The sequence below is a fragment of the Nomascus leucogenys genome, chromosome 21 (genome assembly GCF_006542625.1).
Source record: "Nomascus leucogenys isolate Asia chromosome 21, Asia_NLE_v1, whole genome shotgun sequence".
In the NCBI taxonomy this organism is placed as follows: Eukaryota; Metazoa; Chordata; class Mammalia; order Primates; family Hylobatidae; genus Nomascus; species Nomascus leucogenys.
In genome coordinates, this window is record NC_044401.1 from 33,099,638 (window position 1) to 33,171,726 (window position 72,089).

The 72,089-nt window shown below is 36.9% G+C and overlaps 1 protein-coding gene across 1 annotated transcript; it reads right to left on the reverse strand.

Moving 5' to 3' along the window:
* Positions 1–16,048: 16,048 nt before the first annotated feature.
* Positions 16,049–28,237, reverse strand: LOC115832160. Its single transcript, XM_030802026.1, has 4 exons — positions 28,229–28,237; positions 25,177–25,356; positions 16,464–16,497; positions 16,049–16,186 (listed from the first exon to the last, which is right to left on the reverse strand). Exons 2-4 carry the CDS (start codon positions 25,321–25,323, stop codon positions 16,128–16,130), a joined length of 240 nt encoding a protein of 79 aa, XP_030657886.1. The 5' UTR covers positions 25,324–25,356; positions 28,229–28,237; the 3' UTR covers positions 16,049–16,127.
* Positions 28,238–72,089: the final 43,852 nt, after the last annotated feature.

The window sequence follows — 72,089 nt, forward strand, 5'->3', positions numbered from 1 at the left end:
ATTTTTACAATGTTTTGCCATGAATTCATCATTCCTCTACTATTTTTACCTAGTATTTTGTAAATTGACTCCTTTTCATTAAAGTACTTTTATTTTAAAATAAAATTTTAATTACCGCAAATAAAAAGATATTCAAACAGAAACAATAAAAAGCTTCATTTTATTAGATACATTTGCCTTCTAGAGCCCTTATCTGAGGCTTGTATTTTTGTTGTTAAAAAGTTAGTAGCTAATGTTAGAAAATGTGTAAGACATAATAACCACAAACTGATAATTTCCTTCTGAGTTTAAAAGAAATATTGAAAGGAAGAAATTTCCAGTGATTGGATTTAATGCTAATTAATGTTTTAACACGGTATTGCCAAACATTCTCTTCTTTACTACCAGAAATGATATTAGTGCTATTGGAAAAGGTTGTTGGCAAGAGTTGGAGAACATTAAGTGCTAAAAGTTCTGTAACAGAAATGCTCTGTTGGGGTTGTGGTGAAGTTGCTAAGATGCCATGTGTCAAAGGCAGCAGTACGAGAGAGGGACTGACTGAATTTTATGTCTGACTTTCCATTTAAGTTTGGATTTAAGGTATGATATTAGCCCCATTTTTCTCCACCAAAACTCAGTGAAGCTGTCCATACACACAAAGTTCATGTATGCAAGTACATAGGTAATTTACTTAGGTATGCAAATCAGGACTGAGTACCATATCTGGACTGATACGGTATGGAAAAAGAATCGCACATTCATCCATGTGAGCCAACACATAAAGTGAACAGATTTGAAAGAAGGAATTTCTCTGAAACGATGAAAATGAGAGGCTATGTTAACTATGAATTTATAAAGTATAGGAAAAACATTAGACTTTCCATAAATAGTGGCATAGATATTTCAGAAAACATTGTCTAGATCTTGATGAGCAGGATTGATTTAGTTTGCACTTGGATTACATATGCTAGAGTCAATTTTTAAAATGTTTTTCCTTCCTTCATATTTATTTTTTAACGTTTAAATTTTCCTGAACCTCTCAGTTAGTGTGTATGTATTCAATTCAGGTTTATTGGCTTGAAAAAATTATATTTATCCCCAAGTCTTGGAGAGGAAATCCAAGAATGAAAGTTTGATATTACTTTAAACAAATAAATAAACCCTGTAAGCATATTAAATTCTAGGAAATTTAATGTATGATTGTCAAATATTTAGTTTTTTAATGAAAATTTTTCCATACCTTGTTTTATAGATTTTTCAAACTTTTTAGGTGTTAAAAACAATATACCATTCTTTTATATTTTAGAAATATTAGTGAATTATGAACACATATATAATTAAACAATTGCTATAAAATCTCCACTCTGGGGGAAATAGATTTAGACAAATTTTTAATTGTGTTCTAAGCTTACTTAGCTTAATGTGTTTGCATATATTTTAGAATACCTTCAAACTGTATTGAGTTTAAATATCAATTTATCCCATACACTATATCTAGCCTTTGCGTTTTGTTAGCTTATCTTCTGTTTTGTTAATTATTTATGCAAAGACCATCTAAACGTGCTTGGATCTAAATCTTTCTCCCAGTTGATGTGACTTGGCAGTATTTAAAACTTGAAAGCAAACAAAAGTTGTTTATTTGGAAAATAAACAAGGTTTTGGAAATTTTTTGAAAGGTTCATTATTTTACAAAATTGCAGGACTCCTATTTTCCTTGATTAGTAACTGAAATTTTTGGCATTCTCTGCTGTAAACGTTTTGGGCAAAAATACTGTATTTTAACTTATCATATTTAACTCAGCTGAATTTTTAGTATCTGGAGCTCCAGAATATTGCACTTTTATGTGTGTTTGTGTGTTTGACCACAAATATATACATCACTAAATAAATATTTTACGCAGTTTTTGTTGAAACCATGTAAGTTCAGCGGAAAGAAAAAAAAAAGGGTAGAATTTTTGCTCAGCCCCTAGAAACCAGTTTTACATATTCGGGGAAAAAGATGATTCACTGTATATATTTCTACTCCATCATATTGACACACTTAGAGCCTGGTTGCTTTTTCACATTCCACAGCATCCTTATACACCAAAAAGCAGAACATCTAAATAATCTACCCTCATTTTTTTAGGGAAAAAAGTGAAGGGATCATTATGTTTCATTTTAAAATCTTCAACTTTCCATTTTCTGCCTTGTTCCAGAGCAAGCACTTTATAAATAATTAAAAGCAAGGACTTTGAATCTGCCAGATAAAGGATCAAATCTGGGTTCTGTCCTTTATTGAGTAACCTTGGAAAATAAAAACAATGTTTCTGAACTTCATTTTTATTAACTGTAAAATCACAATTATAAAAACAGTATCATAAAATTATTATTAATATTTAATAAATTCATATACATCACTTGGCACACGGTCAGCACTCAACAAATGATAACTCATTATTATTATTTATGACATCCCATGTGATTTATTTTTTAAAAAATTTCTTGTCCCTCTCTCTGAAAGTTACAACCATTTTATGAATCTTTCATCACCATGGAAAACTATGTTCTTTTGCTTTACTGAAGTTTCCAAGTCCATTAGCCAAATGGTTTAATTGCTTTTCTTTACAATTTAAACTTATATTGAATATCACTTTTGGAGCTAACAGCAAAGAGATGGAATGGATACGTTTAAGGGAAGAAACAAAATTTTTCCTCTACCTATCTTTGGTTCAATGGCTGGGCCTTGCACATTTGATTGATAGGTTGAGGGAGCAGCAATATGGCTATGTGCACAGCACTTGCCTCCTCCAGAAGGAAGACGAAAAGCATTGCCTGACTGGATAATCATACCTTAAATGTAGTCTCTAAAAGAGAACTCCAGAATTCAGCAAAGGAGTGATGAAGAACCTCTCAGGGATGGAAATAAAGAGAAGCAAAGCAGCCAACCCATTTGGAACCAGCATGGAACTAGGAAAAACTCCCTGGTGTAAGGACAAAAATAAGCAAAAGATCCCCAGTTGTCAACATTGCCACTGCTGACTCTTGCAATCCTAGCCACAGGAGAGCTTCTTGTCCTTTGCGAGCCCTGAGACTAACATTGGGAATTGCCTGGAATCCACTCAAAAGCGTTGTTTCAGAGAGGCAGTTCATACTGGGTTCCACTCCCCACCACCCCAAAATCCAAGCAGTTGTAGCATGGTGCCAATTTGAAAGCCCTGACCCCAGCAGATTACATCCTGCCCTGGCTCAGAGAAGCCTCGGCATCTCCACATCTCTGGAGCTTCACTGACATTTCCTCACATCCACGCAAAGGGCTGATCTATCATAATGCTGATTGGATCCAGTGATTTGACCCATTGACCAGATCCCTAGCACTGTAGCCCATGCAGTGAGGAACAGGTGGCACACCACACCAAAGAGGCCGCCCTAGGACAAAGGGAGCTGGAGAACATGCTACTCAGAGCCTGAGAACTGCCTTCCGTGGGCCGTTGCCAGTGATAGCAGCCATCCCCCAGCAGCAGGGCCATCTACCTGCATGTAACTTCAGGGGGTCTGGATGCTGGTCCATCTGGACATCTTCCTGCAGCCTAGGACTGACCCAACCAGCCTGCCACCACTGCCACTGTCATCAAGGGGGCTGGCTATAGGACTGTTCTCCCCAGCACCACTGCTGCCCACCACCAGTGTTGTGCTGTGCCCATGTGCATGGCCTGGGGACCTGAGGATAGGGTGGCCCTGCCCACTGCCATCAGCACATCTACTTGCACCATCTGGGGGCCTGGGGAATGACCCACCATACCTGCCCCACAGGCACCCATGCTTATTGGTTGGGGGTCTAAGGAGAGGTCTGCCCCACCTGCCACTATTCCCAGGCAATAATGCACTGTCTGGGGGTCTGGGGGTTGACCCATCCTACCAGATTCAGCCTGTACCCATGCACATGACCAGAGTAACTGAGGACAGGCTCAATTTTACCTAGTGCAACCCCTGCCAGTGACTGTGTGTGTTGTCCAGGAGCCTGGGGATCAAACTACCCTATATCACTGCCTCTAGTGCTGTGTGTACCATTGTAGGAATCTGAAGACAGGTCTTCCCTACTGGTCACTGCTGGCACCCACAGGTGCCCTCTGAGTGAGAATGGGCCTATCCAGATTGCTTCTGTCACCTTCACTGGCATCCATGTGAAGGTGTCATCTGGAAGCCTGGGAATTGGTTTTGCTTAGCTTGCCACTGCCACTACTGTGCATGCATATGCCACTTAAGGGACCAAGGGTTGGCCTGCAAACCTTAACTCCCTTTGCCCATGCAACACATGCCATCCAGTGACCTGAGAACCCATCTGACCACTTATCCCACCACTGCCACTGCCAACACTTAAGCAAGTGACCTGGGGGACCCAAAGATCAGTCTGCCCAAACCACCATCACTGGTGCTTATGTATGCAGCACAAGAGCCCAAGGACCAGCGAGAGAGGCCTTCCACCTCCACCACAGATGCCCAAGGACCAGCCTACTTAGTGTACCCATCCCCAGCAAATCTTCACCAGAGCCTTCTAATAACTGCAGCCTAAGCCACTGAAGAGCTCACAAACACACTGACACTGATTACAGGCAAAAAAATCACAAGGAGACTACGCTACTATGTCCACCCAGAATCAAAGAGCAAATGCAAAGGAAATCTATGAAACAGTTGTAAAAGAATTCAAAACAATGCTATTAAAGATAGTGAGTGAGGAAGTCACTTCCAAGATGGCCAAATATGAACAGCTCCAGTTTTCAGCTCCCAGTGAGATCGACACAGAAGATGGGTGATTTCTGCATTTCCAGCTGAGGTACCTGGTTCATCTCACTGGGACTGGTTGGACAGTGGGTGCAACCCATGGAGGGTGAGCTGAAGCAGGGTGGGGCATTGCCTCACCCAGGAAGCACAAAGGGTCAGGAGATTTCCCTTTCCTAGCCAAGGGAAGCTGTGACTGACTGTATCTGGAGAAACAGTTCACGCCTGACCAAATACTGTGCTATTCCCACAGTCTTAGCAACCAGCAGACCAGGAGATACCCTCCCGTGCCTGGCTTAATGGGTCCCATGCCCATGGAGCCTTGCTCACTGCTAGTGCAGCAGTCTGAGATCCACCTGCCATGCTGCAGCTGGATGGAGGAAGGGGCATCTGCCATTGCTGAGGCTTGAGTAACTCACAGTGTAAACAAAAAAGCCTGGAAGCATGAACTGGGCAGAGCCAACTGCAGCTCAGCAAGGCCTACTGTCTCTATAGATTCCACCTCTGGGGGCAGGGCATAGTAAAACAAAAGGCAGCCAACAACTTCTGTAGACTTAAATGTCCCTGTCTGACAGCTCTGAAGAGAGCAGTGGTTCTCTCAGCACTGCATTTGAGCTCCGAGAATGGACGGACTGCCTCCTCAAGTAGGTCCATGACCCCCATATAGATTGACTGGGAAACACCTCCCAGTAAGGGCCGACAGACACCTCAAACAGGCAGATGCCCCTCTGGGACGAAGCTTACAGAGGAAGGATCAGGCAGCAATATTTACTGGTCTGCAGCCTCTGCTGGTGATACCCAGGCAAACAGGGTCTGGCATATACCTCCAGCAAACTCCAATAAACCTGCAGCTGAGGGGTCTGACTGTTAGAAAGAAAACTAACAGAAAGGAATAGCATCAATATCAACAAAATGGACATCTACACCAAAACCCCATCTGTAGGTCACCAACATCAAAGACCAAAGGTAGACAAAACCACAAAGATGGTGAGAAACCAGAGAAGAAAAGCTGAAAATTCCAAAAAACAGAGCACCTCTTCTCCTCCAAAGGATTGCAGCTCCTGGTCAGCAAGGGAACAAGACTGGATGGAGAATGAGTTTGACAAGTTGACAGAAGTAGGCTTCAGAAGGTCGGTAATAACAACCTTCTCTGAGCTAAAGGAGCACATTCAAACCCATGGCAAGGAAGCCAAAAACCTTGGAAAAAAGGCTAGAAGAACGGCTAAATAGAATAAACAGTGTAGAAAAGACCTTAAATGACCTCATGGCATGAGAACTTCTTGATGCATGCACAAGCTTCAATAGCCAATTTGATCAAGTAGAAGAAAGGATAACAGTGATTGAAAATCAAATTATTGAAATAAAATGAGAAGACAAGATTAGAGAAAAAAGAGTGAAAAGAAACAAACAAAACCTCCAAGAAATATGGGACTATGTGAAAAGACCAAATATTTGTTTGATTGGTATACCAGAAAGTGACGGGGAGAATGGAACCAAGTTAGAAAACACTCTTCGGGATACTATCCAGGAGAACTCCCCTAACCTAGCAAAGCAGGCCAACATTCAAATTCAGGAAATACAGTGAACACCACAAAGGTACTCTTGAAGAAGGGCAACCCCAAGATACATAATTGTCAGATTCACCAAGGTGGAAATGAAGGAAAAAATGTTAAGGGCAGCCAGAGAGAAAGGTTGGGTTACCCACAAAGGGAAGCCCATCAGACTAACAGCAGAAACCCTACAAGCCAGAAGAGAGTGGGGGCCAATATTCAACACTCTTAAAGAAGAGAATTTTCAACCCAGAATCTCATATCCAGACAAACTAAGCTTCATAAGTGAAGGAGAAATAAAATCCTTTATAGACAAGCAAATGCCGAGAAATTTTGTCACCACCAGGCCTGCCTTACAAGAGCTCCTGATGGAAGCACTAAACATGGAAAGGAACAACCGGTACCAGCCACCGCAAAAAAAAAAATGCCAAATTGTAAAGAGCATCAACACTGTGAAGAAACTGCATCAATTAATAGGCAAAATAACTGGCTAACATCATAATGAGGATCAAATTCAAACATAACAATGTTAACCTTAATGTAAATGGGCTAAATGCCCCAATTAAAAGACACAGACTGGCAAATTGGATAAAGAGTCAAGACCCATCAATGTGCTATAGTCAGGAGACGCATTTCATGGGCAAAGACGCATATAAGCTCAAAATAAAGAGATGGAGAAAGATCTACCAAGCAAATGGAAAGCAAAAACAACAACAACAACAACAACAACAAAAAACAGCTCAGGGGCTGCAATCCTAGTCTCTGATAAAACAGACTTTAAACCAACAAAGATCAAAAGAGACACAGAAGGCTGCTCTTATGTATCACATAAGATTATAATACATAATGTACACATATGCATTATGTATCACATAATGATAAAAGGATCATTTCAACAAGAAGAGCTAACTATCCTAAATATATTTACACCCAATACAGGAGCACCCAGATTCATAAAGCAAGTCCTTAGAGACCTGCAAAGAGATTTAGACTCCAATAGAAAAATGGGAGACTTTAACACCCCATGGTCAATATTAGACAGATCAACAAGAGAGAAGGTTAACAATGATATCCGGGACTTGAACTCAGCTTCTGGACCAAGAGGACCTAATAGACATCTACAGAACTCTACACCCCAAATCAACACAATATACATTCTTCTCAGCACCACATCACACTTATTCTAAAATTGACCACATAATTGTTTGTAAAACACTCCTCAGCAAATGTAAAAGAATAGACATCACAGCAAATTGTCTCTCAGACCACAGTGCAATCAAATTAGAACTCAGGAATAATAAACTCACTCAAAACCACACAACTATATGGAAACTGAACAACTTGCTCCTGAATGACTACTGGGTACATAACAAAATGAAAGCAGAAATAAAGATGTTCTTTGAAACCAATGAGAACAAAGACAAAAGGTACCAAAATCTCTGGGACACACTTAAAGCAGTGTTGTCGAGGGAAATTTATAGCACTAAATACCCACAAGAGAAAGCAGGAAAGATCTAAAATTGACAACCTAACATCACAATAAAAGAACTAGAGAAGGAAGAGCAAACAAATTCAAAAGCTAGCAGAAGGCAAGAAATAACTAAGATCAGAGCAGAACTGAAGGATATAGAGAAAAAAACCCTTCAAAAAATCAATGAATCCAGGAACTGGTTTTTTGAAAAGATCAACAAAATAGAGTGCTAGCAAGACTAATAAAGAAGACAAGAGAGAAGAATCAAATAGACACAATAAAAAATTATAAAGGGATATCACCACTGATCCCACAGAAATATAAACTCCCATGAGATTATACTATAAACACTTCTATGCAAATAAACTAGAATATCTGGAAGAAATGGCTAAATCTCTGGACACATACACCTACCAAGGCTAAACCAGGAAGTTGGATCTCCGAATAGACCAATAAGAGGCTCTGAAATTGAGGCCATAATTAATAGCCTACCAATAAAAAAGTCCAGGACCAGACAGATTCACAGCTGAATTCTACCAGAGCTACAAAGAGGAGCTGGTACCATTCCTTCTGAAATGATTTCAATGAACAGAAACAGAGGGAATCCTCCCTAACTCATGTTAGGAGGCCAACATTATCCTGATACCAAAGCCTGGCACAGACACAACAAAAAAAGAGAATTTGAGGCCAATATCTGTGATTAACATTGATGTGAAAATCCTCAATAAAATACTGGCAAACCGAATCCAGCAGCACATGGAAAAGCTTATCCACCACGATCAAGTCGACTTCAACCTGGGGATGCAAGGATGGTTCAACATACACAAATCAATAAATGTAATCCATCACATAAACAGACCCAATGACAAAAACCACATGATAATCTCAATAGATGCAGAAAGGCCTTCAATAAAGTTCAACACCCTTTCATACTAAAAACTCTCAATAAACTAGGTATTGATGGAATGTATCTCAAAATAATAAGAGCTATTTATGACAAATCCACAGCCAATATCATACTGAATGGGCAAAAACTGGAAGCATTCCCTTTGAAAACTGGCACAAGACAAGGATGCCCTCTCTCACCACTCCTATTCAACGTAGTATTGGAACTTCTGGCTAGGGCAATCAGACAAGAGACAGAAATAAAGTATATTCAATTAGGAAAAGAGGAAGTCAAAATGTCTCTGTTGGCAGATGACATGATTATATATTTAGAAAACCCTAACGTTTCAGCCCAAAATCTCCTTAAGCTGATAAGCAACTTCAGCATTCTGAGGATTCTCAGGATACAAATTCTCAGGATACAAAATCAATGTTCAAAAATTCTCAGGATGTAAAATCAATGTTCAAAAATCAGAAGCATTCCTATACACCAATAACAGACAAACAAAGAGCAAAATCATGAGGGAACTCCCATTCACAATTACTACAAAGAGAATAAAATACCCAGGAATCCAACTTACAAGGGATGTGAAGGACCTCTTAAAGGAGAACTACAAACTACTGCTCAACAAAATAAAAGAGGACACAAACAAATTGAAGAAAATTTCATGCTTATGGATAGGAAGAATCAATATCATGAAAATGGCCATACTGCCCAAAGTAATTTATAGATTCAATGCTAACCCCATCAAGCTACCAATGACTTTCTTCACGGAATTGGAAAAAAACACGTTAAAGTTCATATGGAACCAAAAAAGAGCCCACATTGCCAAGACAATCCTAAGCCAAAAGAACAAAGCTGGAAGCATCACACTACCTGACTTCAAACTATACTACAAGCCTACAGTAACCAAAACAGCATGGTACTGGTACCAAAACAGATATATAGAACAGTGGAACAGAACAGAGGCCTCAGAATTAACACCACACATCTACAACCATCTGATCTTTGGCAAATCTGACAAAAACAAGAAATGGGGAAAGGATTCCATATTTAATAAATGGTCCTGGGAGAACTGGCTAACTATATGTAGAAAGGTGACACTGGATCCCTTCCTTACACTGTATACAAAAATTAAGTCAAGATGGATTAAAGACAAATGTTAGACCTAAAACCATAAAAACCCTAGAAGAAAACCTAGGCAATACCTTTCAGGACATAGTCATAGGCAAAGACTTCATGACTAAAACACCAAACACAATGGCAGCAAAAGCCAAAATAGACAAATGGGATCTAATTAAACTAAAGAGCTTCTGCACAGCAAAATAAACTATCATCAGAGTGAACAGGCAACCTACAGAATGGGAGAAAATTTTTGCAATCTACCCGTCTGACAAATGGCTAATACCCAGAATCTACAAGGAACTCAAACAAATTTACAAAAAACAAACAAACAAACAAACAAAAATTCCATCAAAAAGTGGCAAAGGATATAAACAGACACTTCTCAAAAGAAGACATTTATGCAGACAACAGACATATGCAAAAATGTTCATCATTACTGGTCATCAGAGAAATGCAAATCAAAACCACAGTGAGATACCGTCTCATGCCAGTTAGAATGGCGATCATTAAAAAGTCAGGAAACAACAGATGTTGGAGACGATGTGGAGAAATAGGAGCGGTTTTACACTGTTGATGTGAGTGTAAATTATTTCAACCATTGTGGAAGACAGTGCAGTGGTTCCTCAGGATCTAGAACTAGAAATACCATTTGACCCACCATTCCCATTACTGTGCATATACCCAAAGGATTATAAATCATTCTACAATAAAGACACATGCACACATAAGCTTATTGCAGCACTATTCACAATAGCAAAGACTTGGAACCAACCCAAATATCCATCAATGATAGACTGGATTAAGAAAATGTGGTACACATACACCATGGAATACTATGCAGCCATAAAAAAGGATGAGTTCATGTCCTTTGCAGGGACATGGATGAAGCTGGAAACTATCATTCTAAACAAACTATCACAAGGACAGAAAACCAAACCTCATATGTTCTCACTCATAAGTGGGTGTTGAACAATGAGAACACATGGACACAGGGCAGGGAACATCACACACCAGGGCCAGTCAGGGGTGGAGGCCTGGGGGAAGGATAGCATTAGGAGAAATACCTAGTGTAAATGACGAGTTGATGGGTGCAGCAAACCAACATGGCACATGTATACCTATGTAACAAACATCCACATTGTGCACATGTACCCTAGAACTTAAAGTATAATAAAAAATAAAAAAAATAAAAAAAAGACAGTGGGATATAAGAAAAAACAAATACATAATACAAAGAAGTCAGGGAAACACTTGATTATCTGAATAAGTAATTCAAGAAAGAGATAGATGTGATAAAATAATAACCACACAAAAATCCTGGAACTGAAGAATTCAATGAATGAAACAAAAATATAATCCAGAGCTTCAACAATGAACTAGATCAAGCAGGAGAAAGAACTTCTGAGTTTGAAATAACTCAGCAGAAAAACAAAGAAACAAACAAAAGCATTCAGGAAAGAAATAATAAAGAAAGCCTATGTGACTTGTGAGACACCATAAAATGACCAAATATTTGAATTTAGGGAATTACAGAAGAAGAAGAGATTGGCAAAAGCATAGCAAACCTATTTTATAAAATAATAGCTGAAAATTTCCCAAATCTTTTGAGATTATAGACATCCAGCTATAGAATTAAAAACAGCAAATTGTTAAGTCATGTATAAGAAAATCTCTATTAAAGTACCAACAGATTTATCAGCAGAAAACTTACAGTGCAGGAGATAATGGAATGCTATATTTCAAAGTGCTGAAAGAAAAAAAAAATGTCAATCAAGAATACCATACCCAGAAAAGCTGTCCTTCAAAAATAAAGGAGAAATAAAATCTTTACCAGACAATAATAAAAAAGAGGGAATTCATCACCACTAAAACAGCCATGCAAGAAATTCATAAGGAATCCCTACATCTGGAAGCCAAACCACAAATCTACCATCATTAAAAAATGAGAAAATATAAAACTCATTGGTAGAGCAGACACACAAATGAGAAAGAGAAGGTTGTCAAAAGTTACCACTACAGAAAACCACCAAACTGCAATTATTTTCACAGAATTAGAAAAAAAATCCTGCAAAACATATGATACCATAAAATACCCTTACTAGCCAAAGTAATTCTGCTGAAAATGAACAACGTTGGAGGCATAACACTATGTAACTTCAAAACATATTACAAAGCCATGGTAACCAAAATAGTATACTGCTGGCCAAAGGAAAAAAAAAAAAAAAACAGATACATAGACCAATGGATTAGAAAGAGCACCCAGAAATAAATCCACACATTTACAGACAATGCATTATCAACAAAGGAGCCAAGAATATACATTGGGAAAAGGACTGTGTCTTCAATAAGTGGTACAGGGAAAATTGGATATCCATATGCAGAAGAATAAAACAAGTCCCTTGTAGGGAGACCCCCTGAAACCTTTGCTGTGGAATGAAACATGAAATGCTCCTGATTATTGTAAATACAAAATTTTATGCAGGATTGTGTAAAGACAATGCCAGGTTGGACTGCCAGAATGAGCCAACAGCGTATGATGTGCTTTCTCCTGAAGAGAGCCTATGAATGAACATGCAGTCAGGAAGGGTTTCAAATGACCAAGATTCCTATCCCAGAAAAGCAGATGTTCATAGCTCTGGGAATGGAATGTGACTCTTGTGGAGAGCCTATAAATGGATGCATGAGGGGTGCCCGTTCATATGGATAAGATAGGGCTATAAACACCCTCATCTTGCCACAGCTCTTCTAGGCCTCTTTAGGGTTAAGGCATACTCCCTTCTGAGAATTTCTGGTCTAACCAGTTGTCTAGCTTCATGTCCTGTTTCTACGGATTGTTTGTAACCAGTTTTTGCTGCACTGTTACTGCTGATTAATATCTTGCTAATCATAGGTTATGGAAAGACTGTGTTTCTGTTTTAAGGCTCTGTTAGAAATTACTGATACACATGCTATATTGTAAATTCTTATCTCTGTATACTGTACTTCTGCATACAGATGTTATGTTAAAGAATTACTTCATCCCCATGTGACCATCTCACCTCATAAACAAATGACCCTAAATCTCTCACTAACTTACCCCCGCCCTCATGAAACTTAATAGTAAATGCTGGCATATCCAGTGCATAGGCGGCATTGTGGGACCAGAAGGCGGTGACACCCCTGGACCCAGCTTTCACTATCTTGTGTGTGTCTTTTATTTCTCGACCTGCTGATCCACCTGGGAACAAAGAAAGAGCCCCGTTACACTGTGGGCTGCTGGCCAGATCCCACAATAGTCCCTTATCTCTCACTATATGCAAAAATCAACTCAAAATATCAGACCCCAAACCATGAAACCACTGGAAGAAAACTGTGGAAAAACACTTCAGAACATTGATCTGGGTGAAGATGTTTTTTAGTAAGATCTCAAAAAAAAAAATAAACGAATTAAAAAGGTCCTTCATATCAAAAGTAACAGTCAGAAGAGGAAAGAGACAACTTGTTGAATGGGAGGAAGTATTTGCAAGCTATCCATTCAATAAGGGACGAATATTCAAAATACATAAAGAATAGAGACAACTGAATAGAAAAAAAATTCCAAAAATTGGACAAAGCCCATGTGAATACACATTTTTCAGAAGATGTACAAATGGCCAAAAGATATATTAAAAAATGCTCATTATCACTGACCATCATGGAAACGCAAATCAAAACCATAATGAGATATCATCTCTCTCCAGTTAAAATGACTATTACCAAAAAGACAGACAATAACAGATGTTGCCAAGAATATCAAATAAAGGGAACTCATACATTGTTGGTGAGAATGAGAATTAGTATGGCCATTATGAAGAAAAGTTTGGAGGTTTCTCAAAAAACTAAAAGTAAACAATTATATCATCCAGCAGTCTCAGTACTGGGTATTTCTCCAAAGGAACAGAATTAGTAAATCAAAAGGTTACCTGTACCTCCATATTTATTGCAGCATTATTCACAAAAGCCAAGGTATAGAATCAACTTATGTCCATTACCAGTTAAATGGATAAAGAAAATGTGGCATATGTACACAATTACATACTATTCAGCCATTAAAAAGAATAAAATCCAATCATTTGCCACAATACGAATGGAACTGGAAGTCATATTATTAAGTGAGTTAACCCAGGTACAGAAAGACAAATATCATATATTCTCACTCGTGTATGTAGGAGCTAAATATTTGATCCCATGGAGGTGGAGTAGAAGAGCTTCCAGTGGCTGAGTAGGGCCAGGGAGAATGAAGAGTGGGTACATAATGTGCACAAACATACAACCAGATAGACGGAATATGTTCTAGTGTTCAAAAGTACAGTACCGTGACTATAGTTAACAACAATTTATTGTATACTTCAATATATCTAGAAGAGAAAATTTGAGTTGTTCTCAACCCAAATATATGGTAAGTGCTTGAGGTGATGGATATCCTACATACCCTAGTTTGCTCATTACACATTGTATGCATGTATCAAAATGTCATTGTATCCCATAAATATGTGCAATCATGTATCAATTAAAAATTTTTTAAATTAGATTGGCCAAAAAGATAATAACAGGAGAAAAACAGACAAAAGTTTATTAACACATACATTGTGCATATACATAAGGACATTCAGTGATGAGTAACTCCATGGCATAGTTAGAACTTGAGCTTATATAGCATCTTAGCAAAGAACAATAATTTGTACAAAAGTGACAAGAAAAAGAAGACAACTTGGAGCTTCTAGGCGTTGCAAATTGTGAGAAGGTAAATATTTTGGGGAGCCAATGTTAGACAAGGGCTGGTTAGTAAGGTTTTTTATATAGATTCTTCTATATATTCCTCTGTATGCCATCTTTTGGCTGATAAGCATCTGGAGTTGCCTCTAGCAATTAACTTCGTCTGTCCTGGTAGAGAGTGATGAGAAGATACCTTTACAAATTTATGTATTGCTTTTGGCACAAAGGGGAAGGCAGAGAAGTTTTTTCTGTGTCAGTTTCCTCTTAATTGCCTGTAGCTCAAAACAAATCTTATGCCAAAGTAGTATATTTTTGGATGCCATATTCTGTTACATTTTACGCACGAATAAACACAAAATTTGTGTTTATTTTCAAATATATATTCTAGGCTAGCTACAGTGCATAGTACAGTGCTTTGTAGGTACTAAATGTGCAATAAAGAGGTATTGAGTAAATGAATGCATATTTTATTTTATTATTTCTTTATTTAACCTCTACTTCTGCCCCATCTGTAGAAAGAGAATGTTCCTTTATTTGACTTGAAATAATAAAATTTGGGTTAGCAAGCATTGAGACCTGTGCATTTTCAACACATCTATACTGGGTCAATCAATATTGTAAAAAGAAGAGCCCGAATTTGAAAGCTCAGTCATATCATCTGTGAGTGGGTTTGAACTCTTAACTGTTTTCAGCTTCAGTGAAATTGTGATGTTATGGTTATATTTGTCTGACGAGATTAGTGTGAAGATTAAATGAGATAATGTAGTTAAGCAGCCCTTGCTAAATGATAAACATGTACTAACTTTTACTGCTATTGAAAAAGTAATAAGAGGAGATAAAACTTTCAAATCAAGTACTCATAATAGCACGAAGATTATTCAAAATGGAGGAGAATGAAAAGTTCAGGAAGAATCTATAATGTCTAAAAATGAAGGTTACTTTAACATGTTATGACAATTTTATAAAGGGAATGTAATTGAGGCATTACAAAGAATGAGGCAGATATTTTCATACCAATATAGAAGTATTCTGAAGGCAAATTAAGTGAAAAAAATGAAACAGAATTGTATGTGTGATATATGATCTTTTTTGAGATGAATCTATGTCTGTTTGTAAATATATGTTTACTTGTATATGCATGTTTTGAAGAATATGTAAGCAATTGATTATATATATATAAAATATATTTTATTCTGGGCAAAAACATGGTTGGTTAGAAGAGGAGGAAGGAATAAGAATTTCTTTTACTGTATATTTTGAACGTGTACACTGTTGTCTAGTTGTTAGCTACACATAATGCTGAATAACAAACCACTCCTAAATTTAATGGCTTAAATCAATGATCATTTATTCTATTTCAGGTACCTCTGGTTTGGCTGCAGTTCAATTGATCTAAGCTGGGCAGAGTTAGGCTTGAGTCCAAGATTCAGGTTGGGCTTAAGTATATTCCCAGTGTTTTTTATTTTTCGTAGACAGCCAGGCTAGCCAGCACATTATCTGCCTATGGTGACGCCAGAAACATGAATCAATACCTCATCATGCCGGTATGCTTCAGGTGTTTGCTTGTGTCACACCAGTAAATATTTATTTGGTTAAAGCAAGTGACATGGCAAAGCCTAAAATTTCAGAGATTTAATCTACTCACCATAACATAAAATAAAGCTACATGGCCAAAATCAGCACCTGTTGGGAGGAGAAATGTAGTCCTACACTCAATCATGTGGAGGAGGAAATGATTAGTATCCTAAGCAATCATCTACCATATTTATGACTGCATTACCTATTCAAAATATATGTAAAGGAGAATTCACGAGAAAACAAAAACAAAAGGAGTGGAAAAGTGTGCATCTATAGGTTAAGCACAGGAAAGATAATACACCTAATGGCAGCAGTATCAGAATAAAGATTCATTATGTAGTTTTTCCAGAGATGAGAAAAGCATATTATTTAACAAACTCACCATATATGGACATTATCCAAGTATCGAGGATAATCTAAAGAGAAAGTTAAAAAAGAAGGGATGTTAACTTTGAAGATCCACTGTTTTCTTCCTCTGAGCTTACAGAGAAAATTAACTCTCACTAATACACAGCTACAGAACGATTTTTGTCCTTATTTCTTTAGCATATCATTTATTATGTAAACCATTTTCAGCCTGTTTTTTGTAGGGAGTTCATTTATTTATTTCACTTTTCTATAGTTGGGCATTGTTCTAATGTCCAAATTTGCATTTATTTATTCCTGTTCTGTTTGCAATTAAAAACAAAGTAAGAACAATAGAGACCTCTGCAGTTTTCAGACAATTTTGTGTTATTTTTCTTCCACAGTGTTTTTATTAGTCTTTATTAAAGATTAGAAAAATGATGGATTCATTTCAAAGGTACCTTGATTTCCAGTATTTTAAGGTTTATATATTAGAATTAAAATATCAGTCAATTGCATCAATGCCATTATAGTATTTACCATCAGTCTGGGAAATTTGTTTTTCCTGAAGGGAGTTTGAACAAATTTTCTCCTGAAACCATGTTATGCTGAAGGAGCTCTGTCCTCCGTAGCAACTCTATCAGAGGGGACAGAAAATTACTTTGTTTAAGATCCAGAACAGGACACATGAGGTTAATCTTTGCTCAACTTTGACCAAGTCACTTCGGTTATCTTTACTGCAGCCTTGTCTGCTAAATGAAGATAAGAAACTTTGTTTCTTCCTTAATTTTATATAAAATTATTTTTTTAATGTGGTACCTCCAGAAGGGAGTCCATATGGTAACCACTTTACCACAGTAGATGACCCAGATTTAGTGTTAAATAGATAAGTAGAAGAGAAAAGGTACACCATGCTACCCATGGTGCAGCACAAATTTGTTGGCAGAATCTGGTGGCCATATGGACTTCTGTAAAGCTGTCAAAAGTGTAAGTAGAAGATAAGAAAGAGCCGCTATGCCCATGACATAGGCACAAAGCATTCAAAACCTGTTTGGCCACATACACAGAAAGGACTAAAGAATAAATAGACTACCTTTTGGAGTTTGAATACACTAGATCCAATTAAAAAATATACCAGATTCAGTACACTAGATCCAATCTGTAGTCCCTCAATATATCTGCCTATTCCCATATCAGCCAACAAGAAGAAAATAGTCACCTGCAATGGAAATTTACAGGAGGGATGTATCAAATACAAATTTTATCAGAGAGAGTTCAGAGGCAAGGAAGATTTTATTCAAGACTATTGCAACAGAGGGGAGAGATTGAGCTCAACTCTGCAGAAACAAAAGACAGGAGGGTTTTAAGCAATAGGTGATCTGTAGAAAAATACTGGAAAATTTTAATGGGAGGTTGATCAATGTGTTTAGGCTGTGTTTGCTAATTATACTTTATGGAAGTTAGGTTCCTACCCTCCTACTGAGACTAGAAGATGGGTATTATCTTTCTTGATCATTGCATTTCAAAGGAATGGCTTGAAGAAAGTCCTTCAGAAAGACATTCCTGCGTTGTAAAATTGTCAAGAGTCTGGGAGAAGATTGACATCTCAAAGAAGCAGAGGTAAAATTAATAATTACAAGTTTTGTGAAATAGATTCTCTAAAAAAGCAGATCAGGGACCTATAATCAGGAACAAAAAAAAAACCTCTACAAAGTTCAGACAAGCTAAAGAGAATATTAAGGCTGATTTGGTAAGATGATAGGGTTAGTTTGATTAATAAAATAGGATGGAAGAAATCAAAGAAGACTGAGGGTAAAGAACGGAATCAACTCATTTGATTATTTATTAATTTTATTTTTTATTATACTGTAAGTTCTAGGGTACATGTGCACAATGTGCAGGTTTGATACATAGGAATATATGTGCCATGTTGGTTTGCTGCACCCATCAACTTATCATTTACATTAGGGATTTCTCCTAATGCTATCCCTCCCCCAGGTCCCCATCCCCCGACAGGGCCTGGTGTGTGATGTTCCCCGCCCTGCGTCCAAGTGATCTCATTGTTCAATTCCCACCTATAAGTGAGAATGTGCGGTGTTTGATTTTCTGTCCTTGTGATAGTTTACTGAAAATGATGGTTTCCAGCTTCATCCATGTCCCTGCATAGGACATGAACTCATCCTTTTTTATGGCTGCATAGTATTCCATGGTGTATATGTGCCACATTTTCTTAATCCAGTCTATAATTGATGGACATTTGGGTTGGTTCCAAGTCTTTGCTATTGTGAATAGTGCTACAATAAACATACACGTGCATGTGTCTTTCTAGTAGCATCATTTATAATCCTTGGGGTACACCCAGTAACAGGATTACTCAGTCAAATGGTAATTCTAGTTCTAGATCCTTGAGGAATTGCCACACTGTCTTCCACAATGGTTGAAGTAATTTACACTCCCATTGACAGTGTAAAAGCATTCCTATTTCTTCACATTCTCTCCAGCATCTTTTGTTTCCTGACTTTTTAATGATTGTCATTCTAACTGGCATGAGATGGTATCTCATTGTGGATTTGATTTGCATTTCTCTGATGACCAGTGGTGATGAGCATTTTTTCATGTGTCTGTTGGCTTCATAGATGTCTTCTTTTGAGAAGTGTCTGTTCATAACATTTGCCCACTATTTGATGGGGTTGTTTGTTTTTTTCTTGTAAAAATTTCTTTTTATTTTACTTTATTATTATTATTATTATTATTATACTTTAAGTTTTAGGGTACATGTGCACAATATGCAGGTTTGTTACATATGTATCCATGTGCCATGTTGGGGTGCTGCACCCATTAACTCGTCATTTAGCATTAGGTATATCTCCTAATGCTGTCCCTCCCCCCTCCCCCCACCCCACAACAGTCCCCGGAGTGTGATGTTCCCCTTCCTGTGTCCATGTGTTCTCATTGTTCAATTCCCACCTATGAGTGTGAACATGCGGTGTTTGGTTTTTTGTCCTTGCGATAGTTTACTGAGAATGATGGTTTCCAGTTTCATCCATGTCCCTACAAAGGACATGAACTCATCATTTTTTATGGCTGCATCGTATTCCATGGTGTATATGTGCCACATTTTCTTAATCCAGTCTATCATTGTTGGACATTTGGGTTGGTTCCAAGTCTTTGCTATTGTGAATAGTGCCGCAATAAACATACGTGTGCATGTGTCTTTATAGCAGCATGATTTATAATCCTTTGGGTATATGCCCAGTAATGGGATGGCTGGGTCAAATGGTATTTCTAGTTCTAGATCCCTGAGGAATCGCCACACTGACTTCCACAATGGTTGAACTAGTTGACAGTCCCACCAACAGTGTAAAAGTGTTCCTATTTCTCCACATCCTCTCCAGCACCTGTTGGTACCTGACTTTTGAATGATTGCCATTCTAACTGGTGTGAGATGGTATCTCATTGTGGTTTTGATTTGCATTTCTCTGATGGCCAGTGATGGTGAGCATTTTTGCATGTGTTTTTTGGCTGCATAAATGTCTTCTTTTGAGAAGTGTCTGTTCACGTCCTTCGCCCACTTTTTGATGGGGTTGTTTGTTTTTTTCTTGTAAATTTGTTTGAGTTCATTGCAGATTCTGGATATTAGCCCTTTGTCAGATGAGTGGATTGCAAAAATTTTCTCCCATTTTTTAAGTTGCCTGTTCACTCTGATGGTAGTTTCTTTTGCTGTGCAGAAGCTCTTTAGTTTAATTAGATCCCATTTGTCAATTTTGGCTTTTGTTGCCATTGCTTTTGGTGTTTTAGACATGAAGTCCTTGCCCATGCCTATGTCCTGAATGGGATTGCCTAGGTTTTCTTCTAGGGTTTTTATGGTTTTAGGTCTAACATTTAAGTCTTGATTCCATCTTGACTTAATTTTTTATAAGGTGTAAGGAAGGGATCCATTTTCAGCTTTCTACATATAGCTAGCCAGTTTTCCCAGCACCACTTATTAAATAAGGAATCCTTTCCCCATTTCTTGTTTTTGTCAGGTTTGTCAAAGATCAGATGGTTGTAGATGTGTGGTGTTATTTCTGAGGCCTCTGTTCTGTTCTATTGTTCTATATATCTATTTTGGTACCAGTACCATACTGTTTTGTTTACCATAGCATTTTAATGTAGTTTGAAGTCAGGTAGCATGATGCCTCCAACTTTGTTCTTTTTGCTTAGGATTGTCTTGGCAATGCAGGCTCCTTTTTGGTTCCATATGAACTTTAAAGTAGTTTTTTCCAATTATGCAAAGAAAGTCATTGGTGGCTTGATCAGGATGGCATTGGATATATAAATTACTTTGGGCAGTACAGCCATTTTCATGATGTTGATTCTTCCTACCCATGAGCATAGAATATTCTTCCATTTGTTTGTGTCCTCTTTTATTTCATAGAGCAGTGGTTTGTATTTCCCCTTGAAGAATTCCTTCACATCCCTTGTAAGTTGGATTCCTAGGTATTTTATTCTCTTTGTAACTATTGTGAATGGGAGTTCACTCATGATTTTGCTCTTTGTTTGTCTGTTATTGGTGTATAGGAATGCTTGTGATTTTTTGCACTTGATTTTGTATCCCGAGACTTTGCTGAAGTTTCTTATCAGCTTAAGGAGATTTTGAGCTGAGATGATGGGGTTTTCTAAAGATACAATCATGTCATCTGCAAACAGGGACAATTTGACTTCTTGTTTTCCTAATTGAATACCCTTTGTTTCTTTCTCTTGCCTGATTGCCCTGGCTAGAACTTCCAACACTATGTTGAATAGGAGTGGTGAGAGAGGGCATCCTTGTCTTGTGCCGATTTTCAAAGGGAATGCTTCCAGTTTTTGCCCATTCAGTATGATATTGGCTGTGGGTTTGTCATAAATAGCTCTTCTTATTTTGAGATACATTCTATCAATACTTAATTTTTTGAGAGTTTTTAGCATAAAGCGCTGTTGAATTTTGTCGAAGGCCTTTTCTGCATCTATTGAGATTATCATGTGGTTTTTGTCACTGGGTCTGTTTATGTGATGGATTACGTTTATTGATTTGCCTATGTTGAACCAGCCTTGCATCCAAGGGATGAAGGTGACTTGATCATAGTGGATAAGCTTTTTGATAGACTGCTGGATTCAATTTGCCAGTATTTTATTAAGGATTTTTGCACTGATGTTCATCAGGGATATTGGTCTAAAATTCTCTTTTTTGTTGTGTCTCTGCCAGGCTTTGGTATCAGGATGATGTTGGCCTCATAACATGAGTTAGGAGCGGTCCCTCTTTTTCCTTTAATTGGAATAGTTTCGGAAGGCATGGTACCAGCTCCTCTTTACACCTCTGGTAGAATTTGGCTGTTAATCGGTCTGTTCCTAGACTTTTTTTGGTTGTTAGGCTATTAATTATTGCCTCTATTTCAGAGCCTGTTATTGGTCTATTCAGAGACTCAACTTCTTCCTGGTTTAGTCTTGGGAGGGTGTATGTGTCCAGGAATTTATCCATTTCTTCTAGATTCTCTAGTTTATTTGCATGGAAGTATTTATACTATTCTCTCATGGTAGCTTGTATTTCTGTGGGATTGGTGGTGATATCCTCTTTATCATTTTTTATTGTGTCTATTTGGTTCTTCTCTCTTTTCTTCTTTATTTGTCTTGCTAGCACTCTATCTATTTTGTTGATCTTTTCAAAAAACCGGCTCCTGGTTTCATTGATTTTTTGAAGGATTTTTATGTCTCTGTCTCTCTTAGTTCTGCTCTGATCTTAGTTATTTCCTGCCTTCTGCTAGCATTTGAATGTGTTTGCTCTTGCTTCTCTAGTTCTTTCAATTGTGATGTTACGGTGTCGATTTTAGATCTTTCCTGCTTTCTCTTGTGGGCATTTAGTGCTGTAAATTTCCCTTGACACTCTGCTTTAAATGTTTCCCAGAGATTTTGGTACATTGTGTCTTTGTTCTCATTGGTTTTAAAGAACATCTTTATTTCTGCCTTCATTTCATTATTTACTTAGTATTCTTTTAGGAGCAACTTGTTCAGTTTCCATGTAGTTGCATGGTTTTGAGACAGTTTATTAATCCTGAGTTCTAATTTGATTTCACTGTGGTCTGAGAGACAGTTTGTTGTGATTTCTGTTCTTTTACATTTGCTGAGGAGTGCTTTATTTCCAATTGTGTGGTCAATTTTAGAGTAAGTGTGATGTGGTGCTGAGAAGAATGAATATTTTGTTGATTTGGGGTGTAGAGTTCGGTAGATGTCTATTAGGTCTGCTTGTTGCAGAGCTGAGTTCAGGTCCTGGATATCCTTGTTAACCTTCTGTCTTATTTATCTGTCTAATATGGACAGTGGGGTGTTAAAGTCTCCCGTTATTATTGCGTGGGTGTCTAAGTCGCTTTGTAGGTCTCTAAGGACTTGCTTTATGAATCTGGGTGCTCCTGTATTGGGTTCATATATATTTCGGATAGTTAGCTCTTCTTGTTGAATTGATCCCTTTACCATTATGTAATGGCCTTCTTTGTCTCTTATGATCTTTGTTGGTCTAAAGTCTGTTTTATCAGAGACTAGGACTGCAACCTCTGCTTTTTTTGCTTTCCATTTGCTTGGTAAATCTTCCTCCATCTCTTTATTTTGAGCCTATGTGCATCTTTGCACTTGAGATTGTTCTCCTGAATATAGCACACTGATGGGTCTTGACTCCTAATCCAATTTCCCAGTCTGTGTCTTTTAGTTGGGGCATTTAGCCCATGTACATTTAAGGTTAATAATATTATGTGGGAATTTTATCCTATCATTATGATGTTCGCTGGTTATTTTGCCTGTTAATTGATGCAGTTTCTTCCTAGCATTGATGGTCTTTACAATTTGGCATGTTTTTGCAGTGGCTGGTACTGGTTGTTTTTTTCCATGTTTAGTGCTTCCTTCCAGAGCCCTTTTCAGGCAGGCCTGGTGGTGACAGAATCTCTCAGTATTTGCTTGCCTGTAAAGGATTGTATTTCTCCTTCACTTATGAAGCTTAGTCTGGCTGGATATGAAATTCTGGGTTGAAAATTCTTTTCTTTTAGGATGTTGAATATTGGCCCCATTTCTCTTCTGGCTTGTAGGGTTTCTCCTGATAGAGCCCCTGTTAGTCTGATGGGCTTCCCTTTGTGGGTGACTCGACCTTTCTCTCTGGCTGCTCTTCACACTTTTTCCTTCATTTCCACCTTGGTGAATCTGACAATCATGTGTCTTGGCATTGATCTTCTCGAGGAGTATCTTTGTGGTGTTCTCTGTATTTCCTGAATTTGAATGTTGGCCTACCTAGCTAGGTTGGGGAATTTCTTCTGGACAATATCCTGCAGAGTGTTTTCCAACTTGGTTCCATTCTCCCCATTGTTTTCAGGTACACCACTCAAACGTAGATTTGGTCTTTTCCCATAGTCACATATTTCTTGGAGGCTTTGTTTCTTTCCACTTTCTTTCTCTAGCCTTGTTTTGTCACTGTATTTCATAAATTTGATCTTCAATCACTGATATTCTTTCTTCTACTTGATCGAATCTACTACTGAAGCCTGTGCATGTGTCACGAAGTTCTAGTGCCATGGTTTTCAGCTCCATCAGATCATTTAAGGTCTTCTCTACACTGTTTATTCTAGTTAGCCATTCATCTCATCTTTTTTCAAGGTTTTTAGCTTCCTTGCAATGGGTTCAAACATCCTCCTTTGGCTCAGAGAAGTTCGTTATTGCTGACCTTCTGAAGCCTACTTCTGTCAACTCTTCAAAGTCATTCTCTGTCCAGCTTTGTTCCGTTGCTGGTGAGGAGCTGCAATCCTTTAGAGGAGAAGAAGTGCTCTGATTTTTAGAATTTTCAGCTTTTCTGTTCTGGTTTCTCCCCATCTTTGTGGTTTTTATCTACCTTTGGTCTTTGATGTTGATGACCTAAAGAAGGTGTTTTGTTGTAGATGTCCTTTTTGTTGATGTTGATGCTATTTCTTTCTGTTTGTTAGTTTTCCTTCTAACAGTCAGGTCCCTCAGCTGCAGGTCTGTTGGAGTTTACTGGAGTTCCACTCCAGACGCTGTTTGCCAGGGTATCACTAGTGGAGGCTTCCCAACAGCAAATATTGCAGAACAGCAAATATTGCTGCCTGATCCTTCCTCTGGAAGCTTTGTCCCAGAGGGGCAGCTGCCTATATGAGGTGTCTGTCAGCTCCTACTGGCAGGTGTCTCCCAGTTTGGCTACACGGGGGTCAGGGACCCACTTGAGGCAGCAGTCTGTCTGTCCTCAGAGCTCAAACGCCCTGCTGGGAGAATGACTACTCTCTTCGGAGCTGTCAGACAGGGATGTTTAAGTCTGCAGAAGTTGCATGCTTTTTTGTTCTGCTATGCCCTGCCCGCAGAGGTGGAGTGTAGAGCAGTTGGCCTTGTTGAACTGCGGTGGGCTCTGCCCAGTTCGACCTTCAAGCTGCTTTGTTTACCTACTCAAGCCTCAGCAATGGCATATGCCCCTCCCCCTGCCAGGCTGCCGCCTCACAGATTTATCTCAGACTGCTGTACTAGCAGTGAGCAAGACTCCATGAGTGTGGAGCTCACTGAGCCAGGCACTGGAGAGAATCACCTTGTATGTCGGTTGCTAAGACTTTGGGAAAAACGCCATATTTGGGCAAGAGTGCCCTGTTTTTCCAGGTAGTCTGTCACGGCTTCCCTTTGCTAGGAAAGGGAAATTCCCTGTCCCCTTCCCCTTGTGCTTTCCAGGTGAGATGATGCCCTGCCCTGCTTCGGCTCACTCTCTGTGGGCTGCACCCACTGTCCAACCAGTCCCAGTGAGATGAACCAAGTACCTCAGTTGGAAATGCAGAAATCACCTTTCTTCTGCATTGATCATGCTGGGAGCTGTAGACCAGAGCTGTTCCTGTTTGGCCATCTTGAAACATCCAGCAAAACTCATTTGGTTTTTGAAATTCATTCTGTGAAATAAAATTACACAAAGCTTAATTTGTTATATGCATGTGTCATGCATTATAAAATACAATTTGTTAAAGGAGAAGTGGTTCTTGTCTTTTGGGACTTTACTTAATAAAAAATGTGATACATGTACACACACACACACACACACACACCCCATACACCCTTATAACTTTAAAACCAGGTAAAACTGAATAAGAATTCTCCCACAAAATGATATGGCAGCAAAAGGAATAATGGTTTTCTAGATGACTTCATGAGGGTGGGTAGATTTTGTATAAAACTGATTTGAATTTGGTGGTAAAAACATAGGTTAGTTTCCAAAAGAAATAAATTACCTTCTACAAATATTTTTGAGAATAAAATTTTAAAAGAAAAATTTTGAATGCAATTTTAAAAATTAAGTGTCTGTGCCAGGCACGGTGGCTCATGCCTGTAATCCCAGCATTTTGGGAGGCCGAGGCGGGTGGATCAACTCAGTTCAGGAGTTTGAGACCAGCCTGACCAACATAGAGAAACCCTGTCTCTACCAAAAATACAAAATTAGCCAGATGTGGTGGCGCATACCTGTAATCCCAGCTACTCAGGATGCTGAGGCAGGAGAATCACTTGACCCCAGAAGGCGGAGGTTGCAGTGAGTCGAGATCGCGCCATTGCATTCCAGCCTGGGCAACAAGAGCAAAATTCTGTCTCAAAAAAAAAAAAAAGTCTCTGTGAGGAAAATTTATTTTAGTATCATCTTTCTATTTATTTATTTTTAAAACTTCCTTGGAGTACCACATGTGTTATGCATCTGTTATCCATCATGGATTCAAAGATAAATACTACACTATCCCCTCAAAGTACTCATGGGTGCAAGTGATAACAGGCAAGTGAACAAAAAATTACAAGAGAAAATGGTAGTTGTTTTGATAATGGTAAAAATCATAAGTAATAACACATAAAAGGAGACATCAAATGCCTTTGTATTACAGAAAGCCTCAAAGAAGTTAAAGCATTCAGAGGAGGACAAAAGTGATTTTGTAGCACCGTGCTGACAAAGCAAACTAGCTAAGGATGAAATTCTGTTACTTCTCCATCCTAACCCATTCTGTGGCTTTCCATCGTATTTAAATTTTTAAAAATTAATTTTGTTGGTCTGCAAGTTCTCTACTTCTCCAACGTCCTACTATAACTCTTTTCTTCCATGGTACAAATTTCAAATTCACTGGCCTGCCCTCAGTTTCTAGAATGTGTCAAACATATGCCCCATCTGCTTTCTACACAACTGGATTCATCTCATCCCTCCTCTCACCTGATTCATATCATAATCCCATAGGTATCTTTCCAGAACATCCTACCCAGGTATCTCCAACACTCGTTATTCTCAGTAACAAGAAAGTAACTTCTCTGTTCAACTTATCATTTACTTTTATTTTAGAATTTTAACCATTAGTTATTCCTTCTTCTGAAAGAGGACAGTTTTCAGTCTTTAATGGAAATTTCAAGAATAAATAAATATGCAGCTTTGTCTGGTGCCCACAGGGGAAACAAAAATAGGAAGCAAAGTATTGAATATAATATAGTAACATTTGTGCTTATATTTGTGAAAAACAAAACAAAACAAAACGAAACTGGAAGGCCAAAATGAAAACTAATAAAAACGTTTGTTTATACAGGTGGCAGGGAACAGAGGGAGAGGATAAGAATGAAAGTGAGATGTTTCTGAGCATATGTTGCTATTAATTCTGACTTAAGACATGCAAGATTTGTATATATTAAAAATAAATTACATAAAAGTGCAAGTCTTAAAAATTCAGATCAAACTAAAACAAATGAACATATCAAGTTGGTGATGTGACCACACAGGCAAAAATTAATAATTTCAACATGATTCAGAAGATAGTATTGTGGCAGTACATCCTTAAAGGGGATAGGTACAAAGGAAACCTAAGGCAAACCTTCATTCAGTTTTATTGCTCTAGTTAGGATACCGCTATGGTTATTTAAATGTTATTTTATGTGTTGTAGAATAAAGCAAACAAAAGTTTGTATTTTTAGAATTTTTCTTGTAGGAGAAAGGAGCTAAAAGTATAAAATTTTAAAAGGTTAAGGAAAAACTCTAATATTGAATTTAATGTTAAGTATAAACTCATAGTTTGTTGCTGTTGTTGTGAAAACATTTTCCCCATCTCTGTCCACTGAAAATGCCTAGAAGCAATGACAACTCAGTAGCTCTGAGCACTCACCTGTACACATCATGTTCTCTAAATATTATTTCTTACTAAAAATAATCAGGGCTGCTTGGAAAAATAACTTGTTTTGGGTCTAGGGCAGGATATGTACAAGAAGATTGTAGAATAGTTTGCTGTGCTAGAAGTCAAGAAAGCTATCATAAGCTAATGTTTTTATGCCAAAAAATCACAGTGACAACTCTAAGGGGATCTTGCTGCCAAAGATGTAATTATTTAAGAATCAAAAATAATAATAATTGTAATGAATTTTAATAATAATAAGTGGTAACTATTAATTATATATTTTATATCCACATAGCTAAAAATAATTTCCAAAAATATAAAAAACTGAAAATGGTAAATCTTTGTATCGTTATTGAGGATAGAGTACATTAGTTACTTTAATCAGAAGATCAGTAATGAAGAAAAAACATTAAATGTTTTCCTCTTTTTTTCTCTGAGAAGTGTACTTTAACTGACAGAATAAACTTGTTTGGTAAAAAAGTTCTTTTTTATACGTGAATTCAAGTTAATATTAATACACATATGTGAAACACAGAAAGTCACCATTTTGCTACCACTACTTAATGATTATATTAAGCAAGAATAATAAACTACTTAAGAAAAACATTTTTGTAAAAAGTTGATAGGGGGTGCTTACTCTCAAAAATCATAAGTTTCAGCCCAAGGATTATTTACTGATTTGAAGATTTAAACCAACACCAACCAACCAACCAACAATGAGTTCACAATGGAGGGAACAAGCTGCCACTTCCTGAAATAACTGGTCAATCACTAATAATGTGACAGCCAGACACTATGTGTCTCATTATGATGCAATATGCTACCTAGAAGACCACCTCAAAAATGATTCTGCCAGAATGCTCATGTAAATCTAATCAGCCTTTAGAATTTAAAGGCTTAAAAAAGACTAAAGAAAAGTAACAACCAAATGCAATATGTAGAACTTATATGGAGCCTGATTTGAACATCAAGTATAAAGAGATATTTTTGAGAAAATTGAGAAATTTTGAAACATGAAATTGGTATTATATAATATTGAAGACTGCTGCTTTTTCAAGACATTTCCCCAAATTTATTTTACATTCCTTCCATACTAACTCCTCTCCTTGCATGTAGACAGACTTGTGGCTGCTTTCATCAATAGTGACTTCTGAAGTCAGGTCATTAAAAGTCATGCATTCTTTGCCTAGTAATCTTGGGTTACTCACTCATGAGAGGCCAAGCTCTATCTAGGAAGTTCAACTACTCGAGACTGTCATACTGGTAAGTATACACGTAGACACTTCATTCAACAGCCCAGATCATCCCACCTAAGGCAGGGTGCATGTAAGTCAGTCTTGAATAATCTAGACTGGCTCATCACCAGGTGAGTACCATTGAGTAACCATACAGAGCAAAAGAATCACTTAGGGGAGCACTGCCCAAATTTCTGACCCAGAGATTCATGAACATAACATGACATTTGTTTCATAAGTATGGAATGGATGTTGTAATGGAGAATAGATGACTGGAAAAATTAATTGTAAAATTTTTTGTAGATGGGTAATGGTATTAGAGTTAGGAAAATGTATTTATTTATGAGAAATACAAATAATGTATTTAGGAGTAAAATAATGCCTGGGATTTGGATGAAGCATATATGACTAAATAATTATAATTGTTGGATCTATGTAATGTGGATAGAATAATTTATTGTATTATGCTCTACTCTTTTTTTGTTTGAAGAGTTTCTTTTTTGTTGTTTGAAGGACTCACAGGGACATGAGTAAAGATTTCTGTTAGAAAATTAAAGTGAGTAGGGGAAGACTATGGCTTCTTGTAATTTTAATCCAAATCCTAGAAGAAAGCAAGAATTAACATAGGATTTGAAAAAAAAGTTAAAAGATAGATTTGGGAAGAATAAAAGGTAGACTGAAAACTGGGAGATCAAAGAACCTTGACAGATATGATAAAATCACTTTGTACTGTAAATCTCCGTTTTATGTGGTGGTACCACCCACTACTTTGTAAAATCATTTTGGGCAAGGACATTATCTTCACCTTTGTACTCCTAGGGGCCAGCATATTGCCTGGCATAATTTGGACACTCAGTAAATGTCACATAAAGGAAAAATAATGTTGGTGGAAATTGGAATTTTAAAAACTGTACATATTAGTTCAAAACCTCAATACTGAATCTACAGGGTAAGATCTACCATGTGTAAATGTCTGTATTCAGGGCTCTAAGCACTGGCTTGTTGGTGTGGATACTATGGAGATTCCGGATATGGCATTCAAACTGTACAATGCGTAACTGCAAAAGAGAAATAGAGAGAGAAATAAACATGGGAAATTAAAGTAACCTCAGCTCTCATTTAAAACAAATACAAATATATTTAAGCATATAATAACTTCTCAGCAGGTTTTAAAAAAAACAAATATTGAGAGATCATTTTAGCTCTCAGAATAAACATTGAAAGATGAATCATGGTAATTATAGTCATCAACATTGACAATACCATTATTTATTGAATATCAGATGCTTTATAATCATGGTTGCTAATATATACAACATCCTCTGTAAGGGGAAGTATTATTATTTTTATTTTACAGATAAGGAAATTAAAAGTCAGAGATTTAAGCATCTTGTGAAAAACCTCACATGCAATAAATAGGTCTGAAATGTGATAGGAACTACAGAGCTAACAACAGTTAGCAAAAACCAAGTTAGTATTATCTCTATTTCTCCATGAGAAAAATGAGATACAGAATCATGCAGTTTATAAGTGGCTAGGATATGAGGTCTGCCTCATTTGCAAATACTTGCCAATAAAGTCAAATATGTAACCCTATCTGTGTTACCAGATTGAAAGATACTAATTTAAATATACATGCTTATAGTTGTAAATGTTTACGAAAAACTCCTAGGAAAAGTGTGTCAGAGGAACTGATGGTACTTGCATACAAGGAAAAATAAAGGTTGTATAATGTAACATGAAAGACGTTGGCTTTCCTGAACCTGCTATGGTAATAGCTGAAATTAATTTCTCAAAACTGCAAAATTTGGTAGAGCTTTTTGGAGGTTGAGAATATCCCTGTGAGAACAAGAGGAAATTAAAAAATATAAGAGAGATGATCAAGGGTAGAGAATCCCTTCTCACCGTTCCAGATGTCACAAAGTGGTGGTTCATGTTTAAAAAATGATATAAAGAAAATTCCCCAGGGAAGGAAGCAAGCCAACAGATTTGAAGAGCAAAATAGCTGCAGAAATGTTTAAAGGAGTACACAGACAGAAAACCACGGTGAAGACTTGGAAGTAGAAATCTATAGAGAAATAACAGGTCTGTAAAGATAGTCAGGGTGATGAGAGAAGAGAGGACGCCGGACAAAAGTAAAAGCACTTCCCACAGACACCTGAGGTTGCACAAGGAATCGAGACAGAATAAAGAGCAAAAAAGGCACAGGTAAAGTTGGCACTGAAGAAAAACAATGGCAATGCTTGTGTTGTCTGAATGATGACAGTGATATTTATAAAAGAACTTGAGAAACAGGAAAGGAGAAGGAACCTGAGCTGATGCAGGGTGCCAACAAAAGAATAAGGAAGTGATTTATTGGAAATGATCACAGCTCAAGCACTGAGGAACTCAAAGAAGAAAGTGCTGTAATGACATATTGCAGTCAAATTAAGCACATTCTTAGATATTAATTATGACAATATTTGAAAATACTCATTACAATGGAATCTCTAGTTGGTTATTTTTTAAGAATTGAAAGATGTGTTTTAAAAGTTGGAAATCTATGAAAGTAGACATTGATTTCAAGATTTTTTGAAGCATAGCATAGAGGACATGTGATAGGTGTTGTGGCAAGAGGGAAAAAAGCTGTTGGCTTGGGGAGGCTAAGGAGACAGCACGCTGAAGGAGGAAAGTGGGAAGAACATTAATTTTATTTCAATGAAGCAAATGTTTGATCAGAAAAACAACAACACAAACAGTTTCTCTTCAAGACCATCTGTCTGAACATTGCTGAAATATGTGAAGACATTTCCCAACACCACCATCCGCAGCCCATACTCAGTGGTGGGAGAGAGTGTGTGAAGACTGTATACTTCGAGGTGCCAGAGAAATAAGACAAAACTACTTTTCCAGCTTCTGTGTGTGTGCATGATCTGAAAACTCTTTCTAAGAAGTTATTTTTTTTTTATTATTATTTTGAGATAGGGTCTTTCTCTGTCACTCAGGCTGGAAGGCAGTGGTGCGACCCCCCAGGCTCAAGCAATCCTCATGCCTCAGCCTGCTGAGAAGCTGGGACTACAGATGCACAGCACAATACCTGGCTTTATTTATTTATTTATTTAGTTAGTTAGTTAGTTATTAGTTACTTTTGAGATGGAGTCTCTCTCTGTCACCCAGGCTGGAGTGCAGTGGCACGATCTTGGCTCACTGCAACCTCTGTCTCAGGCTTCTGAGTAGCTGGGATTACAGGCATGAGCCACCAGGCCTGGCTTATTTTTGTAGTTTTAGAAGAAACGGGGTTTCACCATATTGGCCAGGCTGGTCTCAAACTCCTAACCTCAAATAATCTGCCTATCTCAACCTCCCAAAATGCTGGGATTACAGGTGTGAGCCACTGTGCCCTGCCTTATTTTTTATTTTACTTTTTTTTTTACTTTTTAACTTAAAATTTTTTTAATTAATTAATTTTTAGAGACAGGGTCTTGCTATGTTGCCCTGACTAATCTCAACTCCTGTCCTTAAGTGATCCTCCCACCTTGGCCTCCCAAACTGTTGAGATTACTGGTGTGAGCCACCATAAACACACCTAATTTATTTATTTATCTATTTATTTTATTTTGTTTTTTAGAGACAAGTTCTTTCTATGTTGCCCAGACTTCCTTCAAACTCCTGGGCTCAAGCCATCCTCTTGCCTCAGCCTCAGTACCTGGGATCACAGGCACATGCCACCATGCCTGGCTAAAGACATTTCATAAGGGGATTCTTAGGAACTTTCAGGGAAGTAAAATACAAAAATGAAAATAGGATGCTAACGCTGAGTGTGAAATCAATTTTATTTAGTGCAGATGACACCACTCTTTGAATTACAGGAAGAGCACAAGGATGTACATAAATATAACTAATGTTCTCCAGAGACCTGAAGAAGAACAATTAAACAGATCAAAGCAGCGAAATCATAAACATGGGCACCAGATGCAAAAGCGGCACTATGACATGTAGAATTCAGAAACGAGCTCAAGGAGAATTATTGGAGTGCACTTTATAAAGGAGACAATTATGCAAAATAAAATAAGATATGGAAAAGGAAAAGAAAAATAAGTCAAGAAACTAAGGGGAAAGCTGGTATTGGAAAATAACACTAACCTGACTGTACGGCTTCCAGTGACAGCTTTTGTACCTTATTTCTATATGCTCACCTCACAGGTATATGGCACTTCTGGTACTGGATTTTTCAGATTCTACTGGAAAAGTAGGAAGGAGTTAAAAAAGGGCTCATATACCTGACTGAGGAAGAACTACACAATTTACTATTGTGTTTCCATGTTTCAAAGTGAACTGTAGCAAGACAGTGCTTTGGGAAATAAACTTCAAATTCTACCAGCTCATGTGAAGGAATGAGGGAGTGTGGGTGCTTTACTGAAGATAAAATATTTTTGAAGTAAGAAAAGGGCAAATTATGAAAAGGATATAGTGAAGTACATGACAGTGTAGAGTATAAAGCCTAAGACTTAAAAAGGAAAACTAGGAAAGGTATCACACTTAGAAATATCAAAGGCGATCTATATGTATAAAATAGAAATTGATGATCTTGAGGATGAAGATGTTAAAAAAGGTTTTTAAACATCTAAAGGAAGTAGTGGAACTGGGTCAAGGTAAAGATGTCTTTTTGGAATGAAGCAAACTTCTGGCTAAAACACATATAAAGTTCTACCCAAGAGAACTAGGTACAGAAGAGACCAATAAACACATATTCACTGACTGTAAAAGGCTTGGGAGTCAGATGGCTCAGGTTATACAAATTATAGTCATAATAATGGCATATGCATACATGTATGCATATGCATGCATGTAAATATACATATATATGTTAGTGAATTGCATACATCTTCTTTCACATACTGAATTAGTCCATTTTCATGCTGATGATAAAGACACACCCGAGCCTGGGCAATTTCAAAAAGAAAGAGGTTTAATTGGACTTCCAGTTCCACATGGCTGGATAGGCCTTACAATCACGGCGGAAGGCAAGGAGGTGCAAGTCATGTCTTACGTGGATGGTGGCAGGCTAAAAGAGAGGGCTGGTGCAAAGAAACTACCGTTTTTAAAACTATCAGATCTCTTGAGACCCAGTCACTATCATGAGAACAGCACGGGGAAGATCCACCCCTATAATTCAATCATCTCCCACCAGGTCCCTCCCACAATGCATGGTAATTATGGGAGCTACAAGACGAGATTTAGGTGGGGACACAGGGCCAAACCGTATCACATGTGTTGTTTGGTGTTTACACTAATCCTTCAGGCTGGAAAGACAGTTAGTTTAATTTTCATTTTGCAGATGAAAACACTGAGTTTCCAAGAAATGTATCAATATTTCTAAGAAACAAAATAGCTATAATCCTCCACCTCACCAGCTTTACCTACTTGCAGACTTAGCCTACCTATTCCCCAGGGAAAAGCAAATCTGGGAATGTATTAACCCAGTAATCACACCTGAGTGATACTCTGGGGGTGTGTGTGCCCACAAAGCTGCAGCTCTTTCCTCTAACCTTTCCTAGATTGATGAGTCTTTCTTTAGGCCTCAGTCCCAGCTGTAATTTTCTCTCCAGTTCTGTGATGAGCCTAGATCCTGCTTAGCTGGGTGTCTGCTCCCTTATCCAGGCATGGATGGCTTCTTATCTTTTGAGGGCTGGATCTTGTGCCTGTCTACAAACTCTTGTTTGAGGTTCTCTTTAATGCAGACAGAGTGCTTAGAACAAAAACAGTGGAACACAACAGACAAGGAGTACTGCTGGTCACCCAGTATGCTGCATATTTTCATAGGGCCTATATTTTCCATGCCTTCTTGAACATAGCACATACATTTCGGGCTGTTGTCCTTGAGAGAAAGACAGTTAATTCCCTTCCCCATAAATATCCCATGAGTACAGTTTATTCTGTGCCTTGGTGAATAAATGTCATTTATACAACAAATATGAGATAGAGACATTTATAGTGGCAGTGGAGGGAAGAAATGGACAAGCAACCATGGTGGAAGAACATGACTTGGGCACTTTATTGAGAGAGAAGGGTATAGAGAGAAAGTGATGTGGTAGGAGCAAAGAATTCACAAAAAAGCAGAAATGCTAAAACAATGCTACTCAAAGTGAGGTTAGTGGGACCATGCTTGCCTGCTGTTTGTTACAGGTTCATCAACTAGATAAGAAATTGAGAGTAGGTATTTAGAAATCAGTCAATCAAACTTAGATCGACTAAGTAAATGAGCAAAAGTAGCCTCATTTGTTACATTTAAAACTTGAAAATCTAGGCCATACCATTCAGGACATAGGCATGGGCAAAGATTTCATGAGGAAAATGCCAAAAGCAATTGCAACAGAAGTAGAAATTGACAAATGGGATCTAATTAAACTAAAGAGCTTCTGCACAGCAAAAGAAACTATCATCAGAGTGAACAGAGGGCCTATGGAATGGGAGGAAATTTTTGAAATCTATCCATCTGACAAAGGTCTAATATCCAGAGTCTACAAGGAACTTAAACAAATTTACAGGAAATAAAACAAACAACCCCATTGAAAAGTGGACAAAGGACATGAACAGACACTTCTCAAAAGAAGATATGCATGTGACCAACGAACACGTGAAAAAAGCTCAACATTACTGATCATTAGAGAAATGCAAATCAAAACCACAACATGATACCATCTCATGCAGTCAGAATGGCGATTACTAAAAAGTACAGAAACAACAGATGCTGGCAAGGTTGCGGAGAAAAAGGAATGCATTTACACTGTTGATAGGAGTGTAAGTTAGTTCAACCATTGTGGAAGACAGTGTGGCAATTCCTTAAAGATCTAGAAGCAGAAATACCATTTGACCCCGCAATCCCATAACTGGGTATATACCCAAAGGAATAGAAATCATTCTATTATAAACGTAAATGCACATGCAGCACTATTCACAATAGCAAAGACATGGAATCAACCCAAATGCCCATCAATGATAGACTGCATAAAGAAAATGTGGTACATTTACACCATGGAATACTATGCAGTGATAAAAAGGAACTAGATCATGTCCTTTGCAGGGACATGGTTGGAGCTGGAAGCCATTATCCTCAGCAAAATAACGCAGAACGGAAAACCAAACACCACATGTTCCTTATAAGTGGGAACAGAAACATGAGAACATTATGGACATATGGGGACAAACAACACACACGGGCCTGTTGGGCATGGGGGTGATGGGAGAGCATCAAGAAGAATAGCTAATGGATGCTGGGCTTAATACCTAGGTGATGTGATGATCTGTGCAGCAAACCACCAAAGCACACGTTTAACTATGTAACAAACCTGCACATCCTGCAATTGTACCCCTGAACTTAAAAAAAAACTTGAAGAAAATAAGATATTAGATATGGATCTGTAGGTGCTTGTTCAAAGTGTGAACAATATGCAGACTTATAACTCTTGGTTTAGTAAAAATGGGAATCACATTGTGAGTATAATAATGATTCTTTCAATGAACAAAGTTTACAAATTTTATAATTATTTTCTTTTTCCTAATTTTTGATATGATATTTATGGGGATGAATTTTGTGGTTTTAAATGCAATAGAAAAAGTTTGGGTTTGTATTTGGTATGTCTTTTTTAATACTCCTTTTTCTTTTTCTTTTTTTTTTTTTTTTTTTTTTTGAGATGGAGTTTCACTCTTGTCACCCAGGCTGGAGTGCAATGGCACGATCTCTGCTCACCACACCCTGCAGCTCCTGAGTTCAAGCAATTCTCCTGCCTCAGCCTCCCAAGTAGCTCAGATTAGAGGCACGTGCCACCATGCCTGGCTAATTTTGTATTTTTAGTAGAGACGAGGTTTCTCCAGGTTGGTCAAGCTGGTCTCGAACTCCCGACCTCAGGTGATCCCCCTGCCTTGGCTTCCCAAAGTGCTGGGATTACAGGTGTGAGCCACCGCGCCCAGCCTAATACTCCTTTTTCTAATGATTAATTCTTATTATATTTTATGGAATTATTGATCTGCAGTTGAATATAAATCTGGAAATAAACTTGTTCTTTACCACTGTATTGGGAGGCACTGAATTAGAATACAAATCTCATAGGAGGAGGATTAATAAGAGAAGTAACTTACATTGTAAAAAGAAAGTAAGTCAGCTGGACACAGTGGTGTGAGTCTGTAATGCCAGCTACTTGGAAGGCTGGGACAGGAGGATCATTTGAGCACAGGAGTTCTAGGCAAGCCTGGGCAACATAGTGAGACCCTGTCTCTAATAAATGAACAAACAAACAAATGATAGATAAATAGATAGATAGATAGATAGATAGATAGATAGATAGATAGATAGATAGAACAGCAATAAGGAAAATGATGAAACTGGAGGGTATGAAATTTACAGCAGTAGATAATTTTTAACATGTTTATAGAAGTGTAATATACATATAATGTTCAAAATATTTTTATGAGATGACAATGAAATATTTTACAGTAGGTCCAACTTATAGTAGGCATCTATTTTCTGTATCACGCCATTGCTGACGTTATGGCAAACATCATGAGAAACGTGGAACAATGAGATCATCTGTGTTTTTAGAAGTGAATAAAAGGAAGGGGATATCATACACAGATCAGAGGGTTTAAAACCTGTGCATTTATTTTTCATTTAGTGATTTCATCACTCTTTTATTAATTCATGAATTCATTCAACAAATAATTTATATATTTAGTAATATTATATCTACTTATAAAAATTATCGATCACATTTATAGGTTTAGATGAAATAAAGAAAAACACGAAAAAGAATCAAATATCCAATACCTCAGAGATAAATCGTGTTAACGTTTTTGTGTACCTTATTGCAGTTTTCTACACACACACACACATACACAAATATTGGTATATTATAATTTAAGAGTCTTTTTGCCAATTTATAGATCATGAACAATTTCCTGATCATTCAATCATCCTCTATAATGCCATTTTAGTGGCTGCATTTTTTTTTCAGTGGATATGTGTGTGTTGTCTGGCATATGCGTAAGTAATCAGATCATTTTTTTCTTTGTTGGGTATTTACATCACTGACAATGTATCATTATTTTGAAAATGCTGTGCTAAGTATACTTGAAGTGAATATGAACACATCTGTAAATATTTCTTCAAATTAATTTCTGGAAGTCTAGATTAGTATTTTGCACAGCTTGGGGGTTTCTAATATGTATTTCTATTTATAATGCTAAATTGTACTTGAGAAAAAAGTTTGAAACATTTTTTCCTGCTCAGCTGTTATAAATGAGTGTCCGTTTCTTCATACGCTTGTGAACAATGGGCACTATTACATTGATTTATAAAAGAACAAGACAAAGACTAAAAATTCAAGGAGAATGCGTGTGCATACTTTTCAATCATATTCTCACTGGCACTTCTCTCTCTCTCTCTCAGCATATTAGCTGCTATGTTCCGGGTACTGGGCTCTGGTCTTTTGGTGACTCCTGGCCACTAGACTTTTCTGCAGTTGTCTTGGGGATTGAACAGAAGGTATTTCTGGGAAGAAAACGCTGGGGTTGAGGATGAGAGTGCAAGATCCTGCAGGTAGAGATGACCTAGGAGAAAGGCTGGTGGAAAAGTCTGAGGAGGTGGCAAGTTTGGAAGATCACAGGCAGGAGTCCGAAACTGAGTCTGTGGTTGCGAGAAAGCCTTCTGTAGAAAGAGGAATTAGATGAGGAATAAGCAGTTGCAGAGAAGTGGTCCTGAAGGCAGCAATACTGAAAACAGGTTTCCTAGCAGAACTCCTTGAACTTAGAGGTAACTAGGGCAAGAAAACAAGTTCTGCATCTGCTTGTGTATTGTTACTTATAACATGGAGCAGTGCTTGGAATTTTACCAAGAGAAAATCTACTATGGCCAACATGTACCTTATTTTCCAGTATAAATGAACAGAAATGGTGTGGGGATATTAATCAACCACATATTAATGCAAATAAATGTGTGCTTGTTGCTTTTTTTCCCCCTAAGAGACATAAAATAATTTAGTCTTAAAAGAGGGAAATTGTATTGGTCTGGGTTTATAATTCTTTGGGATGTGGATTACGTTGGAATATCAGAGTTCCTCTTTCTTGGTCCCAAAGTAGAGACCTGAGGAAATATATTGGACATAGGGGAAGGAAAACACCAACATTCATAAGAGGACTGGGGACTGGGACTGGTGTTGCCAGGTTGACATACCTTATTTCCAAATAAGGTTTCACCTGAGGTTGTGGCTTAGCAGAAAATGAGAAGAAAACTGCATCCTCCTTAAACTTTCTGGACAGCTACTCCTACCACTCGAACTTCAGGTTTTGACCTTTATCACATTCATTTCACTATAAATCATTTACATGATCTTTTTGGTGAAGGCTTGGTCTCTACCATGTGTAATGAGCATTCTGTGGAAAAACATCTTCAAACATCACATCAACAGATATATTTTGTCTGTCCTTGCTATTTACAAATAGCAGTTCTAGTTGCTAATGGCATTATAGTGAAAACGAATTTAAAAGTCCCTTCCAATAAACAAGAAATTTTCAGTCTAACTTAGGGGCAGACTCAATTATAATACAATCCATACTAAAATACGGTGGGGATTTATAGTGGCAGGGAACACCAGAAAATAATGTGAAACCATTGGTTCACAAATCAAATCTCAGGATATAATTTCACCAAAAACTAGTGTCTGAAGTATTTGTGTGTGATTTGAAAAATAGGACACCATACTAATTCAGGGTTTAACTATATTTTTTCTTTTTTTGAGACGGAGTCTTGCTGTCTCCCAGGCTGGAGTGCAGTGGCACAATCTCGGCTCACTGCAAGCTCCCCCTCCCGAGTTCATGCCATTCTCCTGTCTCAGCCTCCCGAGTAGCTGGGACTACAGGCGCCGCCACCACGCCCGGCTAATTTTTTTTTTTTTTTTGGTATTTTTAGTAGAGACGGGGTTTCACCGTGTTCGCCAGGATGGTCTCGATCTCGACCTTGTGATCCGCCCGCCTCGGCCTCCCAAAGGGTTTAACTATTTTTATTGGAAGAATACAAAGAAGTCATCTATTTCTTTTCAGCCATTACCAAATAATTAATTATTTAACTGAGAGGCATTACTGAGGATCATATTTAGATCATGTTCACACAAAGGTGTAGAGATTACCTATTTGCAAACAAATCTAAGGTTCTTTCAACACACACACGCACACACACACACACTTCCATTTTCTAACCACTTTCTTTGCCATTGGCTATAGCTGTTTTGAGAAATAATTTCTTAAAAGTGAGTATCTTTCTAAAATGAGTTAAAAACGAAGGAATGATGCTGAAGGGGAATGACAAAGATGAGTAATTATTTGAGAGGGGGGCTTTTGGCATCTTAAGTAGACACATACAATGCAGGGAAACTAAAATTTTCAATGTCCTTTTGGAAAGAAAATTTTTCATTTTGTGATGTTTCCTTCACTGTGATCCTTATCCCTCCCTAAAGGCTAAACCTATAAATAGATTCAAAGGATGGTGGTTTCTGCACCAGCATCAAACTAAGCTTGGGTTCTTTGTAATAATTTCAGAACCATTGGTTATGATCCTCTCTATGTGTATGTGCATGTGTATCTGCCTGTGTGCTAGAGAGAAAGAAAGAGAAAGAGACAGAAAGAGACAGGGAGATGGAGATGGAAAGAATGAGATTGTTTTGTTTATAAACTTGGAAGCAGTGTGTCTCTGGGCCCTAATTTTTTATTGTTATTTTATTTTTCTTCTTTGCCATATCAAGTTATTTAATTGCTTCTCTTTTGTCTGTGATACCTGTAATACATGCCAGCATATCTATTAACACTTACTCATTTTTAAAGGTGGCAAAGTTACTAAATGTGCAAGGCCTCATAGCTTAGATAGCAGCTGGCTTATACTGCATCCAGCAAATGGACCTGCACACCTGTGAGTACTTAATAGACTCTTTTCCCCCTAGATTTAAAAATCATTCCATACTAAAATATTTGGTATTTGGAAACTCATTTTAAGGTTACCACTGAAAATCATGGAATCTATATGCATCACCTTCTGAATAAAATAAGCCAGGATGTGTTATCATTTCTGTTAAAGTGGAAATCCCTAAGAAATAAAAAATTCAAGATTTCCTTCTGTAAAATTGATTCATTGAAATTCTGAGGCTGAGTTTGCATGATTTAATTTCTTTATAGATACACAAATAGGTATTTATAATGATCCTCCTCTTTCAGCTTCCCTATCTAAGGGGGAGAAGTTTCCAGACAAGCGTGTAAGAATATTGGTCAATCTGGCTGGATTGTTTTCCTCCAGCAATGGGCAATTTTAATTTCCTATCACATTTATAGTCATCATGTTTGAGAAGGGGCAAAAGAGGTTAATGAAATCATTATAATTTCATTCAATGATATATATTTTAAAAGCTCAATTAAAGAAACAGATAACAGGGTACCACATTTTATTTTGCCTTATGGAGACCATTGCTCTGCAGCACCTGTAAAGATACTGAAAAAACACAATGCTAAAATGAACGTGAAGTCACCACCATCACTGAACATATCTATAAAGTCAATTTATTATGAAGGTAAATGATGTTTTATTGAAAATGCATTCCTTATTTATTTAATGCATTTTTTTAATCAAATTCCTGACAGTTTTAAGGTAACATAACAAAGTGGTTACCAAAGAGTACTGTAATTCGGCTGAAATATTACCACTTACTTGCTTTTGAACAAACTAATAAACCTCTTTAATCAGTGCTTTCTTCATCTGTAAGGTGAGCATAGTGATATTACTAGCCCCACCATGATGGGGCAAATGATATAAGTAACATAAAATCACACTGACTGACATCTGTAATAAGACATTAATACATTTTCTCTATTATCATTATTACTATTGTTACTATTGTTATTATGTCATATCCTTTAGAAATACGGAACATTCTGGGAGGCCAAGGTGGGTGGATCACGAGGTCAGGAGATCAAGACCATCCTAGCTAACACGGTGAAACCCCGTCTCTACTAAAAAATACAAAAAATTAGCCGGGCGTGGTGGTGGGCGCCTGTAGTCCCAGCTACTCGGGAAGCTGAGGCAGGAGAATGGCGTGAACCCGGGAGGCGGAGCTTGCAGTGAGCCGAGATTGCACCACTGCACTCCAGCCTGGGTGACAGAGCGAGACTCCGACTCAAAACAAACAAACAAACAAACAAATATGGAACCTTCTGATATGAGTAAGACACTTGCTCACTTCTCAATTCCTTGGTGTCCAGGTGGGAAAGCAGAAAAGATTATGTTAACATTGTACCAATGTGATTTGCTCTAAACATTTTATCAATATTAACTCATTTATACTGTCAATGATTATGTTAGGTAGGTTTCATGAGTATTCCTGTTGTACAAATGAGGAAATAGTGGCTTCATAGGATAAACGGTTGCTCATAGTTACATGGCTAGCTAGAGTTTTGCTGGGATGTGACTCCAGGCAGTTTTTTTCTAGAGTCATTACCTTTTTCTTTTCTACAGCTCTACAAGTGTATATACACTTCCAAAGAATATTTAAATCCTTGAACAAAAATGCCACCTAAGAAAATATGAAATACTTCAGTCTGTCTATCAGTGCTCACTTCCTGTCTAGAAACCTTCGTGAGGAACACAATTCTAGAAATGGTGGTCCTCAACCATGTTCAATTCTTTTCCTCCAGTAATAATTCAGGCATGAGGACACCTTCCTGTGTGTGCAAAACCTCTCACATTTTTCAGTGTGATAAGCAGTTTCTTCACCTTGAACAATTATTCCAGTATTCTTTTCCCAGGAGAAGCAAAATTATTGCCAGCATTCAGCTATCATCTTTTCACAAAACACTATTTCTCTTTTAGGCTCCAGCACAAATGAAACATGTTCTTCGCCTAAGTCATTTATGGAACGTCTGCTTTCGGTTTAGCATCAGGTAAGAAAATAAGAAAAATTCAGTGCTACTATCACTGCTTTCAGGAAGCTTACAACCTTTTAAACAAATATGCAACCATAGTGTATGGCCCTTTTATGGAATTTTGGAAGATGAATAATGCCTGTATATGAATAATGTCTGTATACAAAAACGTATGTACATATATATGTACATACATATACAATATACAATATGTATGTTTGTTTTGGAGACAGACATTATTCATCTTCCAAAATTCCATAAAAAGTTTATACATTATGTATGCATATATGTGTATATATATTCACATACACACAATTATAATATTTGGTTATACATATAGTAAAGAATGCTATCCATTTTAAAATTATTTTCTGCCTTCCAATCAATGATAAGAATCCAGACATATTCATTTAAATAGGGGGAGAGGGACACTTACAATTCCTATTTCATCTTTACAGATACAATGTATTTCTTTGGAATTGACAGGGGAAACAAAGCGAAGAAGAATGACACCGAAGAATCAAAAAACATGAGCATGGCCGGACGCGGTGGCTCACGCCTGTAATCCCAGCACTTTGGGAGGCCGAGGCAGTGGATCATGAGGTCAGGAGATCGAGACCATCCTGGCTAACACGGTGAAACCCCGTTTCTACTAAAAAAAAAAAAAAATACAAAAAATTAGCCGGTCGTGGTGGCCGGCGCCTGTAGTCCCAGCTACTCGGGAGGCTGAGGCAGGAAAATGGCATGAACCCGGGAGGCGGAGCTTGCAGTGAGCCGAGATCACGCCACTGCACTCCAGCCTGGGCGACAGAGCGAGACTCCGTCTCAAAAAAAAAAAAAAACATGAGCATAAGACCCATCAAGATTATAGACACATACTTTCCTAAAATTAAACATTAAGCAGAATAAAAATAATCCCAGATTATATGGTCTGACACACCAGAAGAAATAAAAAGCTAAGGAATTAGTTAAAATCTGTGCAAAAACAAAAAGGCACTATGACCTAGAAAAAGCACTATTACTAGTAAAAATAATGGTAATGAACTCTGGTGTCTAAAATATTGAACTAAATAGTTAACAATAGCATATACTTTAAGAGAGAGTGATTGGGATTTACAGGTTCTTAATCCTGCTAATGTCAGGAGTAAGGTAGAGATAATGTTAGCAGAGATTTTGATAAATATGTATATTAAAATCTGTAGGGTAATCACCGAAACCAAAATGGTGGATATAATTTATCAAATAATAGCAAACAAATCAAGTGAAAAATTACCAGATTAAGGCTGGGCATGATGGCTTACACCCAACAATTTGGGAGGCTGAGGTGGGTGGATCACCTGAGGTCAGGAGTTCGAGACCAGCCTGGCCAACATGATGAAACACCATCTCTACTAAAAATACAAAAATTAGCCAGGCGTGGTGGTGGGTGCCTGTAATCCCATCTACTTGGGCAACTGAGGCAGGAGAATCGCTTGAACCCAGGAGGCAGAGGTTGCAGTGAGCCAAGATGGTGCCACTGCACTCCAGCCTGGGAGACAAGAGTGAAACGCTATCTCGAAAAAAAAACAAAAACAAAAAAATTAACAAATTAATTCATAAAAGGCTAGCGAGCATGAAAAACAAAAGAGAAAAAAATAGCATTCAGCTATCAGAAGTTTGGGTCTAAAGGAAATAAATCTGTTAAATCCAGTAGTCAGACTCCTCAAACTTTGGCCTGCCTCTCCCAGATGAGATTATACCAAAACCAACCTAATTATTACTAAATTATTTGGTCAATTTGGAATTGAAAGGATAAGGAAGAAAATACAACTAAATGGAATTGTACACCCAACATTATACACTAAAGTCAATTCCAGTTTGGGATAAAGAAAAATCTAAAAAATGAAAGTATCAACTTTTAGAAGTCATTTCATGGGGATATATTTATAATTTAAAGACAGCCAAAAAGAAAAACATTGACACAAAACAAACAAAAAAGGAAACCTCTACTATATGAGTATATAAATTGAAAGTTATTTATCAAGGACCGTAAAAAACAAAAACAAGAATCTCAAATTGCGAGAAATTATTTTCAGTGCATAAAAATGACAAGTGAATATTATTCAGCATGTATGACAAAAGCTTCACAACTACTAAAGGAAAGAAAAAAATTATAAAACACAAACAAAGACTCAAACTGCAGTTAACAGAAGGGAAAATTTGAATTTTTATCAAAAAACTAAAAATTACACTCAAATGTAGTAGCAATATGAAAATACAAATTAAAATCATAATGTGGCACCATTTTACATGTAACCACATTGTTATAAAAATTCATAGCCTTCAAATATCAAATAGTGGTGATGTGAAATGACAGAACTTTCATATATTGCTCACAGGCGGGACTCCAAATAAGTACAAACACTTTGGAAAATTACTGATATTACCTTTAAAAGTTAATAAACATATAGGTACAAGGACTAGAAATTCTAATCTTCAATCTTTATCTGTATATGTATATGTATTCCAAGACATACATATTTTCATAGGAGTATGTATCAGCCCATTCTTACGCTGTTATAAAAAGAAATATCTCAGTATGGGTAACTTATAAAGAAAAGAGTGTGTCTCACGGTTCCACACGCTGTACAGAAAGCATGATTCTGGCATCTGCTCAGCTTTTTGGGGGGCCCTCAGGAAACACAATCATGGTGGAAGGTGAAGAAAGGAGATGCAAACAGGTTTTATATGGCTGGGGCAGGAACAAGGAGGGGGGAAGGTGCTACACATTTTTAAACAACCAGATCTCATGAGAGCTCATTCACTATCATGAGAACAGCACAAAGGGGGAAATCCTCTCCCATTATCCAATCATTTCCCACCAGGCCCTGCCTCCAACACTGGGCATTACAATTTGACATAGGATTTGGGCAGAGGCACAAATCCAAACCATATCAGAGTACTTTTTGTAATAGTAAAAAATCCAAGAAAAATCTTAAATGTCCATCAGCAGTAGAATAAACAAATAAATTGTGTTACAGCCATACAATATAATACTCTATAGCAATATAGATGAAGACCTCAGCTACCTGTAATAACATTGAGGAGAGAACCTAAAGTTTAAGAACCTTAAGTGGAGCTAAAAAAGCAAATTTCAGGTAAATATATAGAATGTATTTTGTCTTAATACATTTTAGAAGCATGGGAAATAAATGATTAGTTGTTTAAAAACTTAAAATAAATAATAACATTTTTCTAAAGCAAATAAAAAATACATCCAAAATTTAAAATAGATGTGACCCATGAAGGCGAAAGTGAAGAGATAAGGGGAGGAGGATGAGAACAAAGATGTTAAAAGCAATGAGACTGATCTTTCTTGTAAACCAAGTAGTTTACATGTAGGAGTTTGTTTATTAGTATTCTTTGTACTTTGTACCTCATTTTTTAATGAATATGGCTTAAATAATACAAATTCACTTTAAAAATAACTGTTTCCATGTGACTAAAAAGAGAATATAAAAAATGCCCTAAATGAAAAAGAAAATATGTTTCAAGATTTAATATATTTTAATGTAAAATATTATATAATATAATTAAATGTATATATTTAATTTATACAGATTGTCAATTCTACTACATTGATTGCCAAAATGCTACATATCTATGAGAATGTATATATTTATTTGAAAGTTAAGTTATGCAAGTTCTGATAATGCATTTTTTATTACATCTGTGTGCAAAAAGGAACTGCCACCCTCTTTAGATTTTAGCTTAAGATATAAAAATTTTAGATAATGCCTAGCTTGAATCTGATTAACATGGTTTTCAAAGACATTCTGCCTCATTCCATGTAAACATTTCTAATACAGAGATTCTCATAATTTGTATACAATTTAATATAATGGCCGCTCTCAGAATTCTGAAATATCCAAGGCCAGAGCAATAATTTAAATTATTACTGCTATAGCAACTGATTTGCTTTCTGACTGAACCCCAGAGCTGGGTGAAATCCCCCTTGTAGACTTCATTTTCTCTAGTATTTCTCTACAAATGAATTAATCTCAGTTTGAAATTTCTATCTTTCTCTCTGGTTATAACTCCATGAGAACAGGCTCTTTGCTGTTCTATTCACCCAGGGTCTAGCACAGTGTCTGATAAGTAGTAGATATTTGAGAACTGTTTATTAAAAGAACAAATAGATTATTGATCACAAGTTAGTGTACAGAGAAAAGGCAAAGATAAAGGACAACATTTCAAAAGTCATATAAAGTACTAATTATTTCTACTATTTAATGCTTGGGTGCCCACATGCTTTCAATAAGATTCATTTATTTTGATTAAATTGAATTTTATTTTTTATTTGATAGTATATTTACATGAGTCAAATCTCAGTAAAAAATATATATTTAGAAAACTTGATTGTGCCCATTTCCTTCTCTACCAAATTTCTCCCCTTCTATTCCCTAAAATGATTTCTTTCCTAATGCTTAAGAGAGTCTTCCAGTGTTTCATGAAACCAATATGAAAATATACTTATTACCTCCCTTTAGATATATAAAATTAGATATTCTATTTACACTCTTCCATTCCTTACTTTCATCTCTTAAAAATATACCCTGGACATGGTGTGCACCTATAGTCCCAACTGCTGGGGGACTGGGGCAGGAGGATAGCTTGAGCCCAGGAGTTCAAGGCTATAGTGTGCCTGTGAATGGTCACTACACCTCAGCCTGGACGATATGCTCTGGAGATTGCTCCATATTGGCACAGTGAAACCTACCTAAATCATTTTTATAAATACATATCATTCCATTGTGTGAATTTACAGTATCTAATTGAATTCATCCCCTTGTGTTTTTTCCAATCTTATACTCTTAACAATGCTCTGGTGATGTGCAACCTTGTCCATACATCATTTTTGATGTGTGCAGGCATGTCTAGATGATAAGCCCCCAGAGGTGGAATTGCTGTCCCAAAGGGTATATGCATTAGCAATTTGAATGATACCACTCCACAGCAATTGTACTATTTTGTGCTTCCACAGTGTGCTATTAATCCAGGTCTTCCAAGAAACAAATGCCAAGATGGTATTAAACACGAAATGATTTTAATTGTTTACATGGCTTAAAGTAAATAAAGAGGGTGCCAGCTAAGGCTGAAAAAGTCTTCAGTGATATAAATTTTACCACACTTAAAGAGAGAGAGGAAAAGTTCAAATGGAAGCTCCTACTCAGCCATGCTGTCTGAGGAAGATTTGGCAAAACCATCAGAATATCCTTGAGCCAAAGTCAGCCAACAGAAATCCCACCTTTCTCCAAAGAATGGATCTGCTTTACTATTTTGCTTGGTCTTATTGGTAGGAAGCAGCCAGAGGAACTCAAAGAGCAGCAGCAATATAATGCAGCTGGGTTCTTCCTAGTTGGAAGTTTGCTCTGTGTGTAAGACAAAGGCAAATATAAAATCAAAGACCTAATTCTTCCTGTTGAAAATGGGAGAAGAGGTTTCCCTCCTCTACTTTTTGTTTTACAACATTATCTTCTTAGATTACTTTTAATTATAAATATTTTCCAATTTATTTGAAATGTATACAAATATTTTCAAAGACTGTATTGACTTTTTTCCAGCTTTGTGACCTAGTAATATCTTTCTCGAGTGCATGAAACATCTCAGAAATGCAAACATCAAGGAAGATAGTAATCCTTTCTTCCAGTTTCTGTGTGAGGGTTGGAGGCTGACTTTGGTGGTGATCTTGCTCCAAATTATAGAACTACATCCTGTCATGAAGAGAAGTTTGTCTTCTCGATAAAGCCGAGTAGCTAACAGAGATGGTCACCCCACTTACCAGGTAAAGTTAAGTTATTTATTAGTATGAATAATGTGTGACAAATGGTGTTGTCCAGTCCTCTTCCTGGAAGACTAGTTATTGTTTATCTGGAAAACATGTCTGTAATTGGTTGTATCTTCTTGGCTCTTTAAGAGGGTGAAATTTGTTTCTGTCTTTGCAATCACTTAGTGGACCGCCTGTGATGCACATCACATTCTGTTTTAATGTCTTCTCCATAGCAAAAGTGTTTTCTTTGTCTACTACTTTGTGGAATAGATTTCTGGGTTGAGAGATTTTACTTTCAATTATATTTCCTCAATAGATACAACAGGCAGGTATTGGTGTCAGTTTACCTATAGAATCATGAAAGTGCGCTGTCAAACTTTTCACTTAATTTTTCTAAGTGCTCAGTTTTCCTTCCATTAGATGGGCATAATTATACTTGAATGCTGACCTACAACATTGTGTGCTGTGGAGAGGCTTTGAAAATCAAACAGCTTTGAAAATACAAAGCACTGCATGGATGTAAGTTTATTAAATTCTGTTTTCATCAACATTCAGTTGAGGATATCACTTCAGAAACATAAGATTTATTATTATCAATGCTCAGAATAGCATGAAGTATACTGGAGAGATTTATATACGATATAAGTTTAGCACACTATGTTTACAACATACCCAAAAAAAGCATACTTGTTAGCACTTCAATTTAACATGAATGGAATTTGCATGAATAGATCGGGGGAAGCATTGAGTCCCTAGTAGCAGAGAAATACCAGGAAAAATATTAGTGATTTTGAGCAGCAAAAGGGCTTTGCCTGAATTAATAAATAAGCTATCTGGTGATGGTAATTATAGCATTGCTCTCCACCTTTGTATGATACAAATATATCTGGGAAGAGCAAATAGACATGAGTTGGGGAAACAGAGTATTAATATAAAGTATCATGTAATAGATCTTAGTTGAAGGATCGCATGCACTTTAAATAGGGCAAGTAGAAAATTATGAATACTAGAACTCTAAAACCTTTTACTTCGCCCATCTGCCAAGTCCCAGTTTTGACATAAAACATTTTTCTTCTTGTTGAATTTACTTTCTTCACTTTGCCATGCTTAAACCAGCTTTAATGAAAACTATTTCCTATGATGTGACATAGGAGCTCTAGCAGAAGCTTGTTCACTTGTATGTAATATGAGCATTGCGCCGAGCAAACACCATTTAGATACTACCATTATTATAAGGCTCATTTAGATACTACCACTATTAGGCTCAGCAATAAAACAAACATTTACCTAGAGTAGAGGCACTAAAATGCATATTCACAATGGAAAATTCTCCATTCAAATTAACGCACAGCCTAAAGACCAAACCTGGCACTGCATTCTATATATCTAGACTATGTGCCATTATCTTTATGCCTTTCCTGTTGTGTGTTTCCCTAGGGGCACATTTACCCATTCTGCATTCTATCTTGGTTACTTTCTTTGACCTTTTCTTGCTTTCATTTTGCTTCTTTTGACTTACAAATCCCTTTCAATCTATAGTAAATGCAATGGATAAATAGCACAATTTTAACTTCTCACCCCTTTATTTTAAATACACTCTTTCTGCAAACTCTAGTTGTATTTATAGCAACACACCAATATTCTACTTTTCTAGGAGGTAACAGTCAATACTTTTGAAATTTTTAATCTTTTCCCATTCTACAAAAAGGAAAACTACTTTGATTTCCACTGAGTAGGAAAAATTCAAAGGATAAGCATGTATATACAACTTCTAAGATGCAAATGATAAGCATGTATATACAACTTCTAAGATGCAAATGATAAGCATGTATATACAACTTCTAAGATGCAAATGATAAGCATGTATATACAACTTCTAAGACACTAAAATCTCATTTACTATTAAAACGGGGGTATGGCGTTAATCATTTGTATTAATCCAGACTATTGAAACATTTTAACTATTATATGTGTAAAGGTTTCTTTGATTTCTAAAGAAATGCATTTCTAAAAGTTTTATGCTGTAAGGATGCTAGATGCGTAGTTTGACCAATTATGGCTCTTGATGTTGACTGAAGAGGTCACTTGATTCCTATTAGCATAAGTATCTGTCTGTAAAGACACTTCGTAAAGGAAAGCCTTAATTTGAAAACAACAACACAATAATGATGAATATCTGTCTAATATAGAAATCTGCACATCAGAAAAAAAAAGCTATACATGTATCTGTTGATTTAGGAGGATCTTATAAAATGAACCACTTAATTCCAATTGTATTCCAATTCCTTCCTCCCTAAGAGAATGTTGAAAACATGACACTTACTGGTAAGTGACAGGTCTCCTCTCTGCTTGGTTTAGATTCTATGCTTTTCATACAAGAGCTGAAGTGTTCCTCATGTGGAGAAACAGGATCTCTTGTGATGAGGCTTTTTTTATATCACAGATCATATTTCACACTTCTTGTTTGTCAAATCTTTTTCACAGTTTATGATGCTCAAACTTTATATTTTTAAAAATATTATGAGCACTTCTTACTTGACTTTTTTTTCAGTTGGAAAGACATTTTAATCCTTCCTTTTTTTTTTTTTTTTTTTTTTTTTTTTTGAGACTAAGTCTCACTCTGTCGCCCAGGCTGGAATGCAGTGGTGCAATCTCGGCTCACTGCAGCCTCCGCATCCTGGGTTCAAGTGATTCTCCTGCCTCAGCCTCCCGAGTAGCTGGGACTACAGGTGTGCGCCACCAGGCCGAGCTAATTTTTGTATTTTTAGTAGAGATGGGGTTTCACCATGTTGGCCAGGATGGTCTCGATCTTTTGACCTCGTGATCCACCTCTCTCAGAATCCCAAAGTGCTGAGATTATAGGCGTGAGCCACTGCGCACTTCCAGAAAGACATATTTACATACTGCTTCCTCTCGTCCTGGTGAGCAAACTGCAGGCAGGAAGTCAGAGTTTGACGTTGCTCCTCCTGAGGCGGGGCGAGCTGGAGTTCAGGAAGCCTCTTTATATCTAATGCTGCTTTCTGATTCTGTGCCTTGGTATTAGGAAACTGATTCAGCCCAATATATATTATTTAATAGCAATTCTATTTGGTCTCCATAGGACAATGACTTTGCTTTGTATCTCAACTAGTTCAGCATTTGGGGTTTAATTAATGTCAGAGGCAATATCATGAGTACACCCTAAAGGTACCAGCTCAATAATTTGCTGCATTCCCATTTAATAAAACATGCTTGAAAAGTGCCTATTGCCAGTTATGTAATACAAGTAATATACACCGTAATATTTTACAGTCCAAAAAAATTAACTCCTCTTAATTTCATTTATGGGGGACCCATTCTGTTTAGATTACTGTGTAAATAATTTGATAATAAGTCAACGTATTTTTAGTTTTAGTTTTGTTTTTTTTTGAGACAGGGCCTCACTCTGTCACTCAGGCTGGAGTGGCGCGATCTTGGCTCACTGCAGTCTCTGCCTCCCCCTCCTGGGTGCAAGCAATGCAGCCTCCAAGTAGCTGAGATTACAGGTGCGCGCCACCACGCTCTGCTGATTTCTGCATTTTTAGCAGAGACGAGGTTTCACCATGTTGGCCAGGCTGGTCTCCAACTCCTGGCCTCAAGTGATCTGCCTGCCTCAGCCTCCCAAAGTTCTGGGTCACAGGCGTGAGCCATTGTGCCTGGCCTAGTAAACATATTTTTTTAAATAAAAATGTTATTTTATCATTTACATAAGATCAAAAACATGTCTATTGGATTCCACTGCCCAGATCCTTACACTCTACATTCTATTTTGCCTCAAATTTGACTCTCTTCAGTTGCTATTAAGATCTGGATGAGTTTGATTCCAACTAGTTCAAAAGAAAAATGGAGCATCCCAAAAGAACATAAAACTAATAAAAATCAACTTGTTTATGAATTTAAAATGATAAAAAGCCATACATTTAAAATAAAGGTTACTTTTAAAACATGATTTCATGTCTCAATTTTTCCAACTACTTGGAGATTCTTCTAATATTAACATGCCATTATTATTAGGCTTGACTGCCTACTGTGAACCACTGTGAAGCCCGCAGAAGAATCTCACCACAGGCAAATGCAAATACTGAGACTTTAATGGCTGTTAAGTAAATTTGAACTTAAAAATAAACAACAGGCTTAATAGAGCCTTAATTATTGTCAGATGCAGTATTAAAAAAAAACAGAATTTATCTACCTACCTGTCATGAAAATATATTTCTTCTGGGAGGAAAATCTTATTTGTATTTTAAAATACGAGACCTGCCAGGCAAGCAGTTACTTCTCTGTTTAATTATTGATTACTTTCCTTTAGATATAAGATCTGTCTTGTAGATGGGATCAAATTAGACCATCAAACTACAAAAATGTAACATTCAGACATACTGCTCTTTGTCATACACATTCATGTGTCCAGCTTCTTCTGACACTTAATTTAAAATATTGGTTGATTTAGAACTTGATTTTTGTCTTTATTCTATTTGTTTTGGTTTTTTACTTATTCCTAATCTTGTTAGCTTGCTTTTTTAGAACCGAAGCTGCTGGATTTTTATTGATTATAATTTCATATTGATGTGTCTTGAGTACATGTACAAATACATAAACACATGAAAGCATAAATACCTTGTTTCACATTACTGTTTGATCGGTCTCTCTATCTATTTATCTATCTACCCATCCATCTAGCTATGTATATTGTTATGTGTGTAAGTGTCTATGTATCTGTCATCTATGTATCTAGACATGTAGATATGTGTATAGGTATCTATGTATGTGTGTATAAATGCATCTGTGTATCTACGTCTCTGTCTACTATCTAGCTTGCTAGCTGTGCATGCATGTATGTACCTATCTATGTATGTATCTATCTACCTATCATCTTTCTAAATTATAATTGGCAAGAAAGACATTGAATTGGCAGAAGATAAATCTTAGTAATTATTTCTCTCAATTTCACCAGTTTACAAATGAGGAAAACGAGGCACAAAGATATTAATAAATAGATGGTTTGTGATGTAACTACAGCCAAATGGAAGGTTTCCCAATTCTAAGGATATGAAATCCTTACATTTTATCTTCCACATAATGACCTCTGATGCCCAGATCAGAAGTTGCTTACCATACTGGTGAGCATTATTTCCAGGTAGCGCTAGGCAAAGCCAGAAGTTCGAGAAGATCTCTCACTGCCGTAGTGTGCTGGGTATCTTTATTAGACCTTTCATCTGTACTTCGCTTACCATTTTCTTTTAAGAAAATCCTATTTTAAACATTTATTATAAAATACGTACACAAAAGTGAACACATTATGATCATTCAGCTTGGTCAATATTTGCAAAGTGAATATACCTGCATAGTCACCACTCAAATCAAGATATGGAAGATTATCACCACTTTTAATTTTATATAACTTAACATGTGCTATGTTATATAAATGAATGTCATATAAATTAAAAAATACTTTTTTTCATGTTTGACTTTTTTCACTAAGCATTATTTGTGAGTTTATCCATATTATTGGATGTTTGTTTTAATTTCATCATATAAATATGCCACAGTTTACTCACTGATCCTACTGTTGGTGGATATTTGGGTTGTTTCTGCTTTTGACTTTCGTAAATAGTGTTGTTATCAGTATCCTGTACAAACCATTTCTACACAAAATAATACATTTCTCTATATATTGTTTGGTTTTAGGTTGTAGCAGTTTGGGTAGAATATAACAAAGTCATATATCAATTGGCACTCTGAAAAGTAATATATGACAGTTTAGACTGCTTGATTTCCTCACCAATATCTGGTCATATCAGTTTTTTATTTTTCTTTTCACTGTTTTTTTTAGCCATTATAATTGTGTATGTTAAAATATTATATTTTTAAAAATTTTTATTTCCCTGAAGACTATGTTGAATGCCCTTTCATTTTATATGCATATATATGTTTGTATGTATATGTGTGTATGTATATATACTTAACCCTATCGAGATCTATTCCATGTTACTGTCTATCCAGATGTAGGTCCCTCCAGAATGCTCTATATAGCATGAATTTATATAACATAACGTGTGTTAAGTTATGTAATGTAACAGTGTTTTGAGTGATGACTATGCAGTGGTGGGCTCTATGTTGAACTGACTATACCAACAGACTCTCTTGTCTTCTGGGCTCCATCACTGAGGACCACTGGCAGGGAATAAAAGGAAGGAAAGGAGATAATTAAACCAACATTTCTTCTCTCTACTCTCTCCTGGCTCTGCTGCAGTCTGTCTGACCTTCCACAGAACGACCTCATCTTCTGCAAACAGGTTTGCCTCACGGCCCTCTGTCTCTAGTTTCCAGGTTGCTGTTGTCTCTCTCACTCCAAATACCTAGAGTTGTTACGGGAGCCCTTCTAGCCCCAGACATTTCACTGTGTTTTGTGGGTTTCCTGTTCCTCACTTCAACTATGTGTGTGGTTCTTTTACTAAGCCCTTTCAATGTGTTTAAATTTGAATGTGCTATCTCTTTCCTGGTGGAAAGCTATATAATATGCATGGTTATATCTGAATTGTACTGAACATGTGTGGAAAGATGGTATATGAAAGAGATGGAAATTTCAAAATTGAGTGAAGGGTATTTAGTAGTAAATACAGTGTTTTAAAGCAGACTCCTCATCAGGACCTTAAGTGGTGAATGTAGTTTGCCAAGGTATGTTGCAATGTTTTAGCGAATGGAAAGATATTCTATTACACTGACATCTAAGGTCAAATCTTTAAAGAGATTCTGGTTGCTTTTAAGATTTCATCTTTGTTTTTTAGCAACAACAAAATTGTAATTCATACATATTGTATGATCTCAAAGGAGTGCACACCAGATTTGCCTAATAATCTTACCAGAGTGCCTTAAAGTTCTATTTATTATATACTCATTTGTAATAAAGTAGGAAATCTGACATTTTGAAATATTATCTTCTGAAAGAGGTGTACCATTGTCTTTTTATGTACTTTTAAGGCTCCTATGAGATACTATTAAATACACTGAAATCCGAGTGAAATAAAATTCTTCCTTTTCAGTGAAGAATACCTTCCACCATAAGTATCAAAACCAAACAGAAACCAAACCATTTATATAGAGGAGAAGATTTACAGAGATTAAAATTTACAAATTTCCAGGAACAGTGAGAGAAATAGTTGTAATTTTAGTCTTAAATGTCTTTAAGCCAGGAGATTAATCACTTTTAAGCATTTGTTTAAAATGGGGCCCATAGTTATGAAAAAAGCACTGCCTAACAGCAGTGCCAACTTGGAGCCAACTCAAGATGAAGTGTAATAAATTACTCCCATGATATAGTTAAACAAATCGAATACACAAGATAACAATCGGAGACAATTCCATGAGCTCAGGAGTTCTTCACCATTCAGTTTAATTCCCCTACCCAATGCAATTTGTTGTCTGCCTTAAATATTCCTTCAAAAAATGCTCAAAAAGTCCACAGTGATTTTTTTTAACTGTGACGTCTTCTCCAAATTTCTGGCAGCAATTTTTGGGGAAATCATTTCACTCATGAAACTCAGTAGTACAATTATCTAGTCCCTTAATTCTGCTTTCTCCTTGCTGGCCACTCTTTCTTCCTTCTTGCCTGATACACCTTTCACTAACTACCTCTTAAATATTTGTGTAATGCAGGGTTCAGTTTTTGGAACTTTTCTCTGCTCATTCTATATGATTTCAGAGGGCTAAGTTAATCCCTTCATAAGAACGATCTTTTATTCCAGTGAATTTAAAAAATCTGTATTTATAATAACCCCCAATCATATAACCTGTGTTGTAATATAACCTGTATTGTAAAATGGTTACAAGGTATATTTTACATAGACTTTAGTCTCAATACATCCAGGCCAAAGTCCTTATTTTCCTCTCCAAAATTGCTCTTTCCTCTTTAGTTTTCCTTTCAGTTAATGAAATCACTATTCAGTGAGTCACCCAAGCTAGGAAACCTCATTATGATTCTCAACTTATTCATTTATCTCATCTCTCACATTCAATCAGTCAGCACATCGTGTTAATTCCGTCTCCTGAATAGCTCTGGAATCTATCTCCTACCTTTCATTCCCACAGCTACCTTTCTTGTTTATAGGCTCATCATCCCTTTTCCAGCTTCTAACCATGGCATCCTAACTAACTTCCCCAACTCCTATGGTTGGCTCATGATGTCCTGAACTTCCACTGATCTTTGGTATTACCACAAATATATAATTCTGAAACATAAATAAATCATATCCAACTCTTACTTTAAAAGCTTCAATTACAGAATTAAATACGTACTTATATGGGATCTGCCTTAGGATAAGCCAGAATTCCAAATGGTAATATGCTCTTTGAAAAAAATATATAAGAGAAAGTTTCGTTTCACAGAAAAACAGAAAATGCATAAAGAGAAGCAGCCTTATTAATTTTAATGCAGTGTTGAATTTTATGGCTTTTTAAATTATACATTGGTTATATTTAACCTTCAAGGATACAATACAAATAATTATACCTATTGTTCACTAATGATTTTCTCTTTAAATAAAATTATTCCATGGTCTCTCTGTCTCCCTCTCTCTCTCTCCCTCTCACATACACACACTCACACACACCTTTATAATTTATACATTATGTAAATGTATACACATGTGTATATACTGCTTAAGCAACAATCTCAGAGAAACAATATTTATGAATTCATAAAAATTTATGAATTCATTAAAAATGAGTCTAAACTATCTAATTAGAAAGATTTTTTTTTAGAAAGAACTCTTGGGGTGCATGGAAAAAATGAAAATTGTTTCTAATCAGCACTTTTCCTCTTAATGAATAGGGCCAATGAGTTGGTATTGAAATGTGCATTTATAAATAGGATTCTGCAAGCATGTGATATTACACACCTGCCCGATAGCTTTAAATTGCAAATGTAGTTTTATCTTATCTTTTTCTATTTTGTATTTATTTATAGTAATTGATCAGATTATTTTTCTACGTGATAAAACTTCTATTACTTTCTGTTATTTAACATTCCCTGTGCTCTGCTTAATAGCAGTGTGCTGGCTAGCTTTGGGTATTAATAAGTTATAGCAAATAAAAAGAACATGGTAACTGGCAACCTTATGAATTATTATTCCACTATATGTCTAGAAAATGCTTTGATTTAAAGAACCTGTTATTGCTAGAAAAGTTGCCTTTGCTCCTCTTTTTCTTTGTAAAATGTTTTAGTAATTTTAGGTTTCCGAATTATGTTTCTAGAGAGGCTGAAAACTCAAGAAACGTGGACTACGTGTGTGGGCAAGTGCGTCGCTGCTGACCAAAACTATGAAAAGGTTGGCTTACCACGATTCTCTTCTATTAGGCAGTGAATGTGTGGCAAATGAAAAACGGCATGATTGATAGTTAAAAGATAAAATAACTAATAGTATTTTTTTAGTGTCCTCTTATTCTTTGACTCTATCAATAAAAAGAAGATTATTTCGAAGTTCTAAAGAATAGTTCTGTAGTATTTAATACATAAGAATGCAACATTCTTAGGAGTATCAGTTGGCTCTCAGAGTGACAGGAACTAGAACATGAAAATATTATTTGATATATTTTTGGCTTTGAAACTGACATTCAAAGTATAAAGATGTCACTACAATGACTAAAATACAATCTAAAATCAATGCTTTAAATTATCATAATCAATGAACAACATTCCTTAGATATGTGTTTAAACTAATGAATGGAAATGGGTAGATACTTTTATTTTGACATAGTTATAGATAATGCTTAGATACCCAAAAGAGCTTTTCTGACTTTTTCAAGAGCACAAAATGAAATGACATGCACCCAAAATCACAATTCAGGTAACCAGTGTCTAATTTCTGCACTTGTTCTATCAGGTCCTGAATCTGGCCAAATCTAGTGATGTTTATCAACTTAAGAGCTTCAGTGACGGAGACAAAAAATTCTTCATAACAATACATTGAAGAATAAATCTTAGAACATATTTGTACTTGCAGCCAAAGGGAAATACACCGCTCCACTTGGCAGAGTTTATAGCCCCAATACTTAATTATTATCTATGACTGAGCTTAATTTAAAGTCTGAGATAACCAGAATGCTTGCTTAACATTCCAAAATCAAGGAGTATTATAGATTCATGGGTAATAAGTGGTCCTGCAATAAGGTGATTCCTATCTCACATAATACACACAAAAAAATTTCAGGTGGAATTTATGTTCACCAAAAGATACTTACAAAATGTGAACATTTGTCAACAATCCAAAAGAAGAGCTTACAATGCATAAAATTAACATAGCATGTATCCAGAATAGCTAATGAATAATTCTTATGATCAATAGTTCATTATTGATCAATTCTTTGACTCTATAAATAAAAGGAAGACTCTTTTGAAGTTTTAAAGAATACTTTTGTAGTATTCCACACATCAGAATGCAACAGTCTTATGAGTATCAGTTGGCTCTCAGAGTGACAGAAACTAGATCAGAAGGATATTATTTGATAATTTTTTGGCTTGGAAGCTGACAGCCAAAGTATACAGATCTTCTAACTATAATTACTAAAATATGGTCTAAAATAAATGCTTCAGTTTATCATAATAAATGAATGATAAGTAACACAATTTCATAAATTTCACTGAAAAAGCAACACGACTAGCCCACAAAATTTATAAAAAGATGTTAAATTAATGAATAGTCAAGGAAATGAAAATTAAAACCACAATGATATGCAATTTTGTACTCAGCAGATGGGCAAAGTCAACTAATATCATCTTTGACATGGCTATTGGCTGGTGGGAATGGTAACTATTATAGCTACCTTGGAAATCAGTTTAGTGTGACCTAGTAGAGATGAACATGTATGCATATATTCTATAATTAACAATCGTACTCCTAGTTAATCCCCCAGAAAAACTCTTGCACATGTATATTAAGATATCTTTACAAAACTGTATCAGTTTTGTAAAAAACTGTTTTGTACAAAACTCTCCTCAGGACCTACAAATGGTATGATAATTTACAGGATATTTGTACAGTCACTTAGCATAGCAGTGAAAACAAAGACCTGGAGCCATACACATCAAAATAGATAAATTTAAAATCTAAATTTTGAGCTAAAATAAGCCCCTCACAAAAAAAATCAAAATAATATTGTATGTCTTGGCCTAAATGATGGCTACTCAGGTATTTTTAAAGAAATTTTTGCTTATGTTCCTATGCCCACTTATTATGTATGTTATATTTTAGATTTTAAGAAATCCAATGTCTAGAAAGGCAATACTGTTGATGAAGGAGAAGAAAGCATAAGAAGGGAAAACATTTAGGAGACTTTTCTCATGGAGTTTATTTTTAACTTCCTTTCAGCACCCTAGAATTTTGCTTTCTTTTCATGTCTAACTTGCAAAGCCCTCTATTACCTTAGCTCTCTTTCATATAGCTGTGTAGGTTTTACTAAATTAGTTAAGAAAAGCAAAAATGCTAGTTCTTTATCATCTCCTTGGAAAATTGAGCTTATAAGGTATCAGTGTTATTAATATTAGTAATAGTGTGTGAACTATTGATAGGAAAGCAATATCAGCAAGGTTGACCACACTGACATTGGTGGAGGACCCAGTGGTGACAGAAATAAGCTAAACCTTGAAAATAAGTAACTCTAACGGAAGAAGCAATGCTGTTGATGGCTACTGTTAGTAAGGCTGACAACAAAACATAGATGTATAGTGAGAAAAGGAGAAAAATAGCAGATAGTCTAGAGTAGATAGTACATAAAACTTTTTAGGATTATTTCTTAAGGCCCAAGTGAAACAGTTCTTGGGGACTCCCAGTATGATAAGAAATTTGAAATTGTTTTGTTAAAAATAAACTGGATGGAGTAGCATCAGGTTTGGGAGGAGCTGCTGCTAATGATAATATATATATATTTTAAATGTATGTATTTTCTTACTACTTATAGATTGCTTACATCCAAGTCACTATAGTTTTAGAAATATAAGTTATAATATTTTAGAAAGATAAATCTCCTAATGTATACATATGTAACAAACCTGCACGTTGTGCATATGTACCCTAGAACTTAAAGTATATTAATAAAGAAAAAAGAAAGATAAATGTATTTCCCGGAGTAAACATGTTATAATGGTTTGGCTCCATATAGCCAAATAATATTGTTCAAAAGTTTTGGCATTGGCTTGATTCTATATACATAATTATAATATTGTTACCAGAACTAATGCATTGTGGATATTAACTGAATTTATGAACATTTGAAATATACATATACCATATTTACAAATTGGGAGATGACCAAACATGAACACGGAAATTTACAGAGGGTATAATTTGTCGATAAACATTAAATAGAAAACTGGTGAAGTACTAAGCATTGTAGCAGGCCACAAGGAAAAAGCAACATGCTGGTTGAATGGAACTTTTATAGTCAGTTTGGGCTGCTACAATAAAGTATCATAGACTTGGTAACTTATAAACAACAGATTTATTCCTCACGTTTCTGGAGACTGGAAGTCCAAGATTGTGGTTTCAGCATGGTCAAAACTCTGGTGAGGGTCCTGCTCTAGGCTGCAACTGCTAACTTCTTGTTATATACTCATATGGGAGAAAGAAATTGAGGCAACTCTCTGGTTCTTTTATGAGGCCACTAATCCCATTCATAAGGACTCTGATACAGTTTGGCTCTGTGTGCCCATGAAACTCTCATGTCAAATTATAATCCCCACATGCTGAAGGTGGGGTCTGGTGGAGGTGATTGGATCACAGGGCTGGTCTCTAATGATTTAGTGCCACCCCCCTAGTGCTGTCTTGTGATAGAGTTCTCGCAAGATCTGATGGTTAAAAAGTGTGGCACCTCTCCCCCTGCTCTTTCTCTCTCCTGACATCATTTAAGATATGCCTTGCTTTCCCTTTGCTTTCTGCCATGATTGTAAATTTCCTGAGGCCTCTCAGTCATGATTCCTATCAAGCCTGCAGAACTGTGGTCAATTAAACATCTTTTCTTCATATATTACCCAGTCCCAGGTAGTTCTTTATAGCAGTGCAAGAATGGACCACTACAGATAATTGGTACTGGAAGAGTGGTGTACTGCTATACAGATACCTGAAAATGTGGAAGCAACTTTGGAACTGGGTAACAGGGCAATGGTTGGGACAGTTTGGAGGGCTCAGAAGAAGACAGGAGGATGTGGGAAAGTTTGGAACTTCCTAGAGACTTGTTGCGTAGTTTTGACCAAAATGCTGATAGTGAAATGAACAATGAAGTTCAGGCTGAGATGGTCTCAGATGAAGAGGAGGAACTTATTGGGGCCAGGGGCAAATCTTGCTATGCTTTGGCAAAAAGACTGGCAGCATTGTGCCTCTGCTCTAGAGATCTGTGGAATTTTGAACTTGAGAGACATGACTTAGGGTATCTGGTGGAAGAAATTTCTAAGTGTTCAAGATGGAGCGAACAGCAAAGTGTTCAAGATGGAGCCTGGCTGCTTCTAACAGCATACAGTCACATGTTTTCAAAAAGAAATGATCTAAAATTGAAACATACAATTAAAAGGCAAGCAGAGCCTAAACTTTTGGAAAATTTGCACTCTGACCATGTGGTAGAAAACAAAAACCTATTTTGTGGGAAGAAATTCAAGCCATCTGCAGAAATTTGCACAAGGAATGTGGAGCCAAATGTTAATAGCCAAGAAAATGGAGAAAATGTCTCCAGGGCACTTCAGAGATCTTTGAAGCAGCCCCTCCTATCACAGGCCCAGAGTCCTAGGAGGAAATAATGGTTTTGTGGGCCAGGCCCAGGGCCCTGCTTCTCTGCGCAGCCTCAGGACATGGCACCTTGTGTCCCAGCCACTCCAGCTCCAGCTGTGGCTAAAAGGAGGCAAGGTATAACAATGGACATTGCCTCAGAGGATGCAAGCCTCAATCCTTGGCAGCTTTCATGTGGTGTTGGGCCTGTGGGTGCGTGGAAGGCAAGAGTTTGGGAACCTCTGTCAAGATTTCAGAAGATCTATGGAAATGGATGAATGTCCAGGCAGAAGTCTGCTGTAGGGACAGAGCCCTCATGGAGTACCTCTACTAGGACAATGCAGAGGGAAAATGTGGGGTTGGAGTCCCCACAGAGTCCCCACTAGGGCACTGAATAGTGGAGCTGTGAGAAGATGGCCACAATCCTTCAGACACCAGAATGGTAGATCCACTGACAGCTTGCACCATCTTACTGGAAAAGCCATAGGCACTCAGTGCCAGCCCATGAAAACAGCTGTGGGAGCTGTACCTTGCAGAGTCACAGAGGTGGGGATGTCCAAATCCTTGGAAGCCCACTCCTTGGATCGGTGTGGACTGGATGTGAGGCATGGAATCAAAGGAACTTATTTTGGAGCCCTAAAATTTAATGACTGTCTTGCTGGGTTTTGGACTTGTAGCCCAGGAAACTGTAGCCCCTCTGTTTGGCCACTCCCTCCCATATGAAATGGGAGCATTTACCCAATGTTTATCCCCTCATTGTATCTTGGAAGTAACTAACTCTTTTTTTATTTTACAAGCTCATAGGCAGAAAGGACTTGCCTTGTCTCAGATGGGACTTTGGACTTGGACTTTTGGGTTAATGCTGGAATAAGTTAAAGCTTTAGGGAACGGTTGGGAAGGCATGATTCTGTTTTAAAATGTGAGAAGGACATGAGATTTTGGAGGGGCCAGGGGCAGAATAATATGGTTTGGCTTTCTGTTCCCATCCAAATCTTATGCCAAATTGTAATCCCCATGTGTTAAAGGTGGGGCCTGGGGGGATGTGATTGGATCATGGGGTGGTTTCTAATGGTTTAGTACCATCTCCCTAGTGCTGTCTCAAGATAGAGTTCTCACAAGATCTGATGGTTTAAAAAATGTGGCACTTGGCCCCTTGCTCTCTCTCTCTTTTGCTGCAATGTAAGATGTACCTTGCTTCCCCTTTGCCTTCTGCCATGATTGTAAGTTTCCTGAAAACTCCAAGCCATGCTTCCTGTTAAGCCTGTTGAACTGTGAGTTATTTAAACCTCCTTTCTTCATAAATTACCAAGTCTTAGGTCATTCTTTATAGCAGTGTGCAAATGAACTAACACAGGCTCCAACCTCATGACCTAATTTCCTCCCAATAGTTGGGGATCAGGACATCAACATATAAATTTGGAGGGGGAGGATAGATAGACCAATATTCAGTCCTCAACAGCATACCTTCTGAGGAATGGAAGTGATTGCGTCCCACTAAAAAGGGGGAAAATGAGATATTTACCTAAAAAGAGAGAAGAAGATATGCTGAATGATGTAAACTCTCCACTCCCAGATGAGATGAAGAAGTGTTCACTGACACAAGTCCAGGATTCAGAGAGAGAGAATCAAAACCAAGAAACTAAGGCAGTATAGGACCCATGAATGCCAAAACAACAATAATAAAAAAATCAGTAGTGATTCTGAGAGATATTGTGATGAAAGTTTTTGTTGCTTATTTTTCTTTTGTTCTTGTTTATTTGTTTTTGTTTTAAAGAAATCTAAAAAAATTTCTCATATAACCCACTACAGTTAACTTCACATTTTATAGACTGTCATAAGATTAGGCACCTGACAAAATGACAGCAGTTAGCTTTGCCAGTTTCATAAATGCAAGTCACTGAAATAATGTTGCTTCTGTTAATTAAGTTTATTAATACAATTTCATGGTAAGAATACCTGTTCTGAATTTCAGATTTCTATCACTACCACAGAGTAGAGGGTTTTTGAAGGAGAAAGTAAAAAGATATGCCAATTTGGCAATGTTTCATGAAACTAAATGCCAGTGTAAATGCAGGAAAATAATATACTAACACAGGAATGATCTATGTAGACACATTAAAATTCAAGAAACATATTAGCACAATTACGTAGTACTGATTAATAAGCATCACACAAATACACAGAAATAGAAGTGAAATTAAAATAGTATTTACTATGGTTTCTATTCATAATATTACAATTTTAAAATATTCATATTTAAAAGTTAATATGGTTATGCTATCCAAATATTTTGCTTCCTAAACAACAAAAGAAGCTATTTCTTTTAGACTTCTTTCATATAAATGGTATTGATTATGAAGCAATTTTATCTCATAATTAATTATTTACTTTGTAAAACAAGTATGTCTGTATCATATAGATTTTAATGTAGATCAGAATTTGTTATGGGAAGTCAGGGACCCCGAACGGACAGACCGGCTGAAGCCATGGCAGAAGAACGTGGATTGTGAAGATTTCATGGACATTTATTAGTTCCCCAAATTAATACTTTTATAATTTCTTGCTCCTGTCTTTACTGCAATCTCTGAACATAAATTGTGAAGATTTCATGGACACTTATCACTTCCCCAATCAATACCCTTGTGATTTCCTATGCCTGTCTTTAATCTCTTAATCCCATCATCTTTGTAAGCTGAGGAGGATGTATGTCACCTCAGGACCCTGTGTTGATTGCGTTAACTGCACAAATTGTTTGTAGAGCATGTGTGTTTGAACAATATGAAATCTGGGTACCTTGAAAAAAGAACAGGATAATAGCAATGTTCAAGGAACAAGAGAGATAACCTTAAACTTTGACTACCGGTGAGCCAGGCGGAACAGAGCCATATTTCTCTTCTTTCAAAAGCAAATGGGAGAAATATCGCTGAATTCTTTTTCTCAGCAAGGAACATCCTGAGAAGGACAATGCGTACCTGAGGGTAGGCCTCTAAAATGACCGCTTTGGCGGGGGCGGCTATCTTTTATGGTCGAAGCTGTAGGATGAAATAAACCCCAGTCTCCTGTAGCGCTCCCAGGCTTATTAGGACGAGGAAATTCCTGCCAAATAAATTTTGGTCAGACAGGTTGTCTGCTCTCAAACCCTGTCTCCTGATAAGATGTTATCAATGACAATGTGTGCCGAAACTTTATTAGCAATTTTAATGTCACCCCCGTCCTGTGGTCCTGTGATCTCACCCTGCCTCCATTTGCCTTGTGATATTCTATTACCTTGTGAAGCACATGGTCTCTGTGACCCACACCCTATTCATACACTCCCTCCCCTTTTGAAAATCACTAACAAAAACTTGCTGGTTTTACGGCTCAGGGGGCATCACGGAACCTGCCGACATGTGACGTGTCCCCCGGACATCCAGCTTTAAAATTTCTCTCTTTTGTACTCTGTCCCTTTATTTCTCAGACCAGCTGACACTTAGGGAAAATAGAAAAGAATCTACATGAAATATCGGGGGTGAATTTTGCCCAATATCTGGCTGAATTTCCCCCAAAAAGGATTCAGATTTATATTATTTGTGGTTAGTTTTTTAATATAACTGTGAATGTACATGTGTTAACAAAATTCTTTCTACACATGTTTATTCCACAAGTGTATACTTAAAATCAGACATGATTTTGTATGTTCATGATACAGTAGTGAATGAAATAAATTCCCTCCCCTGTATATTTTATACTCTATTTTATAAAGGTTTTTAACTTGTATTTTCTTAAATTTGTAGTCTTCTATGGTATTTAAAAATTACAAGTTACCAATCACCATCTATAACAAGGAAAAATACAGAAATGTTATTTTTTATTTTTAGCATTAACATAAAGAATAGCAATCACAATTTGTTCTTGCATAGTCACTTTCATTCATGATTCTCAAAGAATAACATTTTATAGCACCCAAGGGAGACAGGGAGGTATTATTATTTCAATTTTACAAATGATGAAAATGTGTCTTGAAAGCTGAATTCAGAGTTTCCTCCATATCTCAATAGAGCTCTTAAGAAACCCCACAGCTATGGCAAGGTTTCAGTTTATGTATTGTTGTGTACCTCTGTGGCTATGGCACTGTTTTCATTACTCAAGGTAGATATTCTTTGGTAAATGAAATAGAGCAAATCTTTATGGGGACTGAGTTTTTGAACAGTGTTATACAGTTGATGAAACCTTCCCAGCAAGTTGTATAGTAAAGGTGGACTGACCCATGCTCATTTCTTATGTCATTTCCACATAGAAATGTAAAGCCACATATACATTTGGTTCAGAGAAAACAGATCATTTTGCCCAAGACCTTCTTATTTCATAACTTGGAAAACCCAAAAAAATTTTAAATACAATTTCCTCAACACAACAAAAAATGATAAACAACCAACAAAAGAACAAGCAAGCAAAAACAACTAAACATTTTTTACAATAAACAAATACTTGCTCTATCCTAAAGAATACATTAATGCTCAATTAACTCATAGTATAAAAAGGTAACCAATTATATTAGTGAGCAGACAGAGATTTAAAAACAAACAAGCAACAAACAAACATACCAGGTGATTCAATAAAGAGACTATTGTAACAACTATTATAATAATGTTAGAATAGCTGAAACCAACCATGTAGGAAGGAGAGGCAAGCAGAAGTCATTGAAAGAAGCCTCTAAACCAAGCTGGGAGGAGGCCGTATAAAACCCTGAGCTGTCAGGCTGAAGCCATGGAAAATACACAGCCAGTGCTCTTTGATAACAATTCAAATAGGACACAAATATCTTCATACTCTGTCCTCTTTCTGAGAGGTCAAAAACAAATGCTTCTCCTCCAGATCTCTTTGACACAAATCTTACAACTGGGTTTCGCCAAGTTCCTCACAAATTGACCAAACGATTAGCCAATGCACATGAATAAGTACTATGAAATATCTTTCCTTTCATGCCAAATGAACAACTAGATGTGTTGTTCAAATTTCACCTCACTGGGAGTGTTTTCTTTTAGGGACACATTGACTGGATTATTGAAATAGGTTTTTAACTATGAACTGGTTTTCTCCAGATTGCACCTCATATGTCATTTTTCCTCCTTGATTTTGCTTTGTATCCTTTCACTGTATATGTGTTTCCTGTCTCTACCTTTTATTCTTATTTTCCACATGACAGCCAGAGTCATCATTTTAGAACATAAAGTATATCATGACAGTCCTGTGCTCACAACTCCAGAGAAGTTCCCACCCACTCACCCACTAAAAAAAAAAAAAAAAAAAAAAAAAAAAATCCCAAATCCTGACATGGTCAAAAGAACACTTGTAATCTAACCTTCCACTATCACTGAACAGTCTCGTAGCACAGGCATACCTTGGAGATATTGCAGGTTTGGTCCCAGACCACCACAACAAAGTATCATAATAAAGTGAGTCACACAATTTTTTTTGTTTGCTTGTACATATAAAAGTTATGTTTATACTATACTGTTCTCTATTATAGCAGTCCCCAACATTTTGTTACCAGAAACTAGTTTTGCGGAAAACAATTTTTCCATGGATGGTGCAAGGGGGATGGTTTTGGGATGAAACTGTTCCACATCAGATCATCAGGCACTAGATTCTCATAAGGAGCACACAACCTACATTCCTCGTATGCATGGTTCATAGTAGGGTTTACTCTCTTTTGACAGTCTAATGTTGTGGCTGATCTGACAGGAGGCAGAGCTCAGGTGATAATGCTTGCTGGCCTGTGGTTCACCTCCTGCTGTTGAGGCCAAGCTCCTAATAGGCCACAGACCAGTATCCATCTGCTGCCCAAGGATTGGGGACCCCTACTCTGTTAAGTGTGTAATAACATTATGTCTAAAAAAGAATGTACATACCTTAATTAAAAATACTTTGTTGCTAAAAATGCTAACAATCTTCTATGCCTTCAGTAGGTCATCATCTTGTTGCTGGTAAAGTCTCTTGCCTCCAAGTGGATGGCCGCTGACTGATCAAGGTGGTGGTTGCTGAAGATTTGGGTGGTTATGGCAATTTCTGAAAATAAGAACGATGATGAAGTTTGCCACACCAATTGACTCTTCCTTTCACAAAAGACTTCGCTTTAAAACTTGATGCTGTTTGGCGCATTTTACCCACTGTAAAACTTCTTTCAAAATTGAAGTAAATCCTTCAAAGCCTTGCTGCTGCTTGATCCACTAAGTTTACGTAATATTCTAAATTCTTTGTTGTCCTTCCAACAATGTTCACAGTATCTGTACCAGAAGTAGATTCTATCTCAAGAAACCACTTTTTTGGTCCCTCATAAGAAACAACTCCTTATCCATTCAAATTTTATCATGAGATTATAGCAGTCACACCTTCAGATTCCACTTCTAAATCTAGTCCTTATGCTATTTCTACCACATCTGTAGTGATCTCCTCCATTTAAGTCTTGAACCCTTTGAAGTCACCCATGAGGGTTGAAATAAACTTCCCCCTAACTCCTATTGATGTTGACATTTGGAGCTCCTCCCCCATGAAACACAAAAATTCGGCATCTAGAATGATGAATCCTTTCCAGAAGGTTTTCAATTTACTTTGCCCATATCTACCAAGAGATCACTATCTATGGCAGACATAGTCTTACAACATATATTTCTTAAATAATAGACTTAAAAGTAGAGATTTCTCCCAGATCCATGGGCTGCAGAAAGGACGTTGTGTTAGCAGGCATAAAAAGGACATTAATTTCCTTCTACATCTCCCTCAGAGTTCTTAAGTGACTAGGTCATTGTCAACGAGCAGTAATATTTCAAAAGAAATATTTCTTTCTGAGCAATAATTCTCAAGAGTGGGCTTAAAATATTTAGTAAGCCATGCAGTAAGAAGATGTGCTATCTTCCAGGCTTTGTTGTTGTATTTATAGAGCACAGGCAGAGTACATTTGGCATAATTTTTAAGGACATTAGTATTTTTGAAATGCCAAATGACCATTTGCTTTAACTTAAAGTCAACAGCTTCATTAGCTGCTAATAAGAGAGACACCTTTTCCTTTGAAGCTTTGAAGCCAGATGTTGACTTCTCCTCTCTAGCTATAAAAGTCGTAGATGGCATCTTCTTCAAATAGAAGGCTGTTTCACTTACATTGAAAATTTGTTGTTTAGTGTAGCAATCTTCATTAATAATCTTAGCTACATCTAGTAGATAACTTGTGATGGCTTCAACATCAGCAATTGCTGCCTCATCTTGCACTTTCGTGTTACAGAGACAACTTTCTTTTTCCTTAAAACTCATGAAGGATCCTCTGCTAGCTTCAAATTTCCCTTCTGCAGCTTCTTCACCTCTCTCAGCCTGTGTAGAATTAAAGAGAGTTAAGGCCTTCTTTGGATAAGTCTTTGGCTCAAGTGAATGTAGCTGGTTTGATTTTCTATCCAAACCATTAAAGCTTTTCCCATATCAGCAATAAGCCTGTTTCACATTCTTATCATTTGTGTGTTCACCAGAGTAGCATTTTCAATCTCCCTGAAGTTTTTGCCTTTGTATTCACAACTTAGCTAACCGCTGGGCTCAAGATATGTAGCTTTCAGCCCATCTTTGCTGTTGACGTGGCTTTCTTTACTAAGCTTAATCGTTTCTAGCTTTTGTTTTAAAAGTGAGAGACCAGGCCGGGTGCGGTGGCTCACGCTTGTAATCCCGGCACTTTGGGAGGCCGAGGCGGGCGGATCACGAGGTCAGGAGATCGAGACCACGGTGAAACCCCGTCTCCACTAAAAATACAAAAAAAAAAAAAAAAAATTAGCCAGGCGTGGTGGCAGGCGCCTGTAGTCCCAGCTACTCCAGGAGGCTGAGGCAGGAGAATGGCGTGAACCGGGGAGGCGGAGCTTGCAGTGAGCCGAGACTACACCACTGCACTCCAGCCTGGGCGACAGAGCGAGCCATTGTGCCAGACGAGGGGAACATTAAGGCTGTATCTTGATCAGTTCTTACTGTTTTTATAACTTCAGACTCAGAAACATTAGTTTCCTTCCTGTTCCTCAAAGACACCAAGTATATTTCTGTTCTATAATCTTTGCATTTGTTGGAGTCTCTGGAACAATATTCTGCCAGCTTACTACATGGCTTGTTCTCTTATTTTCTTCTGATGTATACTCAAATGTCAACTTACCACCAGAGTGGTATTTCATGACCACCCTATTTAAAACAGCAATCTTCCTGGCCCTCCCTATATCTATTACTATGCTTTATTTTTCTATATATCATTCAATAACATCTGATATAGTATATATAATTGAAATGCTAAGAACCTAATGATATAGCCTGAATTATTTTCTCATATAGTCTTAGAACTAGCATAGCATAGGTGCTCATGGTGGGTGCTTGATATGGTTTGGCTGTGTCCCCATCCAAATCTCACCTTAAATTGCAATAATCCCTGCATGACATGGATGGGGCCAGGTGGAGATAATTGAATGATGGGGGTAATTCCCCCATACTGTTCTTGTGGTAGTGAGTAAATCTCACAAGACCTGATGGTTTTATAAATGGGAGTTCCCTTTCACAAGCTGTCTCTTGCCTGCCACCATGTAAGACATGTCTTTACTTCTCCTTTGCCTTCCACCATGATTGTGAGGCCTCCCCAGCCATGTGGAACTGTGAGTCCATTAAACCTCTTTCCTTTATAAATTACCCAGTCTTGGGCATGTCTTTATTAGCAGCGTGAGAACAGACTAATACAGTGCTCAATAAATTTGTGTTAAATACATGAATTAATGAAGCAGTTACTAATAACGTTTCAGTTTTCAAAATGAAGAAAGTGAGGCATAAATATATTAAAGTACTTAGGTCCATAGAGTCATTCCATGTCAGAGTTATGTATTAATCTACACAAACTTTGCTGACTTTAAATCTAAATATTTAGCTAGTAATTAAAAGACAGATTAGGAGCTGTAGTTTTTGAACAAATTCATGGAAATGATTTAAATATGTGCAACTTAATATGGAAAAGCAGAGTGGCCATTCAGCCCGAATGCGATTTTCACATTGTTTCAACAAATTATCCATAGCGTCAACCACAGTGCCCGGCCCACGATTAAAACTATGTGAATAGTCAATGAATGAATGAATAAATCAATGACTGGAGTTAGCAGTCTAGATTTTTGACAATGGTTATGTAAATTGAGATATTTGGCTAATTTCTTGAAGCCTGAAAATTATTATTGGTAAATTGAGAACAGGCTAGATAGTCTCCTTAGTAGTGACGACGTGCTAACCACCACAATCATACTCCCTTATTCACATAGAGTGAGTTGTTGCTGAGAAGTAGCTACCCAATCAGAGACTATATTCTCCATACTTGCATCTAGGGCACATTCCATTGCAATGTAGTTGAAAGTCATTTAAATCACTTCTGAGCTGAAGTTCAAGAAGAAAATGTGTCCCTTCCACATTTCCTTTATTTATTTTCTGGATGAATTTAGAGAACTTCAAGGCTGTAGTGGGGAATACAGCTAAAAGATGAAAACAGCTCATTTCTCTGAATTACCATGTGGAAGGAAGCCACTCACCCACCAGCAACACCTAAGCAGTTATTTACCTGAGTGTAAAATAGTAATCTGTGGTATATAGTCCACAAAACAGTTGAGTTTATTATAGCAGCTGACAATAACCTTAATGTTATAACCACAAATGTTTATTTTAAATACAAAATTCCATGTTCTACACTCATGTCAAATTAGTAATTTTTTTCAGACATTAAAC

Excerpts from the sequence above, each read along its gene's own strand:
- LOC115832160 (XM_030802026.1), bottom strand. The coding sequence starts at position 25,323 with ATGTTTCAAGATGGCCAAACAGGAACAGCTCTGGTCTACAGCTCCCAG. Across the intron at positions 16,498-25,176 it reads GTGGGTGCAGCCCACAGAGA|ATTATCCTCGATACTTGGAT; the intron begins GTGAGCCGAAGC and ends CTTTCTCTTTAG. Across the intron at positions 16,187-16,463 it reads TTGGATAATGTCCATATATG|GTGCTGATTTTGGCCATGTA; the intron begins GTGAGTTTGTTA and ends TCCTCCCAACAG.